This window comes from Xenopus laevis, chromosome 9_10L, assembly GCF_017654675.1.
Source record: "Xenopus laevis strain J_2021 chromosome 9_10L, Xenopus_laevis_v10.1, whole genome shotgun sequence".
Lineage (NCBI taxonomy): Eukaryota > Metazoa > Chordata > Amphibia > Anura > Pipidae > Xenopus > Xenopus laevis.
In genome coordinates, this window is record NC_054387.1 from 130,291,808 (window position 1) to 130,352,755 (window position 60,948).

General features: G+C 40.4%; 1 protein-coding gene across 1 annotated transcript; it reads left to right on the forward strand.

Annotated features, from left to right (window-relative positions):
* Window positions 1-33,623: 33,623 nt before the first annotated feature.
* LOC121398352 lies at window positions 33,624-43,417 on the forward strand. The gene is made up of 4 exons (XM_041577542.1): window positions 33,624-34,106; window positions 37,663-37,786; window positions 39,649-39,722; window positions 42,611-43,417. The coding sequence occupies exons 1-4, from the start codon at window positions 33,668-33,670 to the stop codon at window positions 43,006-43,008; spliced, it is 1,035 nt and encodes a 344-aa protein (XP_041433476.1). The 5' UTR covers window positions 33,624-33,667; the 3' UTR covers window positions 43,009-43,417.
* Window positions 43,418-60,948: the final 17,531 nt, after the last annotated feature.

Sequence of the window (60,948 nt, forward strand, 5' to 3'; positions counted from 1 at the left end):
CACAAAGCTGATCTAAAAGACTTTTTATCACTTACTTGACTCTCATCCAGGAGGATATTAACGGTGTAGATCACAACCTCATCAATTCTAATAGCGCGTGCGGTTTTCTTTAATTTAAATGCACTGCTGAAAAGGACACTGCCCTTAACTGAAGCCGGATACTTCACGTTATCTAAAACAGAAGAGTTTTAATCAATTTACCAAACTATAACACAACAGAGTGAATAAAGAAGATTGTCAGCAATAAAACTCCATATGCAGAACTAGGTAACGAGGTTATAAGTAACAAGTACCTTCAGTATGGAAAATCCTTGCTTCGATTGTGTGAGGGATGCTCGTCAGAATCTCAAAGGATGTCTTAATTTGGTAACATCTAAAAGCAAAAACAATGTGACATTAAAATCAAACTCTCTCTGCTCCTCATGAACACGTTCTGTTAAAGGGGAAGTTCATTTGCCTGAATGTTTCTATGTGCTCCTTTCACTGCTACACAAGCCGCCCTTTGCTGCTGTCCGTATGTAGGGGGTTATTTACTAAACTCCAAATGCAAAAATCACAAAAAATCGTGATTTTTTTGTTTATAAAATCTGACTTTTAAAAAATCACGAATTTTTCGAGAATTTATTAAACCTCGAGGATGGAAAAGTCCAAATCTGAAAATCCAGCATCTCAGACCTGTTAAGGTTGCAGATAAGTCAATGGGAGAAGTCCCAATGATTTTTTTGATGTGCGCTGGGTTTCAAGCAATACCCTGAAGTTTTCAGAGTTTTGGGCAAAAAATCCTTAAAAATCTAAAGAAAAATCTGAAAAAATCGTGAAAATCTGATTTTTTCCAGCAGAGCAAATTCTTGGGAAAATGTAATAATAAATAAGCGCAAAAAACTTGAGCGAATTTGATTGGAGTTTGCAGCAGAAAATACTGAGATAAATTTGGACTTTGATAAATAACCCCCACAGTGTAAATGTAATTTCTATGAAGGAGATGCCAATCCAAAAACAATTGGAATATGTTGCTCAATGTCTAAAGGACCTAAAATGATTTTACTGCAGGGCCCAGTAACTTGCAGTTTTACTATTTACTCAACACTGATCATAGGACATTGTGAGTATGTGAGAGCAATTGCCTTACAAGCTGCCATATTGAAGTATGCGCCAAATCTAACATTCAACTCAGTCCTAGGAAGTTTTTGGAAGCTTTGGATTCAACCAAATTGGACTCCTTAAAGCATCAAGACACACTTACCCACTTTGAAGAAAAATCGTATTCTGGAATTGCTTTAGTTGTAATGAAAATTCAAGTGTAGCTTGTACTTTTTCCATAGTTATTGTTGTTTCAGGTTAATTTACTAAAAAGCAAAAGAACAAAGAGGAAAATCATGTTAATGGTTCAAATCATCTGATAATGTGGCTGTAAAAGGTGTTGTACGTGTTCCCTGGTGTGTGTAGGTTTGTGTTACATGTGAGTAATAAATAGTGATGGGCGAATTTATTCGCCAGGTGCAAATTTGCCGCGAATTTGTGCGATTCACTGCTGGAGAATGAATTCGCAAAACGGGCGCGAAATTTTGCCGACGTCAAAAAAAATGGCCGCCGCCGCATTTTCACCAAAAAAACCGGATGCCGGCGTCAAAAAACGGTGCCGGTGCCGTTTTGCGAAATTCGCAAAATTTTTCAGCGAAGCAAAACGCCGCAAATTCGCCCATCACTAGTAATAAACCATCCTACCGGCCAAACCTCAATCTACAAAGCCGGAAACGAAGGAACATTGCAAAATGCACTTTTTTATCTGTCTCATTACTGAAATATGTTCAAATGTAATAAAATTCATAATTTTAAGTTTTTTTTCACTTACCAAATAAGAAATTAAAATCGAGAAGGAAAGAAAGAAAGAAAGAAATAAAGAAATAAATTGAGAAAATTGAGAATAGAAAGAGAATTGAGAAAAATCGAAGTAAAAGAGGGAAAGTTTTTCTGCGATGCGTCACAATGCGAAGATGCAGGAAAACTGATGCTTAATATGTGTTTACTGACTTATCACAGGATGCCTTGTGATGTCATAATGGCATTGACTTGTTTACTGATGCCGTTGCCATGGTGACGATGATGTCAGTTGGTGCAGCTGTAAGGCAAGTTGAAGTGTTGACTGAACGCAACTGGTGATGTCATAATGGTGCGTCATGTGACCCGATGTCCAGCCTCCCAGAGCTGCAAACAGCTGTTTAACTGCACATCATATAAATGAGCCTGACGCTCGTAATGAGCTCAAATGTCTTTCTCTTATTAAATATCTATATTTACTGACTGTTACACAAACGGACGATATCAGCAGAAAATAAGTGAGGCTTGAGGAACGGATCAGTTTAATCACGACCATATCAGTCCTCATTCCCCGTGTTTATTCTGCCCTTATACAGGACTTTATCTGGCCTTTTAACTTACACTTTTAATTCATTCCCTGCTTTTTGTACTTAAAAAAACATTTTCATGTTTTATTATTTTGTGGTTTTTGACTTATTTTTGAGCTTTTTATCCAGCAGCTCTCCTGTTTGCAATTTCAACAATCTGGTTGCTAGGGTCCAAATTACCCTAGCAACATGCATTGATTTGAATAAGAGGCCCCTGTTGGATAAGAGCAACAACTGTGTGTGATGTACAAAATGTACAGTAATAGGTCAGAGTAACTCTGCCGTGTGTCCCTGTATTTAACATCAGCCATAAGGTACAGGTTTGGGATCCGTTATCCGGAAACCCATTATACAGAAAGCTCAGAATTATGGAAAGCCCGTCTCCCATAGACTCCATTTTATCCAAATAATCCAAATTTCTAAAATTGATTTCCATTTTCTGTGTAATAATAAAACAGTATATTGTACTTGATCCCAACTAAGATTGATCCTTATTGGAGGCAAAACCAGCCTATAGGCTGTATTTAATGTTTACATGATTTTCTAGTAGACTTAAGGTATGAAGATCCAAATCACAGAAAGATCCTTTATCCAGAAAACCCACGTCCCGATCATTCTGTATAACAGGTCTCATACCTGTACTATGTAAGTTCTTGAGTGAGATAAATAGAATGAAAACAGAAGGCGTATGTAAGAACACCCTCGTTGCACCCAGACTTTACCCACAGTGACACCTACAATGACACCCATGTACGTTTCATACAATTTAGTGAGAATGTCCGGCTTCAACTGTCAGACTGTACTTGCAATTCTGTCGTTTTGTTATAGTATTGGGCTGAATGAACCCTCCTTGTTCAATGGATCTGTCATTTCAGCAAACATCAAGGGGCAGATTTATTAAGGGGGTGGTTCACCTTTAAGTTGACCTTTAGTATGTTATACAATGGCTAATTCTAAGCAACTTTTCAATTGGACTTCATTATTTATTTGTTTTCAAGTTATTTGCCTTCTTCTTCTGACTCTTTCCAGCTTTCTAATAGGAGGTCACTGACCCCACCTAAAGCAAAAGCTCTGTAAGGCTACAAATGTAGTGTTATTACTACTTTTTATTACTCATATTTCTATTTAGGCCTCTTCTATTCATATTCCAGTCTATTATGCAAATAAATGTATGGTTGCTAGGGTAATTTGGACCCTAGCAACCAAACTGGTAATACTGCAAACCGTAGAGCTGCTGAATAAAAATCTAAACTCAAAAAACACAAATAATATTAAATGAAAATATCAATATCTACATCATATCAAGGAATGATTTCCTTTGTCTCTGCAATGATAAAACAGTAACAACAAGTTCAGCCTTACACAGGGAATCATTTATATCACCCCTCCATTTACCCACTGATACACAGCACTGATATTCTGTATTTAATTATTCATATCTGGTCTCTTGCCTAAAAATATAGATTCGTCAGAATGTGTACTTTCAGAAAATAGATGGTTTTCTAGGGTCTCCATACTGTTAGGGGGTCTCGTGGCACATAATACACATACCGGGTGCTTATATTGTAGTAGCCAGTGTCATACGTGAAAATTCATTTGCACTTTGGTTTTGGGGGTCTCTGTATGCCACATAGTTTGGTAAATCTTTGCATATTGGGCATCACACTGTTTAGTAGACCCCTGGCGTTCATATTTAGGATGCTTTATGCTGGTAGGCTATGAAATGTCGGGTATATAATGGGGTAAAATGCAGCTTTGTGATGATTTTCATGATTTTCAGAGGTCTCTGTGCCAGATACTTTGGTAAAACAATATGCAATGTGTATCAAACTGTTTGGAGGACCCCTGGAAATCATATTTAGGGTGTTTTTTTTTCTTGGTATGTAACAAAACATGGGCGATATGATGCTGGAAAGTTGAAGCTTTGAGGCAATTTTCAGGTATTTCACCAAAACCGGCAATTTTGGGAAAGCCTTGCGATTCAGTCGTTTGGAACAGAAAGGCACGAGTACCCATTTTAGATTCGGTAGAATGTGTACTTTCCAAAAATATATGGTTTAGGGGGGTCAATGTATATTTCTGTGTTTTTACCCCACAAAAAATTCAGTCAATGTGTTGATTTTTCATTAACTGAAGTTACCCACAGGACTATTTGTTTGCGCTACTTTCATCTAAATGCCAGATACTTTGTTACACATAAGCACAATGGGCACCAAACTGTTTGGGGAACCCCTGGCAATCATATTTAGGGTGCTTTGTCTTGGTACGTAATGATATATGGACGATACAATGCTGGAAAGTTAAAGCTTTGAGGCAATTTTCATGTATTTCACCGAAACCGACAAATTTGGGAAAACCTTGCGACTCCGTAGTTTGGAGCAGAAACGCATGGATACCCATTTTAGATACGGTACAATGTGTTCTTTCCAAAAATATGTGGTTTTGGGGGTAAATTCAGTAATATACTGCCGGGAGTTTTTGCTGTACAGAAGTCCTAAATCTCCCTAACGAGCGTTTTTACCTGCGCTCCCCTGCGGCTGAACGAATGAAACCGGAGCGCAGGTAAAAACGCTCGTCTGTAAAAGCCCTAAAACTAAAGTCTATTCAACTGCAACAAGCAGCAACTTTCATTTACTGGGCTCACGTGTGAAAGATATCGATTGCTATTAATTCTTCGGGTCATTATTACCTACATATTATATTGCAGAACGTGAAAAGCAGCACCACTTTATTGACATATATATGTAGTTTTATGGTGCAACAGCCTTTATTTCATTGTGCGGATTATATAGAGCTCATGAGCGGGTATAACGTGTGTGTCTATAGCAATCGCTGTGTTTAGGCAACAAAGGCTGCAGGTAGCAGAGTAGCTGTGTTTAAAAAACAAAGGCTGCAGGTAGCAGAGTGTTTAGGCAACAAAGGCTGCAGAGAGCAGAGGGTTTAGGCAACAAAGGCTGCAGGTAGCAGAGTGTTTCGGCGACAAAGGCTGCAGAGAGCAGAGGGTTTAGGCAACAAAGGCTGCAGAGAGCAGTGTTTAGGTGACAAAGGCTGCAGGTAGCAGAGTGTTTAGGCGACAAAGGCTGCAGAGAGCAGAGGGTTTAGGCAACAAAGGCTGCAGAGAGCAGTGTTTAGGCGACAAAGGCTGCAGGTAGCAGGGTGTTTAAGCGACAAAGGCTGCAGAGAGCAGAGGGTTTAGGCGACAAAGGCTGCAGAGAGCAGAGTGTTTAGGCGACAAAGGCTGCAGAGAGCAGAGGGTTTAGGCAACAAAGGCTGCAGAGAGCAGTGTTTAGGTGACAAAGGCTGCAGGTAGCAGAGTGTTTAGGTGACAAAGGCTGCAGAGAGCAGAGGGTTGAGGCAACAAAGGCTGCAGAGAGCAGTGTTTAGGCGACAAAGGCTGCAGGTAGCAGGGTGTTTAAGCGACAAAGGCTGCAGAGAGCAGAGTGTTTAGGCGACAAAGGCTGCAGAGAGCAGAGGGTTTAGGCGACAAAGGCTGCAGAGAGCAGAGGGTTTAGGCAACAAAGGCTGCAGAGAGCAGAGTGTTTAGGCGACAAAGGCTGCAGAGAGCAGAGGGTTTAGGCGACAAAGGCTGCAGAGAGCAGAGGGTTTAGGCGACAAAGGCTGCAGGTAGCAGAGGGTTTAGGCAACAAAGGCTGCAGAGAGCAGAGGGTTTAGGCAACAAAGGCTGCAGAGAGCAGTGTTTAGGCAACAAAGGCTGCAGGTAGCAGAGTGTTTAGGCGACAAAGGCTGCAGAGAGCACAGTGTTTAGGTGACAAAGGCTGCAGAGAGCAGAGTGTTTAGGCGACAAAGGCTGCAGAGAGCAGAGGGTTTAGGCGACAAAAGGTGCAGAGAGCAGAGGGTTTAGGTGACAAAGGCTGCAGGTAGCAGAGTGTTTAGGCGACAAAGGCTGCAGAGAGCAGAGTGTTTAGGTGACAAAGGCTGCAGGTAGCAGAGTGTTTAGGCGACAAAGGCTGCAGAGAGCAGAGTGTTTAGGCGACAAAGGCTGCAGAGAGCAGGGGGTTTAGGCGACAAAGGCTGCAGGTAGCAGAGTGTTTAGGCGACAAAGGCTGCAGAGAGCAGAGTGTTTAGGCAACAAAGGCTGCAGGTAGCAGAGTGTTTAGGCGACAAAGGCTGCAGGTAGCAGAGTGTTTAGGCGACAAAGGCTGCAGGTAGCAGAGTGTTTAGGCAACAAAGGCTGCAGGTAGCAGAGTGTTTAGGCAACAAAGGCTGCAGAGAGCAGAGTGTTTAGGCAACAAAGGCTGCAGGTAGCAGAGTGTTTAGGCGACAAAGGCTGCAGGTAGCAGAGTGTTTAGGCGACAAAGGCTGCAGGTAGCAGAGTGTTTAGGCAACAAAGGCTGCAGGTAGCAGAGGGTGGCTGGGCTCAGTGCAGTAATTATAACGTAGTGTACAGAGCACAAATAACAGACATTCCCGTTCAAACCACAAATTTCTCACTCATTCAGCATCATTCCCCCACACAACCCTTTTGCGCGCCAAAAGTGAAGGCCTAAAGCCCGCCTAGAGTTTGGTGACCCCGTGGAAAACCAACAAACTTATAGAAGATTGGAGCGATTTTGCGACCCCATTCAAAAACATTACATTTCTAGAGGCCAGGAGCGCTCATCACTTCATTTAAAGCACAGCACTCTGATAAAGATCGAGCTCCCGCAGCTCAACTGCCCAATATACTGCGGGGCCCGCTCTTATTTGTTCTGCCTCTCGCTCCCAATAGCAACTGAATAGGAGACAATGCGCGGCGAGGGAAAGAGGGAGGCGGAGCACTGAAAATGGCGCCAGCAGCAAGAATCGTCTGTCACGTGACGCACGCTACGTACGTGCGCATGGGGGAGGGGCAACACATTGAATAAAAGGAACGGGCGAGCTGACCTGTCGTGTAGTTTGTGGGGGAAATGAGAATGTTCGGTGTGGTGTTGTGGAATGCGGCAAAACTGTTGTGTAGTTTGTGTAATGGGAATGAGCGATGCGTTATACTGATAAACTAGTCCTGTGTTGTCCCACAAGAAAGGGGCTCTGCTTTGTCTCTCCATTATGTCAGTCAGAAATGTGGTGCAGCCCCGAACTGTCTCATTAGGGTGAGGGGAATGGAGGGTGATCTTTAAAGAAGCAGTTTTTATTCACCAAAGGGGTTTGTACAACAGAAATACACCGTGTAATTCTCCAGTCACAGAATGATCTCTCCTTGTGTCCATCATTACTGTTATTTGGGGAGTGAACAAGCTGAAGCTCATGGCCTGGTGCAGTCACTACAGTTACACATTCTCCTCACTAACATAAACTGTCTGATTTATTGGCCTCCAACATGGCACAGCTTTTACTGGCAGGAATCCCTGGAATAATCACTAGGAATCTTCTGGCCTAGTTGTGACCTCACACTGCTGTGACCTCACTGGGAGTAGATGCTACAGAATCTTTCTATGACTTTATTCCTCTTCTAGTCTAACGTCTGACTGCTGGAATGAACTTTATTCCTCTTCTAGTCTAACGTCTGACTGCTGGAATGAACTTTATTCCTCTTCTAGTCTAACGTCTGACTGCTGGAATGAACTTTATTCCTCTTCTAGTCTAACGTCTGACTGCTGGAATGAACTTTATTCCTCTTCTAGTCTAACGTCTGACTGCTGGAATGAACTTTATTCCTCTTCTAGTCTGACGTCTGACTGCTGGAATGAACTTTATTCCTCTTCTAGTCTAACGTCTGACTGCTGGAATGAACTTTATTCCTCTTCTAGTCTAACGTCTGACTGCTGGAATGAACTTTATTCCTCTTCTAGTCTAACGTCTGAAGGCTGGAATGAACTTTATTCCTCTTCTAGTCTAACGTCTGACAGCTGGAATGAACTTTATTCCTCTTCTAGTCTAACGTCTGACTGCTGGAATGAACTTTATTCCTCTTCTAGTCTAACGTCTGACTGCTGGAATGAACTTTATTCCTCTTCTAGTCTAACGTCTGAAGGCTGGAATGAACTTTATTCCTCTTCTAGTCTAACGTCTGACAGCTGGAATGAACTTTATTCCTCTTCTAGTCTAACGTCTGACTGCTGGAATGAACTTTATTCCTCTTCTAGTCTAACGTCTGACTGCTGGAATGAACTTTATTCCTCTTCTAGTCTAACGTCTGACTGCTGGAATGAACTTTATTCCTCTTCTAGTCTAACGTCTGACTGCTGGAATGAACTTTATTCCTCTTCTAGTCTAACGTCTGACTGCTGGAATGAACTTTATTCCTCTTCTAGTCTAACGTCTGACTGCTGGAATGAACTTTATTCCTCTTCTAGTCTAACGTCTGACTGCTGGAATGAACTTTATTCCTCTTCTAGTCTAACGTCTGACTGCGGGAATTAACTTTATTCCTCTTCTAGTCTAACGTCTGACTGCTGGGAATGAACTTTATTCCTCTTCTAGTCTAACGTCTGACTGCTGGAATGAACTTTATTCCTCTTCTAGTCTAACGTCTGACTGCTGGAATGAACTTTATTCCTCTTCTAGTCTAACGTCTGACTGCTGGAATGAACTTTATTCCTCTTCTAGTCTAACGTCTGACTGCTGGAATGAACTTTATTCCTCTTCTAGTCTAACGTCTGACTGCTGGAATGAACTTTATTCTCTTCTAGTCTAACGTCTGAAGGCTGGAATGAACTTTATTCCTCTTCTAGTCTAACGTCTGACTGCTGGAATGAACTTTATTCCTCTTCTAGTCTAACGTCTGACTGCTGGAATGAACTTTATTCCTCTCTAGTCAACGTCTGACTGCTGGAATGAACTTTATTCCTCTTCTAGTCTAACGTCTGACTGCTGGAATGAACTTTATTCCTCTTCTAGTCTAACGTCTGACTGCTGGAATGAACTTTATTCCTCTTCTAGTCTAACGTCTGACTGCTGGAATGAACTTTATTCCTCTTCTAGTCTAAACGTCTGACTGCTGGAATGAACTTTATTCCTCTTCTAGTCTAACGTCTGACTGCTGGAATGAACTTTATTCCTCTTCTAGTCTAACGTCTGACTGCTGGAATGAACTTTATTCCTCTTCTAGTCTAACGTCTGACTGCTGGAATGAACTTTATTCCTCTTCTAGTCTAACGTCTGACTGCTGGAATGAACTTTATTCCTCTTCTAGTCTAACGTCTGACTGCTGGAATGAACTTTATTCCTCTTCTAGTCTAACGTCTGACTGCTGGAATGAACTTTATTCCTCTTCTAGTCTAACGTCTGACTGCTGGAATGAACTTTATTCCTCTTCTAGTCTAACGTCTGACTGCTGGAATGAACTTTAATTCCTCTTCTAGTCTAACGTCTGACTGCTGGAATGAACTTTATTCCTCTTCTAGTCTAACGTCTGACTGCTGGAATGAACTTTATTCCTCTTCTAGTCTAACGTCTGACTGCTGGAATGAACTTTATTCCTCTTCTAGTCTAACGTCTGACTGCTGGAATGAACTTTATTCCTCTTCTAGTCTAACGTCTGACTGCTGGAATGAACTTTATTCCTCTTCTAGTCTAACGTCTGACTGCTGGAATGAACTTTATTCCTCTTTCTAGGATTTTTGCTAACGTCTGACTGCTGGAATGAACTTTATTCCTCTTCTAGTCTAACGTCTGACTGCTGGAATGAACTTTATTCCTCTTCTAGTCTGACGTCTGACTGCTGGAATGAACTTTATTCCTCTTCTAGTCTAACGTCTGACTGCTGGAATGAACTTTATTCCTCTTCTAGTCTAACGTCTGACTGCTGGAATGAACTTTATTCCTCTTCTAGTCTAACGTCTGAAGGCTGGAATGAACTTTATTCCTCTTCTAGTCTAACGTCTGACAGCTGGAATGAACTTTATTCCTCTTCTAGTCTAACGTCTGACTGCTGGAATGAACTTTATTCCTCTTCTAGTCTAACGTCTGACTGCTGGAATGAACTTTATTCCTCTTCTAGTCTAACGTCTGAAGGCTGGAATGAACTTTATTCCTCTTCTAGTCTAACGTCTGACAGCTGGAATGAACTTTATTCCTCTTCTAGTCTAACGTCTGACTGCTGGAATGAACTTTATTCCTCTTCTAGTCTAACGTCTGACTGCTGGAATGAACTTTATTCCTCTTCTAGTCTAACGTCTGACTGCTGGAATGAACTTTATTCCTCTTCTAGTCTAACGTCTGACTGCTGGAATGAACTTTATTCCTCTTCTAGTCTAACGTCTGACTGCTGGAATGAACTTTATTCCTCTTCTAGTCTAACGTCTGACTGCTGGAATGAACTTTATTCCTCTTCTAGTCTAACGTCTGACTGCTGGAATGAACTTTATTCCTCTTCTAGTCTAACGTCTGACTGCGGGAATTAACTTTATTCCTCTTCTAGTCTAACGTCTGACTGCTGGAATGAACTTTATTCCTCTTCTAGTCTAACGTCTGACTGCTGGAATGAACTTTATTCCTCTTCTAGTCTAACGTCTGACTGCTGGAATGAACTTTATTCCTCTTCTAGTCTAACGTCTGACTGCTGGAATGAACTTTATTCCTCTTCTAGTCTAACGTCTGACTGCTGGAATGAACTTTATTCCTCTTCTAGTCTAACGTCTGACTGCTGGAATGAACTTTATTCCTCTTCTAGTCTAACGTCTGAAGGCTGGAATGAACTTTATTCCTCTTCTAGTCTAACGTCTGACTGCTGGAATGAACTTTATTCCTCTTCTAGTCTAACGTCTGACTGCTGGAATGAACTTTATTCCTCTTCTAGTCTAACGTCTGACTGCTGGAATGAACTTTATTCCTCTTCTAGTCTAACGTCTGACAGCTGGAATAAACTTTATTCCTCTTCTAGTCTAACGTCTGACTGCTGGAATGAACTTTATTCCTCTTCTAGTCTAACGTCTGACTGCTGGAATGAACTTTATTCCTCTTCTAGTCTAACGTCTGACTGCTGGAATGAACTTTATTCCTCTTCTAGTCTAACGTCTGACTGCTGGAATGAACTTTATTCCTCTTCTAGTCTAACGTCTGACTGCTGGAATGAACTTTATTCCTCTTCTAGTCTAACGTCTGACTGCTGGAATGAACTTTATTCCTCTTCTAGTCTAACGTCTGACTGCTGGAATGAACTTTATTCCTCTTCTAGTCTAACGTCTGACTGCTGGAATGAACTTTATTCCTCTTCTAGTCTAACGTCTGACTGCTGGAATGACCTTTATTCCTCTTCTAGTCTAACGTCTGACTGCGGGAATGAACTTTATTCCTCTTCTAGTCTAACGTCTGACTGCTGGAATGAACTTTATTCCTCTTCTAGTCTAACGTCTGACTGCTGGAATGAACTTTATTCCTCTTCTAGTCTAACGTCTGACTGCTGGAATGAACTTTATTCCTCTTCTAGTCTAACGTCTGACTGCTGGAATGAACTTTATTCCTCTTCTAGTCTAACGTCTGACTGCTGGAATGAACTTTATTCCTCTTCTAGTCTAACGTCTGACTGCTGGAATGAACTTTATTCCTCTTCTAGTCTAACGTCTGACTGCTGGAATGACCTTTATTCCTCTTCTAGTCTAACGTCTGACTGCGGGAATGAACTTTATTCCTCTTCTAGTCTAACGTCTGACTGCTGGAATGAACTTTATTCCTCTTCTAGTCTAATGTCTGACTGCTGGAATGAACTTTATTCCTCTTCTAGTCTAATGTCTGACTGCTGGAATGAACTTTATTCCTCTTCTAGTCTAACGTCTGACTGCTGGAATGAACTTTATTCCTCTTCTAGTCTAACGTCTGAAGGCTGGAATGAACTTTATTCCTCTTCTAGTCTAACGTCTGAAGGCTGGAATGAAAAGAGGAAAAAAGTGTTTGTGTGGAAGATGCCAGAGATTTGCGTTACACAAGGTTCTGCTTTCCAGCAGCTCCTGAGGCTGCGACATAACGTTCATTAGCTTAACTGTGACATACGTTCATTAGCTTAACTGTGACATACGTTCATTAGCTTAAGGCTGTGACATACGTTCATTAGCTTAAGGCTGTGACATACGTTCATTAGCTTAACTGTGACATACGTTCATTAGCTTAAGGCTGTGACATACGTTCATTAGCTTAAGGCTGTGACATACGTTCATTAGCTTAACTGTGACATACGTTCATTAGCTTAACTGTGACATACGTTCATTAGCTTAAGGCTGTGACATACGTTCATTAGCTTAACTGTGACATACGTTCATTAGCTTAAGGCTGTGACATACGTTCATTAGCTTAAGGCTGTGACATACGTTCATTAGCTTAACTGTGACATACGTTCATTAGCTTAACTGTGACATACGTTCATTAGCTTAAGGCTGTGACATACGTTCATTAGCTTAACTATGACATACGTTCATTAGCTTAAGGCTGTGACATACGTTCATTAGCTTAAGGCTGTGACATACGTTCATTAGCTTAACTGTGACATACGTTCATTAGCTTAACTGTGACATACGTTCATTAGCTTAAGGCTGTGACATACGTTCATTAGCTTAAGGCTGTGACATACGTTCATTAGCTTAAGGGAGGAACTTCACAAGTGATTTTGGTACCTGAAAATCCTCCCCTCATTCCGCAGGGTGCCTGCATTTTTTGCGGGTAACCCGTGGGTACCCGACCCGCTACTCTACCCAAGGAGAAAATTTTATTGGAGATCTCCACAACGTTTCGGAGGCACAGCCTCCTTTCTCAAGTGCTCTCATCAGTGTAAATTGGCACACAGGTATATATACGTGCATTGGGAGTATACTCCTCCCTTTCAATTAGTGACATCACTACAACAATTAAAAGCATTATCCTTAAAATGATTTTTGTATAAAAAAACTTATTTTAAGATACATTGTGCTAAAACAAATAGTGACATACTACCTGTGTAAATTCGAAAAGTGCATAAAACTGTTGTTAAAAGTAGTATCTGTGTCCGTGGATCATATATACTTTACGTGATAATTTCCTTTTTACTGTAAAAAGACATAAAACATATAAAATAAATTACTTCAATATATTTGCACAGAGACTCACTAACACTCTTCCTCCAAAATACCAAAAGAAGGACTACCATCATTTTAATAAAAGCAGGCATAACTTAACTGCTCATTCAATCCCATAGGGGTCATGGTGTTAAGTCTATCAATCCACATTATTTCTTTTTGTAACAATATACGATCAAAATCCCCACCTCTGGGGGGTACTTTCACAACCTGTAAAACCATCCATCTTAATTGGTTACTGTTGTGACCATGTGAACGAAAATGTTTACTGACAGGGGTGACATATTTCTGTTTTTCTAAATCGCAGTTTGTAATTGCTCTCTTATGCTCACCGATTCTTGTTCTCACCTCTCGTTTGGTTTTTCCCACATATGCTTTTCCACAGGGGCATTTCAACATATAAATGACCCCTGTGGTAATGCAGGTAGCAAAATGTTGCAATTTAATGCTATATCCTTTAGATGGATGAGTAACACAATCACCTTTGATAATGCTATTGCAACATCCACACGTTAAACACGGAAACGTCCCTATACTGGGATTCCCAAAAAAAATGGGCTGTCTTGTTTTAGGTTGCAATAAGTCAGCTTGCATTAATGTATCCCCTAAATTCCTAGATCTCCTGTACGACAATTTGCTATTGCATAGCAGTTTTCATCCGATGAGTACTAAAAAAAGTTTACCCTACAGTCAATTATTGAGGGTAAAAAGAATAGTGTCGGATGATGAGATATGCAATGTAAGGTTGAACGAGATGGCCCAAAGTTTCATAGAGCGAGGCTATAGTACAGCGTTAGTGGAGACACAGAAGAAAAGTGTACAGAAACTGAAAAGGGAGGATTTGCTTAAAGCTAAAAGTCCCAAGAATAAGAGAAATAGGGTCCCTTTTATAACAACTTATAATTCTAATTCAGGAAAAATTAAATCTATCATTAATAAATATTGGGAGATTGTACAAAAAGATGGTGAATTTGGAAAATTATTTAAAGAGACCCCTCTGTTGTCGTACAGGAGATCTAGGAATTTAGGGGATACATTAATGCAAGCTGACTTATTGCAACCTAAAACAAGACAGCCCATTTTTTTTGGGAATCCCAGTATAGGGACGTTTCCGTGTTTAACGTGTGGATGTTGCAATAGCATTATCAAAGGTGATTGTGTTACTCATCCATCTAAAGGATATAGCATTAAATTGCAACATTTTGCTACCTGCATTACCACAGGGGTCATTTATATGTTGAAATGCCCCTGTGGAAAAGCATATGTGGGAAAAACCAAACGAGAGGTGAGAACAAGAATCGGTGAGCATAAGAGAGCAATTACAAACTGCGATTTAGAAAAACAGAAATATGTCACCCCTGTCAGTAAACATTTTCGTTCACATGGTCACAACAGTAACCAATTAAGATGGATGGTTTTACAGGTTGTGAAAGTACCCCCCAGAGGTGGGGATTTTGATCGTATATTGTTACAAAAAGAAATAATGTGGATTGATAGACTTAACACCATGACCCCTATGGGATTGAATGAGCAGTTAAGTTATGCCTGCTTTTATTAAAATGATGGTAGTCCTTCTTTTGGTATTTTGGAGGAAGAGTGTTAGTGAGTCTCTGTGCAAATATATTGAAGTAATTTATTTTATATGTTTTATGTCTTTTTACAGTAAAAAGGAAATTATCACGTAAAGTATATATGATCCACGGACACAGATACTACTTTTAACAACAGTTTTATGCACTTTTCGAATTTACACAGGTAGTATGTCACTATTTGTTTTAGCACAATGTATCTTAAAATAAGTTTTTTTATACAAAAATCATTTTAAGGATAATGCTTTTAATTGTTGTAGTGATGTCACTAATTGAAAGGGAGGAGTATACTCCCAATGCACGTATATATACCTGTGTGCCAATTTACACTGATGAGAGCACTTGAGAAAGGAGGCTGTGCCTCCGAAACGTTGTGGAGATCTCCAATAAAATTTTCACTTTTTAGCACGAATGCTATTGTGTGTGCCATCCACTTATTCGTAATTTAATTGATTGTGGAGACCAAGGACTGCAGCAAAGGTCCCGGATAGAGCACCACCTTCTGAGGAATACAGATTCTGCGACATTGTATGTATACTCTACCCAAGGGCCTAGTAGAATTTCATGGAAAGGTACTTAGTGTAAGGGTCTTGCTATGTTCACCCAGTAGGGAGTTTTCCCAGGGCAATGCCACATCAGACTGAGGAAATATAGTGATTTAAACATTAGAGAGGCCTAAACCCCCCCCTTTTTACTTGTGACAAAAACGTGTATTTTCTTATTTTTTTGTTAATTCTGGATGAAGATTCGTTCCAGACAAACTTGTTAATACTGGGTTCTAATATAGCGCAGATATATTTTGAATTGGAATAGTTTGGAATAAGTATGGAACCCGCTAAAGAAAATTCATTTTAAAAAAGTTTATTCTCCCTAAATACAACATGGTGAGGGGAGATGCCAATTATCAAGATCAGCTGTAATTTGAGATAATAGTTTCATATGGGTCAAATGACAGAATTTAGACATTTCAGCAGGGATTGCCAAGAGGTTGGATTCAATCAGCTGCCAGGAAAACAATATTGCCTTTAAGAGGTTATTTACTAAACTCCAAATGCAAAAATCACGAAAAATTTGTGATTTTCTTTTATTATAAAATCTGACTTTTAAAAAAATCACGAATTTTTCGGATTTAATTAAACCCCGAGGATGGGAAAAGTCAGAATCAGAAAATCCGGCACCTGTCAAGGTTTCATATTAGTCAATGGGAGAAGTCCCAATGACTTTTCGATGAACGCTGGGTTTTTGGCAGTACCCAGATATTTTCGAAATTTTCGGGCAAAATTCTGCGTTTTTGGGTGAAAAATCCGAAAAAAAGGTGAAAATCGGATGAAAAACGCGGAAAAAACAATTTTGTTTCCTGCAAACAAAATTCTCGGGAAAGTGTATTAATAAATAAGCCCAAAAAAACCTGTGCGGATTTGGTTGGAGTTTTTTTCAGAAAATATTGAGATAAATTTGGACTTTGATAAATAACCCCCTAAGTGTTTGTTGTTTTCCAGGTTAAACCGAGAGCCTCAGATTCATGAAAATTTATTTTACAGTTATAAAATGTACCAGACTCTTCAAATTCTTTCGTAAGAGAGGGCAAAACATGTATGAGGTTCTGTGATATTGAATAGAATATAGAACATAGAATGACAACATGTATTGTTGCTGTTTTATAACAGATTTGTTTAACAAGTAGCCCCTAAATATGTGGGATATAATCCCTTATAATATAAACAATTTTAGGGGATTCCTGCATTTGTAGGAAAGTTATTAAAGGCTTTCAGCATATGTCCCCCAAAGAGTTCATTACAAACCTTATAAAATGAGTAGGTATAGCCATCCAGGGCCTTTGCAATTAGCTGCATTTTTTGATATCTGATAATAAGTCCACTAGGGGGTTTATCAAAATCAGTTTTTTTTTTTTTTTTTATAATCTCTTTTATTTTTCAAAAATAGATACATTGACAGAGGATAACGTAAATATCTTTTCCAGTATAGAACATTGAAAGTAGAACACATCAGTACAATTCCATGTAGTATAACATACATTAAACTTATTGTCTTGCTCAAGGTTGCAGAAACGAATCCCATGGGGCCCAAATTTGCATATGTCTCTCTACCCTGTCTTCCAATAAAGCCGTTAAATATAACATATTCTGTGTTTGAGTAATTTTTGCAATGACAACATGAGTATCAATAGCGTATTGTAGCCAGTGTTTCGCTAAATTGGTTCGTGCAGCAGCTAAGATTTGTCTCATCAAAGTATTCTGGAGTTTCGTAAGGGACTTGGACGGGCAGGCTAAAAGAGCCGTAGTGGCTTCGGGGACTATATGTGTGTGAAATACTCGGTCAATTAAGTTATAAATCTCTGCCCAATATTGTTGTGCTACAGGACATGTCCACCAGATATGCAAATAATCCCCAACTGCTGTACAACCCCTGAAGCAAGAATTGGGAGTGGAAGGATCAAAACGATGTTTCCTTGCCGGTGTAAGGTGCCAACGCATCAGCACTTTATATGTGGATTCTCTAATGGCAGTATTAGGGGATATCCTGGAGACAGTATTCCATATTAGTGACCATTCCTGCTGAGGTATAGAACGCCCTAAGTCTTTCTCCCAGTCCAGCATGTATTTAAGGGGCTTTTCCACATCCATAGAGACTAAATATTTATACAGTAACGAAATGGTGCCTCGCAGTTTCCCAGCTCGTTGAGAGCAGGTTTTCAACAAGGTTGGAGGTCTAGATTTAAAAGAGGGGTCAACAGAGCGAATGAAGTGTAATAATTGTGAATATCTATAAGTCTCGCTCTCCGGCATAGATTTTACAAATTGTAAGTACTGAAATGACTTAATACCCATAGTCAGTAACATATCTTGTATTCTATTGATACCATTTACTTTCCACCATTGAAACGCCGGAGTAGCATAGCTAGGGAGAAAGAGCGGGTTATTGTGTAGTGGGGTGAGAATACTATGAGATCCAGCCGGTTGGAATTTCCCGCGGCTGTCGTGCCATGACCAAATGGTGTGTTTCAGCACAGAGTTAAGCACGGGGACAGATTTAACTTGTGTTCTGTCTGCCCACAAATAAAAAGACAGGTCAGTAGGGTGTGCTAAAAGTGTCTCTAATTGGACCCATCTATTCTCGTGCGGTGGTAGATGCCATTGGGTGGTCTGGGAGATCCTCGCAGCCTTATAATACATTAATAAATGTGGTAAACCTAGACCACCTTGTAATGGAGGCCTATACATAGTTCTCCTATTGATACGTGGTGGTTTATGGGCCCAAATGAATTTGTTAATTTTAGTCTGAAGATAATTAATATCTCTTATCTTAATCGTCACCGGTAGTGTACGAAACCGATACAGAATTCTGGGTACTAAAGTCATTTTTACTGAGTGGATCCTCCCAAACCACGATATAGCGTACCGAGACCACTCTTCAAGGTCCTTCGCCAATTTTTTAATTAGGGCGGGGTAATTACATTTGTAAAGAGACGTATATACTGGTGTGATATTAAACCCCAAGTATTCAATGAAGGAATGTCTCCAGATAAATGGGAAATTAAGTTCCAATAGTTTAACTATATGTTTAGGGGTGTTTAAAGGTAAGGCCTGGGATTTAGAAATGTTTACAGACAATGCTGATACGCAAGAAAATTTGTCCAATAATAGAAACAAATTGGGTAGGGAAGTTTGGGGTCTGGTAATTGTAAGGCAAATATCATCTGCATAGAGGCTAACTTTAAAGTCCACAGTTTTTATTCTAATACCCCCAATATTCTGATCCCGTCTGATCAATTGAGCTAGTGGTTCTACAGCCAAAGCAAATATCAATGGGGAGAGGGGACAACCCTGGCGTGTACCACGCAAAATCGGGAAGGTAGAAGAGAGGAGACCCATGCATTTAATTTTCGCTGTGGGAGAGGAATAAAGGACCCTAATCATGTTTACAAAGTTACCCTTGATGCCGAACAGTCGAAAGACGTGATAGATGTGCGACCAATTTACTGAATCAAAAGCTTTTTTCAGATCTAGAAGCAAGATTATACATTTTAAAGACTGGGTATTAGCATGATCAATTGAGGTAATAAGTCTTCTAATGTTGTCTGAGGTCTGTCTCTGCATGATAAAACCAGACTGATCAGGGTGAACTAGTTTAGGCATGTAACAGTTCAGGCGATTAGCCATAACCTTAGCCAACAAACGCATGTCAACATTAATTATAGAAATTGGCCTATAGTTTTGCGGGTCAGTATGGTCTTTATTGGGTTTAAGCAATAAACAAATTGTAGCTTCTAACATATCGGATGGGATAGAGTGGCCTTCTAGTATTTCATTAAAGACTGCAGTTAGGTGGGGTACAAGCAACGTAGCAAATTGTTTATAATATGATAGAGGGAACCCATCAGGGCCGGGGCTCGATTTAAGTTTCATACGTTTGATAGCCCACTCTACCTCATCCGATGTAATTTCTGCATTCAAAGTGTCTAATTCCTGTTGGTTCAATTTAGGAAGATCTAAATTGTCTAAAAAAACCTCAGAATCAATTTTATGCTGCCTGCGACCCTGTGTACTACCATATAAATCACTATAAAAGTCACGGAATGTTTGCAAAATCTCCTGAGGGATAGAAGAAATTCGGCCTAGACTATTACGTAATGCCGTTATTTTCGGCAATTGCGAATAATTATTCAATTTTCTAGCCAGCAATGTGTCTGGTTTATCCCTATGAATAAAACGTCTTTGTTTAGTCCATCTAATAGATTTGTCAGCCTCCTCCATCAACTGTCTAGTAAGGACGGATTGAGTAGCTTGTAGTTTTTTAGTGACATATGGGGTAGGGTTACATTTATTCAGATCTTCTAATCTATGTAACTCGGCCGTAAGTTCAGTAACTGTTTGTTGGTGTTTCTTTTTATGCATAGATCCAAGTTTTATAAAAGAACCTCTAATAGTAGCTTTATGGGCCGCCCAAATAACACTCATTGATAATGCTGGGTCCAAGTTAGTGATAAAGTAATTTTCTAAGTCATTAGCTATGGTGTCTTTGATGGTAGGGTTAGATAACAGTGCTTCATTTAAGCGCCAATTAGTTCGGGGGCCTAATGGCGGTTTGTAAATCAAAGACATTCCAATAGCTGCATGGTCTGACCAAGTAATTGGATGAATATCCACAGTCGTGACCTGAGAGAGAGTATGCACTGGGGTGAAGAAGTAATCAATACGGGAGTAAACCCGGTGTGGATAAGAAAAAAAAGTATAATTTCTAGCAGAAGGGTGTAATGAGCGCCAGGTATCCACAAGAGCTAAGCATTTGAGGGATTTGGTAAAAGTCGCTGGGGGTTTGTGAGCATATAGTCGAGCGGAAGGAGTCTTGTCTAACGTTGGAGACATTACCATATTGAAATCACCCATCAGAATAATGGTGCCCAGGGTGAGTTGGCCAATTTTAGTAAAGAGGGAGTGGAAAAAAGCGCTTTGGCCTTCAGAAGGGGCATATACATTGACAAAGGTATATAACCTACCCAACAAAGTGCCCTGTAATATAATATATTGGCTATTGGGGTCTATAATGGTGTTAGTGTTCTGGAATCCCAGGGTAGATCTGACATAAAAAGCAACACCTCTGCGTTTAGAATGAAACGTGGTATAATACATTTGAGAATATTGTTTATGCAAGTTCCATCAAAATGTTGGAGACCTAGCTTGGTTAGGAGCAAAGTCCCATCCGATGGCTTCGTTATGGAACAAGTTTGTCCTTTATATTGAACCGACAGTCGGAACGGAAACCCCCATTGGTACTTTATCCCGGCTTGGCGCAATATAGCTGTAACTTGGCGAAGTGATTGGGGCAAGATTTTGGAATATGGAGATTGTGGATCCCTCCAAGGTGATGGTTCCATGATCTCTAGCAGAGCGGAGGAGATCCTCTTTAGTCTCGAAATAATGGAGACAGGCCAAAACATCTCTCGGAGGTTCCCCCGGTGGAGGTTTGGGGTGTAATGCTTGATGTGCCCGGTCGATGAGAAGAAGATCCGGATTGTACTCAGGTAGGAGCTTGGAAAATAAGATGGTAAAGATTTCGTGGACATCAGTATAAGATTCTGGAACATTGCGTATGCGGACATTATTACGCCGAGAGCGGTTCTCCAAATCCTCAATGTGTGATTCCATAGATTCAATAGTGTCATGTAGAGCAAGGACATCAGACTTTAAAGAACTTTGTTCCATTATTAAGGCATCATGATCAGCTTCCAAATCGTTAACTCTCGTGCCAATAGTAGTGATTTCTTTAGTTAAATCAGTGACGGTTTTTTGAAGTTCGGTTTGTAGAAAGGACTGCATTTTCAAAAAAAGGGCATCAAGGCCATCTGCTAAATCCGCCTTCGTAAGGCAAAGAGCATGAGTTGGTGTAGCGGAATGTGAGGCCTCATCAGATTGGGAGGATGCCTTTGGAGAAGAAGCCATGTCACTTTGATGTTTAGGTTCTTTTTTCACATAGGAAGTTACGTTTTTTTGAGTATGTTTTGCACGTCCTCCAGTCATTGTAAGATAATGGTTTTGTCACACAATAAGTTACCGAATAGCTGCTGTACCTGTCTTAGTAAAAGCTGCAGGGCGTAGCCGAAGGAGTCACATGACACACCTGCTATACCCCATCACAGAGATTCAGAGGGGGTGGCATAACAAATTGTTAATAAACAAGGCAATCCAAATAGCCAAGTGAGCCCAAATAAGAGTGCCTGAAGAGGTGTCTGGGTGCAGCAAAGTACTTGAAGTACTTGAGGGGGAATGTCCCGTGCTTAAAAGGCCACTATGTAGGTCACACAGCGGGATGTAAAAAGAAGTGGGGGGTCAGTGCCCAAACAAAGGCGCCGTATGTTTCCTGGGTCCCAAACGTACAAATGTAAACCAGGGCAGCAAAGTGGCAAGAACAGCCAACCAGTAATCTCACTGTCGCTCTGGAGCTGCCAATGCAGGGCACTACGGCCACATAATATTTCCTGCGGCAGAATTAGTAAGGAAAATGTATAATGGCCGCCACGTGGTAAAAGCAAATGCGTTCCAGCATGAAACGCTGTTTACAGGGGGTACTTGGAGCAGTTCGTGACACAAGGAGGGGACCTCATCTTACCGCACCCGCTGATAGATCTCCAGGCGGTGTAGTGTCTGCACCAATTCGTAAGTGCACGGTGTGTAGCGTCTGTAGCTATGGCGCCTCGTGGTGGAGGCCTCACCTTGCGCCTTACTGGTCCAGCACAGCCTGTCGTTGTGGCGCTCCTCTCCCACTAATCTCAGCCGACTTGTAGTTGCCTCTGTAGGGTTAGTAGAGCGGTTCTAGAGGGAACCGCGCCGGTATGTGGACCCAGGCTGGGGACCGCAAATACTTGAGGTCGCGGCTTAGCACGCGCCGCTAGGCCTCAAACGGCTCAGTGACCCAGCGCGCGTCCCCTAGCTCGTTCTTACTGCAGTCGGGCGGCTGGTCGGTTCCCACTCGGACCGGATCCCCTGAGGGTGAGTATTGTGGCAAGGGACCGCCGGATTGGGGATCTTTTAGGGAGGAAGCCCCAGGAGAGCCCAGTATATGCGGCCACTCTCCAAAATCAGTTTTTTTAAGTAAAAAAAGTCCAACAAACTAGAATCCACAATTTGACATTATTTATCAATGAAAAAAATTCAAAGTCAAAATTTTCAGCTTTTTCTTCTGAAACACTCAAATTTTTCATGAAATAGCTCGGAACCCACACATTTTTCGAGACTCAGTGCAGACCATGATATCTTCAAATTTGAAATGGGACCTTTGCCATTGACTTCTACAGAAACCTGACAGCTTGGAGTTGGTTGGTTAGATTCAGACTTTTAGCAGCCTCAGGGTATGATAAATCACAAAACTAGTAACAGTAAGTTAGGTTGAAAAAAGACACACGTCCATCAAGTTTAACCTTTTAACTTTTTTTAACCTGTCTAACTGCCAGTTGATCCAGAGGAAGGAAAAAAAAAACCCCATCTGAAGCCTCTCCAATTTGAAATTGGAAAACTGGCAATGGGACCAGTACCTGGATCAACTTGTACTATGAGCTATCTCCCATATCCCTGTATTCCCTCACTTGCTAAACACCATCCAACCCCTTCTTATACCTATCTAATGTATCAGCCTGTACCACTGATTCAGGGAGACAATTCCACATCTTCACAGCTCTCACTGTAACAAACCCCTTCCCAATATTTAGCCGGAACCTCTTTTCTTCTAATCGGAATGGGTGACCTTGTGTCAGCTGGAAAGACCTACTGGTAAATAAATCATTAGAGAGATTATTATATGATCCCCTTATATATTTATACATAGTTATCATATCACCCCTTAATCGCCTCTTCTCCAGTGTGAACATCCCCAATTTGGCCAGTCTTTCCTCATAGCTAAGATTTTCCCTTTACCAGCTTAGTTGCCCTTCTCTGTACCCTCTCTAATACAATAATGTCCTGTTTGAGTGATGGAGACCAAAACTGTACGGCATATTCTAGATGGGGCCTTACCAGTGCTCTATACAGTGGAAGAATGACCCCCTCCTCCCGTGACTCTATGCCCCATTTAATACAACTCAAGACCTTATTGCTTGCTACAGACAAGTTTATCATCTACAAGGACTCCAAGGTCCGTCTCCATTATGGATTTGCCTAGTGCAGTCCCATTAAGGGTATAAGTGGATATTGTTACATCCCAGGTGCAGGACTTTACATTTATCAACCTTGAATCTCATTTGCCACTTAGCTGCCCAGATTGCCAGTTAGTCAAGATCCTGTTGCAAGTGCCACATCCTGGATGGAATTAATTGGGCTGATAGTTTTGTCTCATCTGCAAACACTGATACATTACTTACAATACCCTCCCCTAAGTCATTAATGAACAAGTTAAATAAAAGTGGAGCCAATACTGAGCCCTGGGGGACCCCACTAAGTACCTTACTCCAAGTAGAGAATGTCCCATTAACAACTACCCTCTGTACTCGATCCTGTTTTTTTCCTCTAAATATTTGTGCTTTCTAGTGAAAAAAAAACTATTTTTTTTTAGGTTTTCCCATTCGGACTTTAATAATAAAAACCCCTAGATGTAGGTATGTAAATATGTATATCTTTATGTATATAACACTACCTGTATGCAGCCCTGTACAGCAGAACAATAAAATAATAGAAAACAGAGGGGTCATTTCAGTAATAAAGTTGCATTAGAGATTATAAAGCTAAGTGATAAAGAGACAAGAAGAATAGGGTTTCTGTCCCATACAGCTTACAATCTAAGTGGGAAGGGAATTTACAGACACAAATATGGGGATATTAAGTACTGCAGTGGGAGTGCAATGTATGTGCCAGTTCCCAGTTCAGGAGTTCAGCGAGTTCTCCAAGAGGGAGTCTTTGAGTTTATTTCTGTAGAGACTGATGGACATGAAATAGGCTCTTCTATACTGGTGATAGGATAAAGTGGGGAGAGCTGTTTTTCAGTTATTTCTGTCATCAGAATAATAAATTTGACTTGGAGGCAAGTTTTGGTTGCATAAAAACCAGGTGCACTGCCAAACAGAGCCTCCTGTAGGCTGCCAGTCCTCATAGGGATCACCGCACATACTTGACATCCCCAGGAACTTTCTCCATGATTTGCTGCTCTCCAACTTCTTTTTTGTTTACATTTGAATGTTGCTCACAGGTAAAAAAAAAAGGCTGGGGATCCCTACTCTAGCCCAAGTCTATTTGTATGCAGGTCTTCTTTAAGATCTTTCTTGGGTTTCAGTCAGGTGGACATCAGTCCAGGGATTGTCTCATCTCCGGAAATGTCTGAGGTCTTCTGGAGCTCCAATACCTGCTCTCCTTGGTTCACAGAAGTTTCCTCCTGTTTGTTCTATATTTCAAAGTAATGTCAGCCCTTATGTACATGCTAATATCTATTCCTAGCACTGTAGATGAGTGGAAATTGTAGCAAACATTCTGTCTCACATACGTATAACATCCGTGGCACAGAACCAGTGATGCATAAAATTACAGAATGATTCTTGAAAAAAAAAAAAAAAAAACTTGGGCAAAACAGATAAAGGTGTACGTGACTCTTGTGCTAGATTTTAATGACAAAATAGCTGCTTGTCAATGAAAAAATGTTAGAAGGCGCACACTCCAAAAAGTTGAATGTGAGGTGCCAATCCTAAGGAGGATAAGATACGGCACAAAAAAGGACCATTTTTTGCTTTGGTCGAAACGTGTCGGGCAATGTCCAGCTACTGTATGATGTAACTGTTGATTGTAAAAAACAAAATAGTTTTTTTCATGTAAGAGTGTGCAATGATTTTTCTTTATTTTGTAAAATAGATGCTTGTCACAAAATGGATGTTTCCGTAACACAGAATTTTTTGAGCCTTTGAAAGCCTTAACTTTCCAGAAAAAATGTTTGTTCGGACACTGAACAATAGGAGGAGCTCATGTTCTTTTTTTTTTGTAACTTCTCTTTATTAGAGGTTATCAATGGAAAACAGAATAGTACAGTACACATCCAGTAGACCTTACACACAGTTTGAAAAGTAAGGTCAGCATCAAAAACAGGTACAATATTCCGTAAAGCAATTTGCTGAAAGGAGCAAAAAGAAGAGACCTCTAATGGCAGTGAAAACAGACAGGAAAATAATAATACAAAGAAATAAAAAGAAAGCATATCCTAAAAGAGCATCCTGAGAAACAATATAGAAGATAAGAACAATAATATTAAAGCCTAACCCAGACTGCATGCATTGACAATGTAATAGTGAAAAGACTAGCTCAGAAAAGCAATCAAGGATCATAGCAAGGCAAAAAGAAAAAATATCACAGAGTTGAAGTTTGCCCATGTCTGTAGATCAGCCATGGCGACCAGATTTCCTCATATTTCGACAGCCTATACTCATTGCGAGCTGCCATATGTTCCATAGCCGCTCTGAGATCAACAGCCGCAATAATGTGTTCCAAGTGGATGGGGCCACCTGGTTTCCAATACTTAGCTATCAAAGTCGTGGTAGAGTTAAACAAGTGAAAAAGCAATTTTTTAGTGGGCCTGGGGATTCGATCTGGAAACAGCAGAAGAAGCGCTACTTGTGGCTCAAAAGGAATAGCTATATGAAGGTCAGTGGATATGAGATGAAATACCGACTTCCATATTTGCTGAGAGAGTGTGCAGCCCCACCATAAATGCAGTAAAGTTCCAGCGTCCCCACAATTTCTCCAACATAATTGCGAATGGGCATGCGAGATCCTATGCAGTTTCATTGGAGTCAGATGCCATCTGTACAACAACTTCTTATAGGATTCAATATGATTCGTACATCTGGTAGTCCCAGATAATATCTGTGCTGTTTCGTGCCATTGGTCCACAGTAAAGGAGAGTTGTAGGTCGCTTTCCCATTTTAACATGTAGGGGTGTTTATAGTCAGGAGGGTCCATGACCAAGAGCTTATAGATGCTGGAAAGAGTCCCCCTGGACGACCACCCTGTGGCCGCAAGCCGCTCAAAGCCAGTTTGTAGTGGGCAACTTTTATAATTAGGTATGTGGGACTGTAATAGATGCGTTATCCTCGTATAGGCAGCTCATGTTCTTTTAATGTTCAGAGAGCTCACCCTGAGGGTAAACAATGGCTTCTCATTGAGGTACCTGTTCTCTTGTAAACAAGTGAGTTCATGTTCATGTTTTATCCTCTGCCATTGACAACATTTCTGGACATTTGGAAGAACGGTGTGTGGGTAGCCATTAAACTGGCAGCATCTATGGGTTTGCGTTGGGTGGGTTCAGGGTAGGTCCTATCTTGGAGGGTGAGTCACAGGTGCAGTGGAACTATTCAGAAGACTCCATTTGCAACTTCCCTAGCCCCTTCCACTGGGAAATAGAACCTACCACTTTATGACCTCGACCCTGACATCTTCTGGGAGGTCAGTTCAGAGCTGGTTCTAAAGTTCCTCCTCAAACATTAGCTGCATGGGCCAGAGTTGAGTTAGGGCATGTCTGGAGCAGGTACAGTCAGAAATTTCTGACCCACGTGTCCCTAATTTGGCGGCTGGCTATTTAAATAATTGCAAAACAGAGGGTAAGTGGAAGAGCTCTCTCAGTCATGGTGGAAAGTTCATGCATCTGATCAAATGCAGTTGTCCTGTGAATGTCAGATCCAGTCCAAGGTGGTGACTTGGGCAATTATGTCTGTGAATAGAGCAGGACTGGAAAAAGTACAGAGAGAGTCATCTAAATTAATGAAGGTTTTGGATGACCCAATGTACAATCCAAGGCTTGCCTATCTGGGGTTGTTCTCTCTAGGGGGTATATTTATCAAAGAGTGAAGTTAGAGATCCCCACAGCCCGCTAGAGTGAAATTCCGCCACTCTCTATTCATTTCTATGGGATTTTGAAAGGCATATTTATCAAAGGATGAACTTTCACTTTTACCCATTGATAAAAATCCCATAGAAATGAATGGAGAGTGGCGGGATTTCACTCTAGCGGGCTGTGGGGATCTCTAACTTCACTCTATGATAAATATAAACCTAGGTTACAGAGGTATGGTCAGCCTGTGTAAACATATACAAATATTTTAATTATTTTAAACAGAGAAAGCATAGAAACAGTTCCTTTACGGCAGTTAGAAGAATTTGCCTTCTTCTGGATACATTTCTATCGAGTTTTGGAAGGGTTGAAGCTGGTAGACTTCAGTGTTTATCTGGCTGAACTGCCCTGTTTCTGTATTAATTACACAGCAACACAATCACGTAGTGTATTTACTGAGAACCTGTGATTGTGAGAGCTGAAGGGATGGGTCGGGTTAAATCACATAAAAGAGGGTATGACAGATGGAGTGCAAATAATTACAAACAGCTCAGAACCAGCAGATAAATTGCTCAGAATGAAACTAGTGATGGGGGGGAGGGGTAGTGTTTAAAGGGGTGGTTGATGTTATCTTTTAGAATGTTATAGAATGCAAGTTGAAAATTTAGTATATACGGGTATGGGACCTGTTTTCCATAATGCTCTGGATCTGGGGTTTTCCGGATAATGGATCTTTCTGTAATCTGGATCATCATACCTTAAGTCTACCAAAAAATCATATAATCACTAAAGGGAATTTGTCATGATTTTTATGATGTATTTTTTTTCTAAACTACACTGTTTACACTGCAAATAATTCACTCTACAATATAAAATTTAATTCCTGAACCAACAAGTGTATTTAGTTGTGATATTGGTGTGTAGGTGCATCTCAGGTCATTTTGCCTGGTCATGTGCTTTCAGAAAGAACCAGCACTTTAGGATGGAACTGCTTTCTGGCAGGCTTCTGCTACTCAATGTAACTGAATGTGTTTCAGTGGGACCTGGATTTTACTATTGAGTGTTGTTCTTAGATCTACCAGGCAGCTGTTATCGTGTGTTAGGGAGCTGCTATCTGGTTACCTTCCCATTGTTCTATTGTTTGGCTGCTGGGGGGAAAGGGAGGGGGGTGATATCACTCCAACTTGCAGTACAGCAGTAAAGAGTGACTGAAGTTTATCAGAGCACAAGTCACATGACTGGGGGCAGCTGGGAAACAGACAATATGTCCAGCCCATGTCAGATTTCAAAATGAAATATAACCAAATCTGTTTGCTCTTTCAAGAAACGGATTCCAGTTCAGAATTCTCCGGGAGCATCACTATTACCTGATGCGTTTGAAAAAAAAAAAAATCCATGACAGTATCCCTTTAAATAAAGCCAATAGGCTGGTTTTGCTTCCAATAAGGATTAATTATATCTTAATTGGGATCAAGTACAAGTTACTGTTTTATTATTACAGAGAAAAAGGAAATCTTTTAAAATTTGGATTAAATGCAATTTATGGGGGAAATTCACTAAAGGGCGAATTTTCACGTTGAAAAGTCTTCACCACACTTGGCACCATTTGTAGCGCATACGCAAATGCATAAAAATGGGAAATTTTGTCTCGGCAGACTAACAACGCTGGCACCCGCGAAAATTCGTCAGCGGGAACATTTCTCTAACGATCATTTCTGCCTAGCGAAACATTTACGCTTGGCTCAATTTGAATAGGGCAGGTACATATAGGTCATATTAGAGATGTTGGTGAAAATAAAGATCCTCTAATGTCCTAGACCTGAGCCCACCCTAGAACAAATGTGGCATGAGCTTCAAATGGTTAAAAAAATGAGAACAATGTTCCAAATAAAGGGGCAAATTCTCTAAGGTGCGGAAATTCGCCGCACCTTAGAGAATTGGCTCAATTTGAATAGGGCAGGTACATATAGGTCATATTAGAGATGTTGGTGAAAATAAAGATCCTCTAATGTCCTAGACCTGAGCCCACCCTAGAACAAATGTGGCATGAGCTTCAAATGGTTAAAAAATGAGAACAATGTTCCAAATAAAGGGGCAAATTCTCTAAGGTGCGGAAATTCGCCAGCGACGGCTTCGCAGCCATCCCAACACTTTGCCAGGCATAAATTCGCTCCAACTACGCCAATTCACTAAAGTGCGAAGTTGCATCCAGGGTGTCGAACGCTGGCGAATTTCCGCTAGCGTTACTTCGGCACTCAAAGCGAAGATGCACTAGTGTTGCCTAATTTGCATACGGCGGGAAATTATAAAGTTGAATGGATGTTGCAGCAAATACATTACATTACACAAGTCCAGGGAACCTTAATAAATACAATAGAGTTGTTATATTGCCCTACACATGAGCCCAGTGTATACTTAGGGGCATATTTATCAAGGGTCGAATTTCGTATTGAAAAAACTTTGAAATTTGAATTCAAAAAGACAAACCGAAATTAAGTTGAAGTTTATTTTTGGTCAAATAGCTCCGTTTTTGATCAAATAGGTCTGTATTCGGCCGAATCATATGAATTGAATTAATAGCGTATTTGATCGAATTCGATTCGAAGTTATCCCAAAAAAATCTTGATTTTTCAAAGTTCTCCAATTTACTCCAAATATGTCATAGGAGGTCCCCCATAGGCTAAAACAGTAATTTGGCATATTTTAGATGGCGAATGGTTGAATTTGAATTTTTAGAGAGACGGTACATGATAAATATCGAATTTGGACTATTCCCTAGTCAAGGTACACAAAAAAAATTGGAATTTTTTTTATTTAAAAATTTACCTCGATCTTTGATAAATCTGCCCCTGAATGTTCCATATGTTACAAAATGTATGGGGGTTACCCAAAAAAAATTTTATGGACCTTTGCAGCCTGAAAAAAGGAAAAGACACCAGCGTTTTTGTGACTTAGAAAAATGTTGCACAAAAAATTGAGGAAGATCTATGGACTCCATTGCACTTCTCCTGGTCTGAGGTGGTGAAGGCAAGTCTGGCGAATGTTCAGTAAAATCTGCATCTTAGTGAATTTACGGAGTTACGTCCATTCGCCAGAGCGAAAATTCGACCCTGGCGTTAAAGTGCGAAGTAGCGCTAGAGTCTATCTCCTTCGCTAGCACAGTGACGCCTGCGCCCGTTAGGGAATCGGCGATGTTCCGAAATGACGTCACACTGGCAAATCTTCGCCAGCGAAAATCACTTGGCCCTTTAGGGAATCCGCCCCATAGAGTATTAGAGCTTATGGGCGGCACCTCAGTTATTCAGAAGGTATTGAAGTGTTTCTTTAGTTTTCAGGTGATGTTTATGGGGCCGATTCACTAAGGGTCAAATATCGAGGGTTAATTAACCCTCGATATTCGACTAGGAATTAAAATCCTTCAAATATCGAAGTCGAAGGATTTAGGCCAGATAGTTCCATCGAACGATCAAAGGATAATTCCTTCGATCGAACGATAAAATCCTTCGAATCGAAGGATTTTAATCCAACGATCGAAGGAATATCCTTCAATCAAAAAAAGTTAGGCAAGCCTATGGGGACCTTCCCCATAGGCTAACATTGACTTCGGTAGCTTTTAGATGGCGAACTAGGGGGTCGAACTTTTTTTTAAAGAGACAGTACTTCGACTATCGAATGGTCGAATAGTCGAACGATTTTTACTACAAATCCTTCGATTTGAAGTCGAAGGTCGAAGTAGCCCATTCGATGGTCGAAGTAGCCCAAAAAAAACTTCGAAATTCAAAGTTTTTTTTACTTCGAATCCTTCACTGGAAGTTAGTGAATCGGCCCCTAAGTGTTGCTAGGCAGCTTGAGAGCAGTTTCTGGGAAATAAAGATCTGATGCAGAAGAGTCGGATATTCACATCCGGCAATCACTTCCTTCCAACCAGTTCATGTAGAAAGTCATCTGGGCTTGTTACAGGCAGAAAATGAAAGGCTGGAGAATAGTTTCTGATTATAGTAAAGCTGTTTTTCTGGTCTTAAAGTGATACTGATAACTGTCCATAAAATACCCAATTCTGCTCACATTGTTGGTGGTGTCATTTGCCTGTTATTAAATCAGACTGAATCAACCTCTATGTAATTACTTGCTGCGATAAATAATCCCCTTATAATATACACAAGCCATGAATATCCTGTAAATTGTATCCTTATAAACGTTGACTTGTGATGTCATCTGTTATAAATGGTGAGTAGTGATGTAATTTTTGTCTCACTAAAACTTGTGTATTATAATAAATAAAGTACCCCTTGAGTTCCATGACCTGTATAAAAACACTAGGCCTTCAGCTGAGATTCTAGCTATCTGTATAACAGAACATTCTGTCCCAGTAGCAGCAGTCCTGCCCTGCTTTATGGCAGCTGAGATTCTAGCTATCTGTATAACAGAACATTCTGTCCCAGTGGCTGCACAGATCTATCTGATCCCCATTGTAAGCAGCAGTCCTGCCCTGCTTTATGGCAGCTGAGATTCTAGCTATCTGTATAACAGAACATTCTGTCCCAGTGGCTGCACAGATCTATCTGATCCCCATTGTAAGCAGCAGTCCTGTCCTGCTTTGTGGCAGCTGAGATTCTAGCTATCTGTATAACAGAGCATTCTGTCCCAGTGGCTGCACAGATCTGATCTGATCCCCATTGTAAGCAGCAGTCCTGTCCTGCTTTATGGCAGCTGAGATTCTAGCTATCTGTATAACAGAACATTCTGTCCCAGTGGCTGCACAGATCCTATCTGATCCCCATTGTAAGCAGCAGTCCTGTCCTGCTTTATGGCAGCTGAGATTCTAGCTATCTGTATAACAGAGCATTCTGTCCCAGTGGCTGCACAGATCTGATCTGATCCCCATTGTAAGCAGCAGTCCTGTCCTGCTTTATGGCAGCTGAGATTCTAGCTATCTGTATAACAGAACATTCTGTCCCAGTGGCTGCACAGATCCTATCTGATCCCCATTGTAAGCAGCAGTCCTGTCCTGCTTTATGGCAGCTGAGATTCTAGCTATCTGTATAACAGAACATTCTGTCCCAGTAGCAGCAGTCCTGCCCTGCTTTATGGCTGAGATTAGAGAGAGAGAGAGAGAGAGAGAGAGAGAGAGATAGATAGATAGTTAGATAGATAGATAATACAGAGAGAGAGAGAGAGAGAGAGATAGTTAGATAGATAGATAGTTAGATAGATAGATAGATAGATAGATAGATAGATAGATAGATAGATAGATAGATAGATAGATAGAGATAGATAGAGAGAGAGAGAAAGAGAGAGAGATAGAGATAGAGAGAGAGAGAGAGAGAGAGAGAGAGTTAGGGACAAAATCAGTCCTGAGATTATATATTCCCGTCCTAATTAGTTTGTGCAAAGGTCTAGACCAGAAGAATGACACTGACACAGACTGTTCAGTATACAAAATGCTTCTTCTGCTTTATTCTAAGGCACAGAGAATTATATGGGTTAAGTGGGGTGTAGTCTGGCAGCTCCGGATATCAGATTTTTAGCAGCATAACCAATAGTCATAACAGAAATCATAATATGTCCTTATTCGGAATGCTTCTGCAGTCATCTTCAGGAAACAGGTGCAGAGTGGCACAAACCACTGTGACGCCTTCTTAGCATGAGCCTGTTGCTTCCTAGCTTATAGCCATATATGATATATGTTTTGCAAATAGCTGGGCAAGGAAATAAGTGAAAATGCACAGCATAACAGTAAAATAGACTTTTTAGTAAAACAAAAATCAATTATGGGGTAGCTGCTGTCTATACAGCGAGTACTGTGCATAGGTCCAATTAAACCAAGGTAAATATCAAAGACATGCACAGTTTCTCGCTTAAAAACATTTATTGGTGCATATTAACCACAAAAACTAACATGTCAATGTACAATTCACACACACCACAAAGCAGTGTCTCCCCCCCAGTCTGCCTACCTGTTGTTAGCCACACCCTCCTGACGCGTTTCGCGCTATTGGGCGCTTCATCAGAGGATCTGCCTACCTGTTGTCTGCCTACCTGTTGTTAGCCACACCCTCCTGACGCGTTTCGCGCTATTGGGCGCTTCATCAGAGGAAGCGCCCAATAGCGCGAAACGCGTCAGGAGGGTGTGGCTAACAACAGGTAGGCAGACTGGGGGGGAGACACTGCTTTGTGGTGTGTGTGAATTGTACATTGACATGTTAGTTTTTGTGGTTAATATGCACCAATAAATGTTTTTAAGCGAGAAACTGTGCATGTCTTTGATATTTAAAATAGACTTTTTACCTGAGAGACAATAAAGTAACACTGTTACCTGTCCTCCACAAGAGAGAGTCACAGCACCAGCTCATTTGACTTCTCTGCTATGTGAGTTATGCCGTGTCCCGGGTTGTGTTACTTTTACTTTCACTTTTCCTATATAAAAAGGCACCATCTCTCAGCTCTGCCATTACTCATCTCGGGGCATGAAGTGAGTTGGTTACTGGGAAGGAAAATGGATAAAATTACCCAACTGACAGATTTGATTAAAAACTTCAGCTTTGCTGACTGTGCCGCAGGCAATTTGGGCTACGACCGAGTCCTCCTCCAGCTCTTTGGGTTTTTGGGACACGGCAAATCCTCCTTCATCAACACCTGCAAGTACGTCTTGGAGGATGGGAAGTACCACAACTACACAAATTCAGAGATGTCACTAGGTGGTGACACTAAAGTCAGAATAACGTATCCGCTGACGGAAACAATGACCCTGGTGGATAACCGCGGCTGCTCCGTGATGAACGAATATGAGACGGCAGAACTATACGCTCAGCTTGGTAAGTCCATGGCTTATACTTTATACATCTCGCCACACCAATTCTTCATTCTCCTGTGCCCTCCCCCCAGTCACAGATAGTTTGATCTTCTGCACTGTAATCCAGTGATGTAGTTGATACCACAATGAGGTTCTTGGGAGGCAGCTACCAACCATATAAAGGCACAAGGCTGCAGGCTGAGTTATACAGGGAACTCTGAGTATCACTCATGTATTATAAGGGATAATGTACCCCCTACTGTAAATGATAAGGATATTAGAAGTCACTGAGGGGTTGTTCTGTGACCATATAAAGGCACAAGGCTGCAGGCTGAGTTATACAGGGAACTCTGAGTATCACTCATGTATTATAAGGGATAATGTACCCCCTACTGTAAATGATAAGGATATTAGAAGTCACTGAGGGGTTGTTCTGTGACCATATAAAGGCACAAGGCTGCAGGCTGAGTTATACAGGGAACTCTGAGTATCACTCATGTATTATAAGGGATAATGGACCCCCTACTGTAAATGATAAGGATATTAGAAGTCACTGAGGGGTTGTTCTGTGACCATATAAAGGCACAAGGCTGCAGGCTGAGTTATACAGGGAACTCTGAGTATCACTCATGTATTATAAGGGATAATGTACCCCCTACTGTAAATGATAAGGATATTAGAAGTCACTAAGGGGTTGTTCTGTGACCATATAAAGGCACAAGGCTGCAGGCTGAGTTATACTGGGAACTCTGAGTATCACTCATGTATTATAAGGGATAATGTACCCCCTACTGTAAATGATAAGGATATTAGAAGTCACTGAGGGGTTCTGTGACCATATAAAGACACAAGGCTGCAGGCTGAGTTATACAGGGAACTCTGAGTATCACTCATGTATTATAAGGGATAATGTACCCCCTACTGTAAATGATAAGGATATTAGACGTCACTGAGGGGTTGTTCTGTGACCATATAAAGGCACAAGGCTGCAGGCTGAGTTATACAGGGAACTCTGAGTATCACTCATGTATTATAAGGGATAATGGACCCCCTACTGTAAATGATAAGGATATTAGAAGTCACTGAGGGGTTGTTCTGTGACCATATAAAGGCACAAGGCTGCAGGCTGAGTTATACAGGGAACTCTGAGTATCACTCATGTATTATAAGGGATAATGTACCCCCTACTGTAAATGATAAGGATATTAGAAGTCACTAAGGGGTTGTTCTGTGACCATATAAAGGCACAAGGCTGCAGGCTGAGTTATACTGGGAACTCTGAGTATCACTCATGTATTATAAGGGATAATGTACCCCCTACTGTAAATGATAAGGATATTAGAAGTCACTGAGGGGTTCTGTGACCATATAAAGACACAAGGCTGCAGGCTGAGTTATACAGGGAACTCTGAGTATCACTCATGTATTATAAGGGATAATGTACCCCCTACTGTAAATGATAAGGATATTAGAAGTCACTGAGGGGTTCTGTGACCATATAAAGACACAAGGCTGCAGGCTGAGTTATACAGGGAACTCTTGAGTATCACTCATGTATTAGAAGGGATAATGTACCCCCTACTGTAAATGATAAGGATATTAGAAGTCACTGAGGGGTTGTTCTGTGACCATATAAAGGCAAAAGGCTGCAGGCTGAGTTATACAGGGAACTCTGAGTATCACTCATGTATTATAAGGGATAATGTAGCCCCTACTGTAAATGATAAGGATATAAGAAGTCACTGAGGGGTTGTTCTGTGACCATATAAAGGCACAAGGCTGCAGGCTGAGTTATACAGTTAACTCTGAGTATCACTCATGTATTAGAAGGGATAATGTAGCCCCTACTGTAAACGATAAGGATATTAGAAGTCACTGAGGGGTTGTTCTGTGACCATATAAAGGCACAAGGCTGCAGGCTGAGTCATACAGGGAACTCTGAGTATCACTCATGTATTATAAGGGATAATGTACCCCCTACTGTAAATGATAAGGATATAAGAAGTCACTGAGGGGTTGTTCTGTGACCATATAAAGGCAAAAGGCTGCAGGCTGAGTTATACAGGGAACTCTGAGTATCACTCATGTATTAGAAGGGATAATGTAGCCCCTACTGTAAACGATAAGGATATTAGAAGTCACTGAGGGGTTGTTCTGTGACCATATAAAGACACAAGGCTGCAGGCTGAGTTATACAGGGAACTCTGAGTATCACTCCTGTATTATAAGGGATAATGTACCCCCTACTGTAAATGATAAGGATATTAGAAGTCACTGAGGGGTTGTTCTGTGACCATATAAAGGCACAAGGCTGCAGGCTGAGTCATACAGGGAACTCTGAGTATCACTCCTGTATTATAAGGGATAATGTACCCCCTACTGTAAATGATAAGGATATTAGAAGTCACTGAGGGGTTGTTCTGTGACCATATAAAGGCACAAGGCTGCAGGCTGAGTCATACAGGGAACTCTGAGTATCACTCCTGTATTATAAGGGATAATGTACCCCCTACTGTAAATGATAAGGATATTAGAAGTCACTGAGGGGTTGTTCTGTGACCATATAAAGGCACAAGGCTGCAGGCTGAGTCATACAGGGAACTCTGAGTATCACTCCTGTATTATAAGGGATAATGTACCCCCTACTGTAAATGATAAGGATATTAGAAGTCACTGAGGGGTTGTTCTGTGACCATATAAAGGCACAAGGCTGCAGGCTGAGTCATACAGGGAACTCTGAGTATCACTCCTGTATTATAAGGGATAATGTACCCCCTACTGTAAATGATAAGGATATTAGAAGTCACTGAGGGGTTGTTCTGTGACCATATAAAGGCACAAGGCTGCAGGCTGAGTCATACAGGGAACTCTGAGTATCACTCCTGTATTATAAGGGATAATGTACCCCCTACTGTAAATGATAAGGATATTAGAAGTCACTGAGGGGTTGTTCTGTGACCATATAAAGGCACAAGGCTGCAGGCTGAGTCATACAGGGAACTCTGAGTATCACTCATGTATTATAAGGGATAATGTACCCCCTACTGTAAATGATAAGGATATAAGAAGTCACTGAGGGGTTGTTCTGTGACCATATAAAGGCACAAGGCTGCAGGCTGAGTCATACAGGGAACTCTGAGTATCACTCCTGTATTATAAAGGAAGAGGCAGACTAAATACCTTAATCTAGCTTGTGGGAATCTAAACTGACATTCTTCTTTAGAATAACTAACACTTAACTAAAGAAGTAGGTAGAAATGTTGTACATGATGTTTTGTACTTCTGTCCCAGCCCAAGGCAACCACAGCCCTTTAGCAGTAAAGATCTGTGTCTCCAAAGATGCCCCAGTAGCTCCCCATCTTCTTTTCTGCTGATTCACTGCACATGCTCTGTGCTGCTGTCACTTACTGAGCTTAGGGAGCCACTCACAATATACAGTACACATAGAATAGAAATGTCACAATATAAGGCTGATTAGTAATTAATTTCTAACCACATTCATTTTTAGGGTTTAGTTAAATTTTTGGTCTTGATTTCATTACCAAATGTTTATTAAATGTGTTTTTTTTCTTTGCTAGCCAACTTGTTGCCCCTGGATAAGGGAGTAGAGTGGAACCAAGATTTTGGGCTCGCTGACAGAATTGTGGAGGCGGAGTCAGTTGTAAAATCATCTGACTTTATCTACCCCATTTTTATATTCAGGTAATCAGCCTTGATATTATAATGATTACTGTACCATTGTGTTCTGGATCCTTAATTAGAAAGAAGCTTCATTAAAAATGTAAATTATTGATTCTTTTTTTTAAGGGCTTTTAATGATTTTTTTTGCTGTGAATATCAAACCTTCCATCTTGGTACGTAGCTGTTACGTTGGCTAGAGGGTTAAATTAGCGACACGTTTGCTCCTCCTTAAGGTGACCATACACTGCAGTAGTGATGTGCAAGTGGGCTCCACGGGTGCTCGGGTTGAGCCCTTCTTTCCTTTCTCCCTGCCCACAACCTTCCTGATCCGGCTCAAGCAGAGGCAACCTCTGGTTATACCCAAGTGCCTGTCCTGCCCCCTTTTGTGACATCATAGATGGGTTGGGCAGCTTTATAAATAGAGTTACCAGGGTCGCATAGGGTTTCAGGTTGGGAGGGGTCGGGTAGGTTTCGGGTTGGGAGAGGTCGGGTAATATTCGGGTTGGAAGGGGTTGGATAAGTTTTGGGTTGGGAGGGGTCGTGTAGGTTTGAGGTTGGAAGGGGCCGGGTAGGTTTTAGGTTGGGAGGGGTCGAGTTCGGGTTAGGAGGGGTTGGGTAGCTTTCAGGTTTGGGTGGGGTTCAAGTTGGGAGGGGTCGGGTTGGGAGAGGTCGGGTAATATTCGGGTTGGAAGGGGTTGGATACGTTTTGGGTTGGGAGGGGTCGTGTAGGTTTTGGGGTTGGAAGGGGCCGGGTAGGTTTTAGGTTGGGAGGGGTCGGGTTCGGGTTAGGAGGGGTCGGGTAGGTTTCAGGTTTGGGTGGGGTCGGGTAGGGTTCAAGTTGGGAGGGGTCAGGTAGGTTTTGGGTTGGGAGGTGTCGGGTAGATTTTGGGTTTGGAGGGGTCTGGTGTGGATTCTATTCTACTTGACCTGCACATCACTTCAGGGCAGATTTAAGCTGCCAAATGAGTGGATCTTATAGTGTATGGGCACCTTCACAGATCCCTTAAAGTGGACCTGTCACCCAGACACAAAAAGCTGTATAATAAAAGTCCTTTTCAGTTAAATATTTTATTAAAGCATTTATAATAGCTGTTGTAAACACATTTAAAAATCTCAATCAAATATTGCCTGCCCCTCCTCTGTGCCTGAGGCAGACAATTACTTTCACTTTCCCTTTGGCACTTCCTGGATGTCACTGCTCTCTCATTGTGTAGCCAGGACATGGGGATGGACATCAGGTCCCCCATTCTGGTGCACAAACAAGATTCTGAGATGATACAAGTCTTGTCTTAATAACAGTGTCCACAAAATGGCTCCTGCCTGCTTGTTATAAATATGAGTTCCCAGACTGAAGGAAACAAGATTGAAATCATGTATACAGTATAATTAAAGTTCATTTTGCTTGACTAATGTGATAAAATAGGATTTTGAATAATTTTTTTGGGTGATGGGTCCCCTTTAACTCTAACATAAATATCTAGAGATGCTGCCTTCATAGAACCCTGGAAACAATATGGCTGCAATCAGCTCTCCTTACGCCAAAACGCGAATTCCCACAATGCTTAGCAGAATCATAACTGTAACGATAAACGTAGTGTTAACTGGATGACTATGGAAGTTGCCATCTCTGCAAAGGGGGAGAGGATAAATGTCGGGGTGAAGAGAGAGCGGTGGGTTTCAGGATCTTTTTATAATAATTACATAAATATCATACTCTGCAGATTATTTTCCTGGGATCTCTTACTGCACAAAATGACCTTTTTCCATCTTATGGTTGGTAAAATAATTAATATTATTCAAGAGAAAGGGGGAGGAGTAACATAAAGTGACTCTTTTATGACTTTTTCCTCACTAATTTCCCTTGTGCTTTCTCATCTCTTTAGTGTAAATCAAAGACTGCCCCACCAGGAGATTACAATGATAAAGGAGTTGCTTGAAAAGGCCAGAGACCTGACAGGTATAGTATAGTGTGTGCTACGTGCTTCACGTGCCATAAAGAATATCACCTATTGTAAAGGAGAACTAAACACCCCCTAACACAAATTAGTGTTAAATTGCTCATGTAGACACTTTTGAAATTTAAATTTACTAGTTTTCAAGACATTACCAACTGCTACACTGTTTATATAATGAATTTGATACAGCAGTACCTCCTGCTAGAGAGTCCTGCAGTGGGTCAGGTACCAACGGGTACCCGTGGGTTACCGGCAAAAACCTGCGGGTTGTGGGTAGAAGTTCCGGGTGAGGGTATAGACGCGGGTCTGTGGTTCTTCGGGTTTGCTGGTCGCAGGTCGGCCACAGGTCTTCTCAATAGCGATTTTTAGTCCTTTTTTCTGATCACGCCTACTTCCGATGATGTCACTTCTGGTTTACAATGACAGCACTTCCTGATTCTTGATGGTCAGCGGGCCGCGGGTCTGGGTTGCGGATAAGGTACTTGCAGGTCAGGTAGCCGGTCCAAGCGGGTAAGAATGCGGGTTGCGGATTGCAGGTTCCAAAAAATGGACCTGCCCAGGACTCTACCTCCTGCAGTTTGGTTCGGCTAAATGACCAGTCATTGGAAACTTGGATACTTTAGATACTGTCGCGGGAAAACTGCATCAGTTACTAATTCTGCACTGAAATCTGAGCCAGTCAGTTTCCCAGGTGCCCTCAGTCATGTGACTTGTGCTCTGCTAAACTTCAGTCACTTTACTGCTGCACTGCAAGTTGGAGTTATATCACCCCGTCCCTCCCCAGCGGCAGCCTATCAAAAGAAAAATGGTAATCAGATAGCAGATACCTGACACCTCTGCTGAAGCTTTAGCTTGCCCCACCTAGTGGCAGACGTGAGAAAAACATGACCTAGGTCGTGGTAATACATATTGGGAAGGGGAGAAAAAACAGCTGTCAAAGCAGTTCCATCCTGAAGTGCTGGCTCCTTCTCAAAGCTCAGAATCAGACATAATGCACTAAGATGGCGCCTCCACAAAAATTGCCTTGATAAATCAGGAGCGAAACACACATCGGCACATAGAACTTTTATACTATTTAAATACCTATAAACTATTTGAATTTAGAACAGTTTTGTTTTTAGCAATATTTTAAACCACATTGTGGTGGAACAATTTTAGTCTAAAATTCATTGTTTTCTCTCTTCTCCTTCGTCTCTAAGAGTGCTTGGATTTGTGTTTTTTTAGGGTAGTTAGCTTCTCTAATTCAGATAGGGAAGGTACATTTGAGACCACAGTCCCTGATACTCTGCCTTCTCCATCTTTGTGGTGTCCCAGAAGTAGCCACAATACAGATAGTTCTTTTTGGGACAACTCCACCCTCTATGAATTTCCTTTTCCATGTTGCTATCAATGATTTTTAATATTGGGTATAATTAATTTGAATTGATTCATCCATCTCAACAGCACTTTAAATCTATGGAATTGTTCTTGGTTTAATAATTAAAGTGATCATCCAGTTCTATTAGCACACAGTCACTTTATTATTTAGATGAATTCATTTTTAATCAAATAGAAATTTTTGGCGCTTTATTGAAGAGTATTGCAACTAATATGAATTAACTTATTGAATTTCAGTAGAAGCACTAAGAAATTTTTCATATATACACCATAGACAAGTGGTAAATATTTTTTAATTTAAGTTGGAATTAATTGGTGGTAAAGTTAATCAATTATGGATTGAAAGTATTTAATGAACTCTGCATTAGTTGATTTAGAGCATATAATTAATTGATAGAGTTTATTAGTGGCTAAAGGACTTTTATAATAATTTCAATTATCATTCAATCGTCATTTGTTTAAAAGTTTTGGAAATATGGGATATCTTTACTCTTTTTTTTTTTTTTTTTTTTTAAAACTGAATTGATAGTGACATAGTCAGACCCCTGGTTCAATTCCACACGACAATCAAGGCAATTTACCAGTGGATGTAATTCTCTTTGTATCATCTTCCACAACAATATTACAACAAAAAAAATACATTTGTTGGTTCAAGAATAATCAGAATGGTAGAGGGAAATATTTGAAATGTAAATGCAAATAATTTAGAAATAAAAAGTAAACCCTAATAATCATGACTAGTGATGGGCGAATTTATTTGCCAGGCACGAATTCGCGAAATTTCATTTCCAATGGCGGCATCTATTCGGACACTGGTGACAATTAGTTGGATGCCAATGTGCGTCAAAAGTCATCAGCGTCTATTTTGGCTCCTGTGAATTGATGCCAGCATCGAAATTTGAGTTACGCAAATTTTTCGTCCATTTCACGAATTTCATGGCGAATCGAAATCGGACAAATTCGCCCATCACTGATCATGATAGAATCCCTAAGCTATTGAGCAGAGAAGCATCGATTCTTTTGATGTACTGTATGGATATAGGAACTAATCAGCTCTAGTTGTACTTAGCGAGTAAAGGTCCCCATAGACGCAAATATTTTTCTTTGGTGAACGACTGATTTTTTTGCAATCCAACCAATCTGTCAAATTATCGTGAGATTAGTAGGAATCAAACGATCGTGCATCCAACGATTTTTCACCCGCCACCTGTCAGAAAATTGATCTGCCAGGTTAAAAAAATTTCAACGTCCCCATGAAATCTATCTATATTTGCAGGGCCAAGCAGGCAGCTCCCCTCAGTTTTCCTGGCTTCAACTAGACAACATCGTTTGAAATGGTCTTTTTAGTTGATGGACAAATCGTACATTTAAACAATCGTTTCAAGATAATCTTAGGTCTCACGATACCGAAAAGATCTTCTAAAAATCTTAAAATCTAAATTAGCGGCTGTGTTAGGAGATAAAAACTGTGTCCTAGGTGTTGTGAGATAACACAATTATTTGTTCTTCCTAGAGATCTTTCCTACTGTGGTTCTAACCCATAAGACCGAGGGGGATCTGAGAGATATGAAGGCTAAGTTTGAAAACATGGGAGTGGAGAGAATCTTTGCCCTTGAAAATTTCACCCCAGAAGATCACATCAAAACCAGAGGGAGACACGAGGATGTGCTGGAGATTTTTTCTGAAATTATTAAAGATATTAAGTTCCACATGGAGAGAGCGAAGGATCCTCCGGAGCAAAAGAGAATAGAAAGGAAGAAACATTTGCTCAACATGGTTCATAAGAGGGAAATGGAAAAGAAAGAGGAGGAGATAGAAAGCCAGAGAATGAAAGAAAAGAGGTTGCAGAAAGAGATGGAAGACCTTCAAAGGAAGGCTGAACAGACAAAACAGGGGTGTTTAATAATGTAAGCCTGAGTGTTGCTGTCCAGGCCCCCCTGAATAATCTAGACAGGCAGAAAATGTGTGCCTGAGATATTTGTATAACATTTAATAGTAGAAGAAGTAATTTGCTGATATTCTGAGCAAGATTTTATACTGCTTGTTAGGGGCATTTCCTGGGCAAAATAGCTTTTCTCCTAATTCAGCTCCAGTTTTTTCCCCCCATAGACTTCAATAGAGTTTTCTGACAATATGTCTAGCCCCATGTCAGATTTCAAAATTGAATATAAAAAAATCTGTTTGCTCTTTTGAAAAACGGATTTCAGTGCAGTATTAACTGATTTGTTTTGAAAAAAAAAAACATTTTCCCATGACAGTGTCGCTTTAAGCATCTACTGTAACATCTAGGCTTGGAGCCAATAAAAAACAAGGAAGTAGACTCCTGTGTGTATTTTTTTTATTGATTTTTTAGTAGACTTAAGGTATAAAGATCCAAATTACATAAATATCTGTACTAAGACTTTTGCAACATTGTTTAAAATTGACAACAACATTTGTGAATAAGCCAGAGAATGGAATTTGTGTAGCAATGGTTTAACTGGGTCGCTGTGATCAGTGATGGGTGAATCTGTCCCGGTTTTCCTTGGCGAAAAATTTTGTGAAACTCCTAAAAAATCAGGAAACTCCTAAAAATTTGTGAAACGTATTGAAGTCAGTGGGCGTCAAAATGATTTTGACACGTGACAGTTTTTACGCGCAGGACAATTTTTACATTTGTTACTTTTTGGCCCAAATGCATTAAAGTCAACGGGCGTCAAAATTATTAAATCTTTTTGTCGCACCCAATTTATTCACATGCAAATTTTTGTAGCAGTTTTGTGAAACATTTTTCAGGTGGTGAAATGTGGAAATTCGCCCCAAATCCATGCCTGGCGAATAAATTCGCCCATCACTAGTTGTGATATCTCCATATCTCACATACAAAGAGGTAAGGCATCCCACAAAGTGGCAAGGGAAGTGGTTGGGAAGGGGTCGGTGGAGGAGCAACAGGACTTTTTGTTTAATCAAACGCCTTGAGAGCTTCTTTACTTTTATTATGCCCATATGTAGCTATAGTAGCACCAGGGCATAAGCTGCTGGGAGCTGTACCTCAGCCTCATGTTCTAAACAATGTTATCAAGAAGGACAGACAAACAGTTGTTCCTTTAGCAAAGCCATAGTGTCATCGGTTCAGCCATTGTGTGATCCTTCTCCTGGATCAGCCTCCATGTTAACTTTAGAGATTCTTAGAAGACATCAACTCCCCCAACATTCATCATGTTTGATCCCCAGAAGTAAATACCAGCATCAAACAGTATTTTAGTATTTATTATTTTTAACAAACATATAAAACATATCACAGTAACAATTAAAACAAATACATAGAGTTGCAGAGCCACATTGACCGTTATCAATTTACTTACCAAAATGATATCAACCAAATACCCTTGATAGGTTAAAATAACCAAGATGTTCTCTGCCAGCCATAATCGACTTTTCCTTTCCCCTCCCCCTCTACATATTGATATTACTGATTATCATCCATCCAAGTGCACCAGATCCTAACAAATGTATGTGGTATTCCTCTGGCTTCATAAGTAAGTTTAATAACTGGGAACATCTTTTTCTTACTAAATTCATCCATTGGGAAGCAGTAGGGGGATTAGATTCCACCCAATTAATTTCAATAACCTTTTTATTGAATAAAATAATAATGTTTTAATAATGTTTTACACAATATACGAGTTTCCTCCAATTTCCTCCATGATGCCAAGCAGGCAAAATTCTGGTGTAACAATATAAGGGATTGTAAGATCGTCATTCAAGGTTTTCATAATTCCTTTCCAGAATTCAGCAATCTCTGGGCATGTCCACAACATATGAAACAAATCAGCTAAAGGATCTGCCCGGATATATTTTACTTAACTTAGTGGAGTATAATAGAGCTGATGCTAAAGATTAGAACATTGTACAGGGAGTTGATATTTTCTTCCCACTGTTCATCTGTTAAAGATGGAATGATCCAACACCATTTGTCCAAAGCTACACAAGAGGGTGATGGAGAGAAATTCTGTAGCATCAAATAAGTTAGTTACCAATTTCTTAGAGTCCGTTTTCCTCAATATAGAATTAATGGGATACAGTTGGTACTCGACTAATATTCTGTGCCTTAGTATATTCCATAAATTGTACTTTCTTCAAAATATGTCCGAGTGTTTATACCCCATTTTAACCCAATATATAAAGTCCGGCATTGACCGAATAAGGGGGAAATAGGAGTTACCCCAACGGTGTGTCCGGCACCAGTAAATATGGAGCTAGTTTCAAAACTTTCCTAGACTTTTGAGCTCTGCTTTTAAACGAACAGTAACACCAAAAATAAAAGTGTTTGAAATGAATGACAATATAATGTACTGTTGTCTGGCACTGGTACAACTGGTGTGTTTGCTTCAGAAACACAACTATAGTTTATATAAACAAGCTCCTGTGTAGCCATGGGGGCTACACATTGTGCATCTCCTGGATACAATAAAGGCTTCATACTAGGCAACAACAACAGTGATGGGGAATTTGCTTTACCCCTAAGGAGAACTGTAGTGTTCCAATCAGGTGAAGGCCCCGTAGGAACGGATATGCAATTTTTTAATCCATCTAATTTCTGGAAAGCATGATACCGTATATACTCGAGACTTTTTTTAACCTGCCTAACTGCCAGTTGATCCAGAAGAAGACAAAAAAAAACCCAGCTGAAGACTCTCCAATTTGCCTCAGAGGGGGAAAAAATTCCAAGATGGCAATGGGACCAGTCCCTGGATCTATGAGCTATCTTCCATAACCCTGTATTCCCTCACTTGCTAAACACCATCCAACCCCTTCTTATACCTATCTAATGTATCAGCCTGTACCACTGATTCAGGGAGACAATTCCACATCTTCACAGCTCTCGCTGTAACAAACCCCTTCCCAATATTTAGCTGGAACCTCTTTTCTTCTAATCGGAATGGGTGACCTTGTGTCAGCTGGAAAGACCTACTGGTAAATAAAGCATTAGAGAGATTATTATATGATCCCCTTATATATTTATACATAGTTATCATATCACCCCTTAAGCGCCTCTTCTCCAGCGTGAACATCCCCAATTTGGCCAGTCTTTCCTCATAGCTAAGATTTTCCCTTTACCAGCTTAGTTGCCCTTCTCTGTACCCTCTCTAATACAATAATGTCCTGTTTGAGTGATGGAGACCAAAACTGTACGGCATATTCTAGATGGGGCCTTACCAGTGCTCTATACAGTGGGACCCCCTCCTCCTGTGACTCTCTGCCCCATTTAATACAGCTCAAGCCCTTATTTGCCCTTGATGCTGCTGACTGGCATTGCTTGCTACAGACAAGTTTATCATCTACAAGGACTCCAAGGTCCTTTTCCATAATGGATTTGCCTAGTGCAGTCCCATTAAGGGTATAAGTGGATATTGTTACATCCCAGGTGAAGGACTTTACATTTATCAACATTGAATCTCATTTGCCACTTAGCTGCCCAGATTGCCAGTTTGTCAAGATCCTGTTGCAAGTGCCACATCCTGGATGGAATTAATTGGGCTGCAAACACTGATACATTACTTACAACACCCTCCCTTAAGTCATTAATGAACAAGTTAAATAAAAGTGGACCCAATACTGAGCCCTGGGGGACCCCACTAAGAACCTTACTCCAAGTAGAGAATGTCCCATTAACAACCACCCTCTGTACTCGATCCTGTAGCCAGTTTCCTATCCACGTGCAAACGCCTTCATTAAGCCCAACAGACCTTAGTTTAGAAAACAGTCGTTTGTGGGGCACAGTATCAAACGCTTTGGTAAAATTCAAATAGTTCACATCTACTACCCCCCCACTAAAGGTTTCTACTGTGTTCTTCTAATCTAAGAGCCATGAATATGCGCCAGCAAATAATGAATTCACACCTAGAGCATCCTGGTATTTTGTCTAAGGACTAATATCTGTACTTGAGTCTTTGCTTAAGTCTCACCCTCTGTTACATTAGAAATCACATTTCAGTGCTGCTACGTTTGAACAGAATGTTAAATCCCTTCCTGCTGTTTTCTGAACTATTCATCTCTTTGTCAGTTTGGCATTTAGATCATTTCCAGATCCCAAGGTCAGATAAAAAAGCCTCGGAGGGAAGTTGTGAAATATATGTGAGGCAAAGCAGAAGATTATACGTTCAGCATCTCTTTGTGGGGAGTCTGTGAGGGTCACGTTAACAGTTTGTACTGCAGGTTTCTGTGTCATATGTAAGAGATCACTGGACAGTCGTATGCTGGGGTCACTGTAACATAAGTGCTGGGGTCTCTGTGCAAGGAATATGTTAGTGATGCAGGTATTATATCCTGGAGACCTTCAGTTATTTGTGAGCAACATTCAGATGTAAAAAGAGTTGGGGAGCAACACAATTCTGCAAAATGTTTCTGGTGGTTAAAAGAAGTGCTGTGATTGGCTATTTGGCAGCTGTGGACTGACAGCCTACAGGAGGTTCCTTTTGGCAGTACACCTGGTTTTTATGCAACCAAATAATGCCGGGAATTAAAAAATAAGCACCTGCTTTGAGCCCATTGAGAGCAAAATCTAAGGGGTTGGTGAGCAACATGTTGGGGGCAGTAACATCAAATTATACCCTTGATGTTTGAAATAAATTTGTTTTCTCTCTACCCTGACATAGCGGGTTCTGCAGGATTTCATGGCAGAAACAAAATATACTTAGACTACACTCCCTCCTTGGAAATGAGCACTTTGCATTCCCAAAAGGACCCTGTGATATAACAACTGTTTAATTACAGGGATTGTTATGCAGGTATTTGGCCTTACAGAAGGTGATGACCTGTAAATTGTCTCCCAGCGCTATCCGGAAATATAAGAAATAAAAACTTAGCCAATCATAGAGGACTTGTTTATGTTTTAAGAATGGAGCCTCGCTAATCTTGTTCAGGTTGTTAACAGAGACCTTACGTGGCTAAACAATTATTCATTTTCTCATTCCTCTGCAGTATATTGAGTTTCTGTTAGAAGGCAGCTTCTGATGTGAAACAAACTCTATTTTACGGAAAGCGAAACTCAAGGCCGAGGGAGTAGCACTGAGAGGAAATGAGATGAAAGATTAGAGATGAAAGATCTGAGAGATGAAATACAGTACAGTGGTGGCTAGAGTTGCATTGAATGTGGGACGACAGTTGTGTTTCCGCTGCTTCTCTACTGGCTGAAATGAAGTTGCCCCAAGTGCCATCAGACTGGAGGGATGATGCCAAGTAAAACAATGAGCAGAGGTCAATATTATACTTTATTGTTATAGCTCCAACATATACTGTTATCAGTCTGTGCCCCAGTGGAGCTTACACTTTAAGGTCCCTATCACTTTCACCCACACCTTCATCCTCATTCAAGAGTATATTTTAAACCCTTTCACACTATATTATATACACTCAAGGCAGATACATTTCCTTGTAATGGGAACAGTTTTGAAATGCACTGAGACTATTTAAAGGAGAACTAAGGTCCGTAAACTACAATTCCCAGCATGCCTTAGGCTAGCAACTTGCAAAATGGCATCCCCCAGTAAAGTATAACAGAAGGGAAGCGTCACTATCATTTTAAATGAGTAGTGGGATAAAACTGAGAACATCTATATAAACATGGAACAATAGCTCATGACAACATTTTTATTTTCATACAATATACAAGTACATTTGTTTTTACTGATGTCATGAAATTTGTTTTAAAGGTGACACAGACAGGGATACAAGTGCTGATGATTTCATGTAGTAAATAGGCAAAATTGCTATTTTTCACTATAGATCTGTTTGAAATTCAGATGAAACCAAAGGAAAAGTTTGGCAAAAACACATAAGCTGACTACACTTGGCCATTATTGGCTGCTTATAAACCTCCAATATATGACAGGGGAATAATCAGTGACTTGGCCCTTCTATGGCCTATGACTAGTGATGGGCGAATACATTTGCGGCGAATATCCGCTTTTCGCCACAAGCTAATTAATTTGCGAAACTGCGGCGACAATTTGTATAAAGATTGGCACGCACTTAAAAATTGACGCGCGAAAAAATTATTCGGATGCCCTTTGACTTTAATGCATTTGGACCAAACAGTCGCACATATAAAAATTGTTGCTCGTTGACTTCAATGCATTTCGCTATTTTTTTGCCGTTTTACACACTGATTGACCCTATGACTTCACTTGGGGTATTATTTGGTTTGGGGAGGTTTTTCTCTTTATGGGTATTGTCTGGTTTGGGGAGGTTTTCCCCTTTGTTTTGGTAACTGTCAGTTTTCACCACTTCTGCACCGAAGCTTAAAAGGCGAGGTGATAGTTCTACTGCTACACTTTTGAAGTTCTCCCATATGGGCTCATACCTCGCAGTCTCATTCACTTGCTCCTTCTCAAGATCACTGATCTGTGCCGCATACAGTTTTTCTTGCTGGGCAGATCCCTGACGGATCAGGAATTCTTCTTCCAATGTACATAAGAGATTTGTTAATCATTTCCCTGACTTGCCAACATTCTTTTTTTATTGTTGTGTTATAGCAAGAAGCCACAAAGAAGATGGTTAGCGAGTACTCAAGGGAAATGTCCGATATTAGTGAAAGTTGATTTTTGGGAGATTTAGTACAACATTATTTTAGGATAATGACAGATTGGGAGATTTTCTCCTGCAATTGCTTTCCCACCAGCAATTAAGCAAATTGGCGATTGGAATACAAACACGGCTCTATGTTTTCTGAAGTCACCCCAAGTTTGCTTGCGGGTTTCTTTTGTTAATTACCGTGGGAGAGGTGCCGACCCCTTCAAACTGAGCACAAGGCTAAATTCTCTTGAGAGGCTGGGGGGATAATGGACAACTAAACAGTGGGTAACATTTAAGTGAACCAACATAACTGGTAACTTTTAAAGTCATTTGGTAAAGGTACTTACCCTCCTTTTCTCAGACATTAGTCGTTCAATTTGCTCCCGCATCATCCTTTTTTCATCCTCTAGTTTCTCCACCAGTCTCTGGATGTTTATCTCAAAGGAATTCATTTCACTGCTGACCTTTTGCTCTTCCTGAGATGCTTTCACTTTAAATACTTTTTGTTCCATCATTAAGCTTTCAGCCTTTGCCTTTTCGGCTGTTCAGTAAAAAAATAAGTTGATGTTGAAATGGGTTTCAGAGCGATTTTTCACCCTCCCATCATTATCATAGTCGGAAAGGCAAACAACTGCCTGGTCTTGCTCTACTGTAGGGATGATTCTAGATGCAACACTTCCCTCCCTAAAATCAGACATCTTTAGGCCATGCTGCTTAACCCTGCCAATTCCTCTTAATTACAGGCAGTTTTGGCAAGTCTTCCCCTTCCAGTCCTGAAACCAACTGTCCTGTCTTTATGTAGATATACACTTTGGATGAGAGCCAGTACAGCATTCCTTCAGCTTCAGAGTAATAGTCATCTGTGATTTGCTCCCCATTCACTTCCAGAGACAGGGTCCCGCACTGTCCAGATGAAGATGGGGAAATGTTTTGAAAAGTCAGCCGCCTCATCATCGTTTTCAGAAGCCTTCAATTTCATTTTTTCAGTTATTTCCTGCACAGAACTAGATTGTAAAGTAAAGGAAACAAAACTGATAATAGAGCAGGGAATGTTCTGATAGAAGGTTTCATTTGGGGTAGGTGCAAAGTGTATGAAAAAAGGCATAAAACTTGTTGTTTTTTTTTGGGACATTTCTCCTTGGTCCTTGTGATTCTCATATTGCACCCGAATGGGAAACTCTCTTCACTTGCTCTCATACCACAGGTCACACCACACTAGATTAGGATGGCAATATTCTAGCCATGACAACCCTCCCAAAGTAAATCACTACTCTTAAACAGTTCAAGGGCAGCTCACAACATCTGTCGATCCCTACACTCTGGTAAATATATACAGGTTGCTTTACTAGATAAATGGGATGATTAGATGAAGCTGGTGGGTAGTTCATACTTTTTATTTTTGCCATTGGAACTATTATGGCTGGAGCCTCCATCATGTAGTGACCCACAGACATCCTTGTACATCATTTCAGTCCTGCTGACTCAGAAACATCCCAATTACCGGCTCCCCTTACCTACATTCTTTCCAGCCAACTTGTTCATGAGGTAGGACTTTCCCGTCCGATACAACCCAACAATGCTCACCACGACTACTGGCTCACTGATCTTGTCCAGGATCTCCTTGGCTTCAGGATTTACAAGTAATTTCCCATCAGGAGTGTTCTCAATCATGGGAGCTTCCATGTTTACCTCTAAATCCATTGTTGCAGATGCAGCTTGTGACACACCGGATTCAGTCATCCTAAGAGACAGTAGGACACAATTCGGTTCTTCTGGAATCTATGCCCTTTATGTAGTAATCGCTTTTAATGGGTGAATTTGTTTATTGGACCTTTAGTTTGTTGCAGACTGTTAATCCATGTTGTACTCTGTCATAGTGATTAACGAATACACACTATTCTTATTAATATTTTTATCTATTGATAGAACCACAACTATCAATGTAGCTCACAGAAGGAACCATGGAATCACCAATTCCTTGTAGGGGGTGGCGGCTCTTGTAAATACATGCCCCTGGTTGGCTGTAAACTGCCTATAAGCCTGGGAGGGAAGCCTCTTGGCTAGAAATTCCCAGCTTCCAACCCCCACTTCACTAATCCTGTCTGTTATCATAAGGTATGGGGAAAGCAGAGCCTTATTGGCACTTGGGGACAGAGACCTCTGCAGGGGACCTGCACTAAAGATGGTCCTTTAGACCAATTAAGCAGCTTATCTGGCCGTGTATGGGGGCTTCAGAAGGGTCTTTCCGATTGATATCTGGCCATGATATTGATCGGGAAAGTTTAATTTTTCCGGCGACCGACCCGTCAGAGCCCATTGCTCCTCATTGTAATCCGATCATTTAGCCCTAAAATCTGCTAATTTGGTGATGTCGCCAGAGGAACAGATCTCTTTGTGTATGGCCAGCTTTACTCACTATAAATATCTGATCAGCCAGTGACTAATCATACAGCATTACTCTTCCATTAAAGGGGTGGTTCACCTTTAAGTCAATGTTTAGTATGTTATAGAATGGCCAATTTTAAGTAACTTTTCAACTGGTCTTTATTATTTATTGTTATAGTTTTTTAATAATTTTTTTTCTTCTGTATCTTTTAAGCTTTCAAATGGGGGGGTCATTGTCCCCATCTAAAAACAAATGCTCTGTAAGGCTGCAAATATATTGTTATTGCTTCTTTGTATAACTCATCTTTCTATTCAGGCCTCTCCTATTCATATTCCAGTCTCTTATTCAAATCAGTACATGGTTGCTAGGGGTATTTGTACCCTGGCAACCAGACAGCTGAAATTGCAAACCGGAGAGCTGCTGAATAAAAAGAGAAATAACTCAAAAACCACAAATAAAAAATGAAAACTAATTACAAATTGACTCAGAATATCACTCTCTACATCACACTAAAAGTTAACTCAACGGTGAACAAGCCATTTAAAAACACAAAGCTAATTCCCAAACCCACAGACACTATTTAGACACAGAGCAAATGATGTAGCAGAGTTGGAAGTGCAGGATCTAAAGCAATAAATGGGAAAGAGCAGATAATGAAGGATCTCTTACACTCCCTTAGAAATAGGAGCCCAGTTTTGCTTTAGTTTCAGTGAACATTTTCCGGGAAAGGCAGAATAGTCAGAATGAAAGTGAAAGAAGTATTAATAGGAAGTTGCATTGAGGAGGGGTTGAGCTGCATTTATTTCATTACATTCATTGAGCTGCAATGTCTTTTTATGCATCTCAACAGTTTCAAGATATCTGCACTTTGACACTGATGTCTATAGGAGGCCAATGGGTTTGCAGAGCTTAAGGTTTGTCTTGGAGGTTTATACACAAAACGTGGAGGTTTATACACAAAACGTGGAGGTTTATACACAAAACGTGGAGGTTTATACACAAAACGTGGAGGTTTATACACAAAACGTGGAGGTTTATACACAAAACTTGGAGGTTTATACACAAAACGTGGAGGTTTATACACAAAACGTGGAGGTTTATACACAAAACTTGGAGGTTTATACACAAAACTTGGAGGTTTATACACAAAACGTGGAGGTTTATACACAAAACTTGGAGGTTTATACACAAAACGTGGAGGTTTATACACAAAACGTGGAGGTTTATACACAAAACTTGGAGGTTTATACACAAAACTTGGAGGTTTATACACAAAACGTGGAGGTTTATACACAAAACGTGGAGGATTATACACAAAACGTGGAGGTTTATACACAAAACGTGGAGGTCTAGACACAGTTTGCTCCATCTGTATGAAAGCTTAGCAAAGGTCAAGTCAATAGAAGTAATGAACTGCTTCACTAAATAAATATATTCAATCTATATCTTGATTGTGACCATAAAACATTTACAGCTTAAGTTAATTAGATACAAAACAATGCACCGATAAGAATGGTGATTATCACCTCTATGTCAGGCATTTGGCTGTTATCTTACATATGGAGATTATAATATTTTATCTTTATTATATGACACTGGAATCAGACATGGGAATAAAGGACAGACCGGGAAACTGGGCTTAGGGGTAAATTTATCAAAGAGTGAAGTTCCGCCACTAGAGTGAAATTCCGCAGCTCTCAATTCATTTCTATGGGATTTTGAAAGGCGTACTTATCAATTGGTGAAAGTGAAAGTTCATCCTTTGATAAATATGCCTATAAAAATCCCATAGAAATGAATGGAGAGTGGCGGAATTTCACTCTAGTGGCGGAACTTCACTATTAACTTCACTCTTTGATAAATATACCCCTTAATGCTTCAAACACCAGTTGTAGGAACAAAGAACATGGAGCCAAAGTTATACAGATAACCTGGGCTTCTCATTAGAGGATCAATTTGCATATTAATAGAGCAGCTGGCTCTGGCAAGTTGGGGAAAGTTTATTGAGAAATAGTACATTTACAACCCTGGTGTTACTGTACTACACCTCCCAGCATTCCTTAACTTTGATGCTATGTTAAAGCAACTACTGAATAAAGTGTGGTTGTGCAGCAGTAATTAGATACCCTTTAAGTATGTGGTAGTGCTGTTCACTGACTTTCCCTCTCTTCTATCTGAGAGTCAAATACCTTCTTTAATTTTCTCCTTTCACCAAGGGCTTTGTCACTTATCAAAATGGTGTTTCCAGTCCCCTCCTTACTCTTGAGGAACCTCTGGAGAACCTCATCACCCTGTAAGAATGGCAACAATCAAAAAGCAATAGGGCAGATGTATGACTGCATTAGTAGAAAGATGTGGGCTCTCAAGAGATTGATATATTGCTATAAATCCACCCCTCCAAAAAAGTCTCACCTTAATGCCTTTTTTTGTATCCTCATTGTACTGTCCAACAATCTTATTTGCAAGCAGATCATCACAATATGTAACAGAAGCCTCCTCATTTTTCTTCAGAAGTTCATTTTTCTTCTTCGTATACATCCCTGAAGGAAAAAGTATCTTCATCAGTCAGTCTCTTTTACAACAGTGACTGTTTTGCATGTTTGTTTGGCCAAACCACTGGCAATTATTGATTATTATGAACTGGAAAGTTTGTCTCACCATTAGCTCTTTCTGAAAGTGATGGTCTTTGTCTCTGAATGATCTTATTATGAAGATATCAAGAGCTTGTTACTCATATTCCTTGCTTAGATCCATGAACTGGTTCATAGTCTCTATAGGAAACACCACTCTCTTGGCCATCTCCGTTTCATAATGCTCCAAGGCCTTCTCAACTGCAGCCTTGTTTTCATTCTCATAAAGGGAAAGGACTGCATTTTCCATACAAGGGACTTGGCCATATTTCAAAAATAGAAAACATTTTAGGAACACATTTCTAAAATTGCTGCTATGACATTGCCAGAATGTTACCCCATTGCCAGTACTACAACATATTTTCTATGTGAAAGTCACTAGGAAAAGTTACTAGGAAGTCGGGTTGCTATGCAAATTTCTCTATGGTAGCCTTCAGCAGCCTGATTTCCTGAAGTGTTCATTAGTGATTTGGGCCAGGAATTCTGGGGTGATTTTAAAAACCCATGGTTTGGTGAAATTGAAGGAATGTAGATATCTGATAATAGGATATTATGTCATAAAAGATACCATGGGGCAGAAACATCTTCTTACAGTAAGGACATGAGGCTAAGGATCTTGGACTGATAACTGGAAAGGAAACAGCCTTATCCTAGCCAAGATGGGAAAAGCTGCACTTTCTGGAATGCGGACCACTGCTTTCTGTATCTTCTGGATAAAGTACAGCAAAGAGACAGAGACACCTTTATTGCTATTTTATTGCTAATCATTTGACACCATTTCCTAAATTCACCCAGTCTCTAACATGCATTTCACAAGCCTGTCAGACATAAGTGTTATTTGTGACATCATTTTCACCTAGTACAACTATTCCTTTTATCAGTCTGCGACATGAAGAATTTTATTGCTGCTGAAAAAAAAGAGTTACCGTATGTTGATGGAGCTTACTATCTTGTTGAGGATTACCCCAACCAATGGCAAAGAAACAGAAAATATATATTTTCTATATATGTTCTACCAGTCTTGTTGTTAATTAATTGTGATCATCTGTAGGGAGAGGCAAACGGTTGCACTCCAAATGTTGAGGACCAAGATCCAACCTACATGTTTGGGTTGACAGGTTGCAAATCTCTCATATGGGTATTACCACCCTTCCTCCTGTGAATCTAAGACCCTATTAATACAGCTCAAAACTTTATTTGCCCTTGATGCTGCTGACTGGCATTGCTTTTTACAGCCAAGTTTATTATCTACAAGGTCTTGAAGCTCCTTTTCCATTATGGATTTGCCTAGTACAATCCCATTTAGGGTATAAATTAGACAGGTCTGTAAACGGACTACTCTATTGTATACACTGAAGTAAAAACTGATTTAGCACATTTGCCTTTTCTGTAAATGTTACCACCATATTGGTACCATTACTTAAAGGAGCAACACTTTAGTACACATTTGGGGGCAGATTTACTAAGGGTCGAAGTGAATTCAAAGTGAATATTCAAATTCAAAAACTTAGAATTTCTAAGTAATTTTTGGGTACTTCGACCATCGAATAGGCAAAATTCAACTTTGATTTGAAGTGAAAATGCTTCGACTATACGATAATCAAAGCATTGTCTCTTTAAAAAACACGACAGTTCGCCACCTTAAACCTGACGAATTGCTGAGTTAGCCTTTGGGGACATATAGCCAACATTTGGCTAAGTTTTTAGAAGTCGAAGTGAAATCATACAATCAAATCGTTCGAATCGTTCGATTCGAAGTATGGTCTAAGTACGATCGTTCGATCCTAGTACGATCTAAGTATGATCCTACGAATTCGACTTTAAATGACGAATTAGCAACAGAAACTGCCTGAGCCCTTTGGACACGGATATCAGTTGGGATCAGGGGGTCTTCATACACGCACCCCAAATCACATGATATTTAGCTTTGTACAGTTTTAGCAGTATGATTCCGCCAAGTTTTAAATTGAGACTATAATGAACCACTTGACCTCAAGTGACCACATTATTAGGAGAAGTGGAGGACGTATATGGAGCAATGTATCACGCCATGGTGGACGTACCCCTTCAAAGGAAGAAAAGCTACACGTTTGCCTGTATTGTTTTCTATATCAATGTTCAGTTATTATCATGTCCTTAGCAACCCTATGAACGTCCCACATATTTTCAATAGAATCATCACCTTTCGTACATCTCCCAGGCCTTCCGTGTCCAACAGTACTAGGTGGGCTTCTTCTTAGTAGGGTGAGGGACACTCCACATCCAGATACCTTTTGTTTGTGCCACCACAGTTGCACCCAAGTCAAATCCTGGGAAGAGAACAATTTGTTATATAATTTAATAACATATCACAAATGGAATGATACAAATACATTTTATTTCCAACCTGTACACGGTGCAGAGTCACAGAAACATGTGCCGTTGAAAGAGCAGGACTAGAGGCCACATGTCTGGAATACACAGCACATTTCCTTCCATACTGCAACTGTACAACTGCTATTGGAGATACAACTGCAAGCAAGTATCAGCCAATGTTTGGTTCACTATTGCTTTCCTATACGTTATCATTTTGCACATGGATACACCTAAACTGTGCAGCGAATAAAGTGGCTGATTTAGTAATATTCAAGGTTCAACTTCAAGTCGATCAATTTAAAATATCACAAGTGTATTCTTTATATCTATTGGGTGTTTCTTAAATCCAACACAATTTTCCCACAATCTTTTATTTTTTTTCTTGATTGAAATTTTTCTGTTAAGATTTCTAAAAAATCCAGTAAATAATTTCCCAACTAAAACCTAGCCAGCTTTTTATTATTTAAGCTTTTATTCTGTGTAACATTGATGCTATAAACATGGCAGGTGCTGGATACATCCCAAATCCATGGATTGACTCCATTTTATACCTCATATAGGGTATGAGTCCCAGATTCTGCACCATCATTGGACTCAAAATGAATCCCAAAATGAGCCACAAAATGTAAAAGCCATGAGTAACTTGTTCTCATACCACAGGTCACACCACACTAGATTAGGATGGCAATATTCTAGCCATGACAACCCTCCAAAAGTAAATCACTACTCTTAAACAGTTCAAGGGCAGCTCACAACATCTGTTGATCCCTACACTCTGGTAAATATATACAGGTTGCTTTACTAGATAAATGGGATGATTAGATGAAGCTGGTGGGTAGTTCATACTTTTTATTTTCGCCATTGGAACTATTATGGCTGGAGCCTCCATCATGTAGTGACCCACAGACATCCTTGTACATCATTTCAGTCCTGCTGACTCAGAAACATCCCAATTACCGGCTCCCCTTACCTACATTCTTTCCAGCCAACTTGTTCATGAGGTAGGACATTCCCGTCCAATACAACCCAACAATGCTCACCACGACTACTGGCTCACTGATCTTGTCCAGGATCTCCTTGGCTTCAGGATTTACAAGTAATTTCCCATCAGGAGTGTTCTCAATCATGAGAGCTTCCATGTTTACCTCTAAATCCATTGTTGCAGATGCAGCTTGTGACACACCGGATTCAGTCATCCTAAGAGACAGTAGGACACAATTCGGTTCTTCTGGAATCTATGCCCTTTATGTAGTAATCGCTTTTAATGGGTGAATTTGTTTATTGAACCTTTAGTTTGTTGCAGACTGTTAATCCAAGTTGTACTCTGTCATAGTGATTAACGAATACACACTATTCTAATTAATATTTTTATCTATTGATAGAACCACAAATATCAATGTAGCTCACAGAAGGAACCATGGAATCACCAATTCCTTGTAGGGGGTGGCGGCTCTTATAAATACATGCCCCTGGTTGGCTGTAAACTGCCTGTAAGCCTGGGAGGGAAGCCTCTTGGCTAGAAATTCCCAGCTTCCAACCCCCACTTCACTAATCCTGTCTGTTATCATAAGGTATGGGAAAGCAGAGCCTTATTGGCACTTGGGGACAGAGACCTCTGCAGGGGACCTGCACTAAAGATGGTCCTTTAGACCAATTAAGCAGCTTATCTGGCTGTGTATGGGGGCTTCCGACGGGCCTTCACGATTGATATCTGGCCATGATATTGATCGGGAAGGTTTCATTTTTCCGGCGACCGACCCGTCGGAGCCCATTGCTCCTCGTTGTAATCAGATCATTTAGCCCTAAAATCTGCTAATTTGGTGATGTTGGCAGACGAACAGATCTCTTTGTGTATGGCCATCTTTACTCACTATAAATATCTGAAATCAGCCAGTGACTAATCATACAGCACTACTCTTCCATTAAAGGGGTGGTTCACCTTTAAGTTAATGTTTAGTATGTTATAGAATGGCCAATTTTAAGTAACTTTTCAACTGGTCTTTATTATTTATTATTATAGTTTTTTAATAATTTTTTTTCTTCTGAATCTTTTAAGCTTTCAAATGGGGGGTCATTGTCCCCATCTAAAAACAAATGCTCTGTAAGGCTGCAAATATATTGTTATTGCTTCTTTGTATAACTCATCTTTCTATTCAGGCCTCTCCTATTCATATTCCAGTCTCTTATTAAAATCAGTACATGGTTGCTAGGGGTATTTGTACCCTGGCAACCAGACAGCTGAAATTGCAAACCGGAGAGCTGCTGAATAAAAAGAGAAATAACTCAAAAACCACAAATAAAAAATGAAAACTAATTACAAATTGACTCAGAATATCACTCTCTACATCATACTAAAAGTTAACTCAACGGTGAACAAGCCATTTAAAAACACAAAGCTAATTCCCAAACCCACAGACACTATTTAGACACAGAGCAAATGATGTAGCAGAGTTGGAAGTGCAGGATCTAAAGCAATAAATGGGAAAGAGCAGATAATGAAGGATCTCTTACACTCCCTTAGAAATAGGAGCCCAGTTTTGCTTTAGTTTCAGTGAACGTTTTCCGAGAAAGGCAGAATAGTCAGAATGAAAGTGAAAGAAGTATTAATAGGAAGTTGCATTGAGGAGGGGTTGAGCTGCATTTATTTCACTACATTCATTGAGCTGCAATGTCTTTTTATGCATCTCAACAGTTTCAAGATATCTGCACTTTGACACTGATGTCTATAGGAGGCCAATGGGTTTGCAGAGCTTAAGGTTTGTCTTTATACACAAAACGTGGAGGTTTATACACAAAACGTGGAGGTTTATACACAAAACGTGGAGGTTTATACACAAAACGTGGAGGTTTATACACAAAACGTGGAGGTTTATACACAAAACGTGGAGGTTTATACACAAAACGTGGAGGTTTATACACAAAACGTGGAGGTTTATACACAAAACGTGGAGGTTTATACACAAAACGTGGAGGATTATACACAAAACGTGGAGGTTTATACACAAAACGTGGAGGTTTATACACAAACTTGGAGGTTTATACACAAAACGTGGAGGTTTATACACAAAACGTGGAGGTTTATACACAAAACGTGGAGGTTTATACACAAAACGTGGAGGTTTATACACAAAACGTGGAGGTTTATTCACAAAACGTGGAGGTTTATACACAAAACGTGGAGGTTTATACACAAAACGTGGAGGTTTATACACAAAACGTGGAGGTTTATACACAAAACTTGGAGGTTTATACACAAAACTAAAAGGTTTATACACAAAAAAGTTTTTAATTCTAATATAAAATGCCTCTCTGTTATCAGCAGTTGGATTGAATTAAGGGCAGTGGTTTATCTGCAAGTTTCTACTCAACGTATTACGTGCCAGCCAAACGGTATCCAATCACATAATGGAAAAGGTCACAATAAGACCACTTCCAAGCACCCTAAGCATAAGATCACTAGTGATTTTTCGCTAGGCATAAACGAACGCTAGCACATCTTCACTATGAACTGCTCGTACTGAAGAAGTATCGCTAGCGAAAAGTCGCCAGTGTTCCGCCCCCAGGATGCAACTTTGCATATTAGTGAATTAGCATAGTGGTAACGAATTTATGCCTGGCGAAGTGTGCGAAGCGGTCGCTGGTGACAATTCGCCCTTTAGTAAATCTTCCCCTTAGTGTCCTTTATTACATAACCCCCAAACAACCTGTGTGGGCTCTCATCCTACATTTATTGACTGCAAAACAATGTGATCTGTATTTTTCTATTAAGTAAGGCTGTGCTGAACTATATAAATGTTATTGTTCATGTTGAAATTCTCATTTTCATACAATTTCACGATTTTTTTTATATGTACCACTAGACACAAAAGTAGTAAAAGTGAAATATGCAATTGCTTTCTCTCCTTAAAGGGTTCACTGGCTTCC

Excerpts from the sequence above, each read along its gene's own strand:
- LOC121398352 (XM_041577542.1), top strand. The coding sequence starts at position 33,668 with ATGCCGTGTCCCGGGTTGTGTTACTTTTACTTTCACTTTTCCTATATA. Across the intron at positions 34,107-37,662 it reads AGAACTATACGCTCAGCTTG|CCAACTTGTTGCCCCTGGAT; the intron begins GTAAGTCCATGG and ends TTTCTTTGCTAG. Across the intron at positions 39,723-42,610 it reads AAAGGCCAGAGACCTGACAG|AGATCTTTCCTACTGTGGTT; the intron begins GTATAGTATAGT and ends TGTTCTTCCTAG.